The following is a 72,089-nucleotide window of genomic DNA, read 5'->3' on the forward strand; positions in this document are numbered from 1 at the left end:
TATAGCCTCAGTGCGATATCCATCTTTTCTTGGTGCATTACTTCTCAAATCCTCTCAAAGATGCAAATGTTTATAGGTAATGCTTTATTGGTCTCTTTCCATCTGCATAATTCCCATTCTCTTCTCTCTTTGGCTGTCATGCTTTTAGGAGACAGCCATGTAAATGAAGAGGCATGAGCATGGTATGATGCTTTAATCCTGGTGATTCGTTCTCATGAAGATATGTCATCCCATCGAAGTAACCTAGTTAAGAAACCTGACACCTGTATTCCCATACATGACACCTTAAACAAGACTTAAACCCTGTGAAAAGCGCAGGTGTGTGTTACTTCACAGGTGATATCAAGTCTAATTATTTGCATGTGTGAAGATGGAAAAAAAATGCATGGTACAACATTTTCTAAATATACAGCATGACAATCTGCTTAAAGATTTGCCAACAACATTTTCTCTGCCCTCAATCATGAGCAGCAAGTATGAATTGATACCATTAAATCGTTATTCCAGAGTCCCACTGAAGCACTCTTTTGAGCAATCCTAAAATGTAATTAAGATTTAGATCCAAGTATCTTATCGTATTGTTTCATATCGTGTTGTTTCCTGTCATAACCCATCAACATACTGTACTGTATTGTATCGTAATCGTATCTTGTAATTTTTATTTCATATCATATTGCAACGTACTGTTTTGTATCGTATCGTTTTGTATTGTATCCTATCACACCGTATCGTATTGTATAGTTTTCTTATATTTGTCCTTGTTGATGATGCAAATGGAGCTTCTGTGATGTAAGAAAATTGTCAGCTTTCAATTGTATCGTCTTGTAACGTACGGTTTATCATATGGTATTGTATCAAATTGCATTGTATCGTATCATATCAAATCGTATAGTATGTTACTGTATTGTTTCATATTGTATCATTTCTATCAGGAGAGATTTTTTGCTTAAAGAACATTTATTGACACATGCGCCATATGATATAAATGTTAATAGTCTTTGGTGATTAGAACCCAATCCTGATATTGTTTTTCTTAAGGGGGGGGGGGGATGCAGCCTTGATTATAATAGGAAAAACCCCCGGGGTCTAGACACTGGTGGTGATGTCTAGGATCTGGATTTGATGAGGAGATGGGGAGAAGAGGATGCTGAAGATCTGGATTGATGATGAAGTGGGATGAAGAGGAGATGTGACAAGGTTTTTGGATTAGCTCTCCTGGGCACTGGGATGGGGTGGAGGTGGGCCGCAGCATAAACACCTGAAATCACAGCTGACTGCAGGAGAGAGGAGAACAATTATAAAGTTTGACTGCAGCACGATGATTGGCTGCTGGAGATTGTGGTGACATGTGATTGGTTAAAAGAGAACACCCATGATGAGCTGGTTATATGTGTCTGTAGAGTGAATTAATGTATACCCAGTCTTCCTGCTTGAATTTGCGCTGAGCTTCATATCTTATCTTATTGCATCGTATGGTACTGTATCGTATCATTTCATATCGTATCATTTCATATCGTATCATTTCATATCGTATCATTTCATATCGTATCATTTCATAGTGTATCATTTCATAGTGTATCATTTCATATCGTATCGTATCATTTTATATTGTGTCATTTCATACCGAATCGTGTCCAGTAGTATTGTCTTTCTATTTCCATTTAAAGACTTATAGAACTCTAGAGGTTAGAATGGCAGGATTGGTACATTGCTGAACTGACTCCACAGGTAGCTTTGGGGATATGTGTGCTTTGGATGGCTACTGTTTGTTTTCTGGTGCATTAAACAGCACAGCTGTCTTTTGGGGGAGCTCCAGCCAATCTTACTGCCATGGCACAGACAGAAATAGATGAGCATCATTTTTTGCATGTCTTTTATGATGCTTCCCTATTAAATGAGAAACACTGTTGATTTCTAGCAGTGCTCATTTTGGCACTCAGCTCAAATCCCCGCAGTGTCACAACAGAGTTGAGACTTTGGCTGTTAGTTTTTTGGCTGCATTCTTCCCTCTCCAGTAAAAGACACACATAGCCACTGCTGCATATGAGTCATATGAGTCATATAATTCAACAGCGACAAGAAGACCCACCGAGCCTCCAGGAGTTATATTCATAAAGGGACAATCCTCCTGTGATGAATGTTCTACAACAATTGCCAGTACGGTATTTCCTATTTAGCTGATGAACAAAAGTTTCTCTTGGTAATTGGAACTTTATTAAACCCATGTGTAGGATTTAAATCTTTTTTTCTAATTCAGGTTCATTATTAGTGGCAGTATCAACAATACATGAATGCATGCCGAAACACCCACAATAAGCATTTAAAAAGAATGCTTTTCCGTTTATTCTCGTGTTCTCGTTAAAAGGTAAGGTAGCTTGGACGTACCCGTTTTTTCCATGGTATACAACAACATAACACAGCTGCTGTATTCAATGCTAAACTGAAAGACTTCTCTAAAACCGCATGAAATTAACATTTTTAAAAAGGAAAGGCATAGCAACATTGATAAGGTCAGCTTTAACACTGTGGAGGGCTCTACATTCAGAATATTTTTCAAAATGAAATAACTAGTGACCTTTTCTTGGTGTGAAGTTGTTTTAAATGGTGTTGGATTAAGGCATGTTTGAAGGAAGAAGAGAAAGACTCTGTGGCTTTAGAGCTATTCATAATAGCTGGACAAAGTTTGGGGAACTAGTTTATTGGTGCACGGGCATTCTGGCATGTAGTCACTTGATACAGTCATATGAAAAGCAGTCAATCAGGAAATGTTTAAAGTTTACCAGTCTTATTAGAGAGCTATTTTATTTTTGCTGCACACACTAGTGACCACTTCTTTTAACCCTCCTATTGTCTTCGTTTCCCCCCCCTTACTTTGGTGTTCGCGGTCAAATTTGACCGGTCCTGTTTTAACTGCTATTACATTAACACAAAGAGCGGGACATGTGTCAAATTGTTCTGTGAGTTTGTGAGTGCCAGGTGTGATTCACATGGGGGGATTGGGCACATAAGGGGGACACACACACTAGATGTGTGTGTGTGTGTGTGTGTGTGTGTGTGTGTGTGTGTGTGTGTGTGTGTGTGTGTGTGTGTGTGTGTGTGTGTGTGTGTGTGTGTGTGTGTGTGCGTGTGCGTGTGCGTCTGTCTGTCCGTCTTTCTGTCTGTGGAACCGGGAACACCATGGGTGTTACGAAGTTGACTAAATCATCAAAAATTCAATGAAAGTGGTGATCAGCTATTTTATATGTCTTATGTGTCTACTGTGAAGGATATCATAAAGCCTTAATGCAATCGAATGTAAAAACAAAAAGTTATGATTGATGAAAGTAGTCAATCGGTCAGATTTGACCCGAAGACAACAGGAGGGAGTAACTAGGATCCTGTTTATCCATGCTTTGGAGAAAGCTCGTAACTTAGTCTAAATCAAATTAAATATAGTTTGTTGTACATTTGTCAAACTGAGGACGGGCTGCATTAAAGTATTTATTTCTTGTTTCTGTTTAAAATCATTCTCAGCTTGCCCTCACTGTTTATTGTAGGCTCAATGTTGCTGCCCATAAAGTTACACATCTCTTATTGTGTGTCATACTGTTTCCTTCAACATATTGCTTTCATTTTCTTGATATTCTGTAATGCGTTATTTGCTCTCATGGACAGAATAGAAGGTATAGGGTTAGAGTAAGGGAAGTCCTTCAAGCCAACGTCCCAGCATGAAGGGAAGGAAAAGGGATTTGTCTGCATAACATTTCATTTGACTTTCTTCATTACACCCTGAGTAAAACAGCTTAGAGGCTAACTGTGTCATTGGGTGCTGGGCAGGTTGAGTAGAGTCAGTTCATCAGAGCTTCATTATTTAAAGCTGCTGCCTGCTGCAATCGGAAAATAAGTTGATTAGATTGATGAGGAGTCTTTGGCCAAAACAGTAAAGTTGCCAACCATAAAAAAAACGAGCTGAGAGATGCTTAAAAGCTAGAGGTGAGTAAACTGCAGAATAGCAAAGTAAGGTGTTCATTCTCAGTGGGTTTATCACTGTGAATGACTCCTTTCATGAAACACACCCGATCTATAGTTACTTAAATGTGAGAATTATCGGTGTTATATATTTTTATGGTCAACAATACTGACAGTCAGTCTAGCAGAGGTAAAATAGAGGTAAATAAAGTGGGAATGAGTTGGCACGTCTTCACCTTTTTTGCTTGTCTGGTATTCTGATGGAACAATATAAGCTCAGAAACTGACCACTTAGCATGCAGGGGGGGGTGTTCCTGCTGCACTGAGCTCAGCATAACAACCTATCAGGGATCTGACTAACAGAGACGGTGCACTGTGTGCTGTTTTACTGAATACACTGTGGATATTTGTGTTAAATAATCGGTGCATGAGTTAATTTGTGTTCATGCGTACTAATGATTATGTAATGCTCATTTGCTTTGCTAAGCTGCATTTGTCACACAAATGTACAAATGAGAAAACATTGAAATGACCTCCACTCTTCCAATCACACATCTTAGTATAACTCTTCATCAGAGTTCTCACTGAGTAAAGTTTTTCTCTGCTTTGAAATATCTCAGGTTTGTTTGCGAACCCTAGCCCTCGACTCCTGAGCCCCCTTTCTTCTTCCCCGCTGGCTGTTTTTGCTCACCTGTACTCCTGTCTCCCTCATTCTAGGAAGAGCTGAGACTGATGTAACTGCCTTCTCCACAGATTTCAGCAAAGTATGTCTGCAGGCGAGATATCACGAGCCTCCATCATCTCTTTATGCCAAAGTGTTTTTCAACACTGCAGACTTTTCAACTGTAAACTTTGCAATGCCTTCTGTGCTCCTGAGTGTTGATTTGTGTGCATATCCCTGTTTCAGATGTTTGTATTTATGATACATGATTTATTTACAAAAATATGTGTGAAATGTAAATGTGGAGCTCCACAGAATGATTAAACGTAATTCACTGTGGTTTGTAAGCTCTGACTCTGACGTGAAAATGTTGTCCAAAACATGATTTGCGTACTTCTTTCACTCAGAGTAGTTCTTGTTTTTCCAGTTATCCCACTCTCAATCTGCCACCTCTTCAAATGTCAGAGAACGCCTGCCTGCTGCATGGCTCTGCCTCTTGGGTAGCGTTTGTGTTTTTCATCTAAAACTAATAATAACGAGACAGGCCCTTGGAGGCGCTTTGTAATTTTTCTTCCCTTTTTCCCTTTTTCACAGATCACTACATTTCTTTTATACCGCTGCACATAAAAACCCTATTATAGGCCAGTCAGGGAGTGCTGCCATCTCTAATTTTCACTTGGATAGTGATTTTATTCCAGTTTTATGTCATGATATTTGCTTCAAAGATTTTTCTATTCAAGAGTCTGAGACCTGTTGCTTTACGTGACAAGTTGACATTTTCCACACTTAAATGAAAAATATTTTCCTGCAGGTTCCATGCCTTTGTTTTAAAACTCAAGACCTCTTTCATATTTCAAATAGGGTTTATTCCCAAAACAAAATCATGGGAAATAATGATATTTGTCCATGCTTCAGTAAACAGTGGTCAAATCCGTGGAGGTTTCATAAAGAATCACTGATGTGTTTGACACCGGGTCGTATGATCTGCTCTCTAAAGAGAACGCACCGGGACTGCCAATGGGGATTCTTTATTATAGACATTGATTTTCAATACCTGCGGTACCGATGAGGAGGGAGTGGCAGGAATTCTGAGGTCCACTTGATATTATTAACTGCTCCCCCTTCACACAATGGTTATTACCTGGATCACTGCAGTCAGCAAAATGTTTGGACAAGTGATGAGATGGAGTGGGTGGAACGGGCCGCTGATGGACAGACGGGAAAGGGCAGAGAGCGAAATGAAACTCTGTTGATTCATTCTGTTGCAAATTGTCCTTACCGGCAAGTTTTTCCGGATTGTTTTAAGATCTGAGTGAAAATCAATGAACTCATTGTGAATCAGTAGTCCATATATCTAAAAGAGGAAAATTGGAAAAGCAATATTCTCTCTATGTAGCAAAGTCTCTCGTGTGATGCAGTTAGCAATGACAACAAAACTAATGGTCCTATATAGTCAGTCCCAATGGGTTTGGAGTAGGCCAAACACATGAATCAAATGCTATACTTGGTACCCGGCTACTTCCTTGGAGTGTGAAGTACATCCTTACTTCATTACTCAAAGCCGATGACTTACATTCAGTCATTATGTAGCCTACATTACAGGTTGATTATCTGAGGCATTCATAATGCAGGGGGCTCAGTTAAATATGATTGATCAAGCAAGTTAACAGCAGGCTTTCCACATGGTTTCCCCTTATTAAACATGTATTCAAATCAAGTGTTCATGATTGAACTTTTTATACAGATGGTGTGAAGACCAGGCTTGCAGAGTAATAGATTACATGATCGGCTAACTTTCAGTTACGTAAAAAAAGAAAGATGTAGTCAGAGTTATGTAACATTTTTTAAATTCTTAGTAGGACTACTAGCAGGATTAAAATGATGAAATACATTTTAAAATAAAGATTGACATTTTATAGATAATCGCACTGTCTTGTAGATTTTCATTTAGGCCACTTTATTTTTTATATATATATATTTAGATGCAGTAACTGGACACAAAATATACTTAAGTACAAAAAATTCTATTTATATTTATTTTCCCTTTTTTGTATTTCATTTGATATTAAGGTAATCCAAAAGTAAAAGTAATAATGTTATATTAATTAGATATTTATTTTATATTTTGATAAACTAATTATATTTTTAACAGTAACTGTAACAGAAATTAATTTCAAAGTACCCTTCCCAACCCTGGTGAAGTTGAACATAACCTGATTATAGATTGTACAATTCTCTTGACCCTGCTGAAGGCGACATATGTCACATACCAGTGTGCAGTAAAGCACTATGTTGTACAAGAGAGCAGAGAAACTGACACATTTTCTTGAATGTATTCCATGCAGGTGTGTGACAGTAAGAGCAAACCCGTGGAGAGAGGACTCGGACACAACAGAGCACAGAGAGCACGTCTCGGAGCAGCTCGTCTGTCTTCATTGTGTCACAGGAAGGAGCCTGCCACCGGGACACAGCACAAAGACATAGCAAAGGTCATATGGACAATGGTAGGAAAAAATCACAAGAACACCATTTATACCTATAGCCTTGATTCTACCTACATCTTACTGACTTGATTTTTCCTTCTGTTATTGTGTCTGTCTCTCTCTTGCCAGGCTGCTCTGACAAATATAAGCTAACCGGTGCAATAGGAAAACCTTTTAAGAGTATTTTTTTTCCATCTCCGCCTCCCATGCAGTTACTAATGGATATTTTTTCCAGCTAAGAGCATATTTTACCTAATGTCCTTTAAAGGATTAATAAACAATTTATGACTATCAGTCTTCAAAGGGACTGATAGGCAGTTTTTTGTACAGGATGTGAGTGCTGAAATGTCGTCTTCTTTTCAAATGAAACAAAGAAATTCCATCAATGCATATTAGATTGAAGAAAAGACAGCCGATTAATATTACTTCCTTATCTAACCAGAGTGATTTGTATACACACATATCTTGTTACTAGAAGTAAATCACCAGGTGGTGCCCCATTTACAAGCATATCACCAATTAGCTTAGCAAATGCTTCCTATTAGAAGATAAACACTCAAAATTGGATGTGCAATACCTCCAGAGACTGAAGAGCTAGCTGTGTTTGCAAGTCATTAATGAAAAGTGCTAGAGTTTGAAATCCAACTGAGAACACTCCTGTACAATTGGTAGATTTGGATGATTCATATCGGTGAAATAACCACAACATTGAAACTGTTTAATACCTCTCACACCTGCAGATAACAGCGATCCAGCAGGAAACTGGTGGAAAGGGAGCAGAGATTGAATCTCCGCTGGCAATCCCTGCGCAACCTTTCACACACAATCGGCTGCCTGGCTCTTCGCCAACACTTTGCAGAGAATTGAGCAGAATTTGAGAGCGGTGAAATATTTGGTGGCAGAGAGTATTCTCTGAGTCTCTAGGTGTCTCGAGGCTATGAATGTGATCCTCTCATTCCTGCAGGATGAGTTTGTGATTGTGCCTCGCTCTTTCCCTGGCCATCTGCTGGTCTACTCCCCTCTCATCTATATGGATAACAAGACATGCATTGGAATAACTAATACAACGTGCCTCATATGGTGCATGGGAATGAACAAGGTTGTACAGATTGCGGCGAGATCTTGGAGATCAGGCTCCACTGAAAGCCATGCTGCCTGGAGACTGTGGAGCAGTTATCAGAATCAGAATTCCTTAAGTATTCCCACTGCGATGACATTTACCGTGTCACAGCAAAAGTGGTATAGTTAGTAAAAAGAAAGACAAGCAGTAATTTAAAAGAAGAAAAGCACACATATGTTATAAAATAACCATGGCAAAAAAATGTGTAGCAATTAAAAAGTGACATAAGTAACATTAAAATATTGAGACTTTATAAAAAATCGAATGTTGGGACATTTATACAAATGTATGCTTTTATATAAAAGTGACTATTTCACAGTAAAATCGCAACGTGTTTATATTGCACATTGCAGGTTTTTTACGTCACAAAATAATAGTTTATTATACATTCCTGTGGGAGGTAACACCTAACATCCGCTTCTTAACAAGTGCTTTTTTCGAGTGTAAATAGGTCACGTATGAGCCGTTTTTTTCTAAATGCTCAGCCTTTAAAACAGGTGTTCTCGGAAGGTCGCACATTTTTTCTTTCTGTCATTGTCTACCAGTGAAGACAGCAGGCTATTGGAGTGGCAGGCCAAGTCCAGCCCGTGGGAGGAGGGTTATGGTAGCGCTGGTCCGAGATGGATGGAGAAATAAAGAGATGGAGAGGGGATTTCTCAGCGGAGCCTCCAGCCTCCATAACATGAGGGGCCAGGGCTGGGCTCGGAGAATAAATCCCTCAGGATGAGTCTATGCTAAAATGGAGAGATCTGAAGTGTGCTTGTCCTGAGGGAAAGACTGTCCACATCCAGATGTTTAGTGCACAGTTGACGATTGATGCCTGGAGCGAGGGAGCGTAGTGATTGTAAATGTGAGTGCACACACACAGACACACACAAACTCTTAATATGTGTCTATGTGGTAGACAGGGATTCTCGCTAAATATTTCAAAGGGCCAAGAGAGAAAACAAAGGGAAAATGGATATCAGAATCTAGAGCAGTAGTCCCAGAAGAGACACCCAAGGAGCCCCCTTCTCCCAGTTACAACAGAAATAAAATCGTTTGATCTATGCCGCTCCTGCTTCTATTGTTATCTGCTGTAAACCTCCACCCTCCAAACTATTCTCATTGTAGCACTGCTGTGGAGGCCATCAAACGTGCAGATAAATAGGAAGTGCAAATATGTTTACTCATGCAACCTGCAAATTATTTGATACCACCAGGGAGGATCTGCTTATTTGTAGCGTTTTCATACACCTTCCCACTTTAATTAGCAATTTTAGAGAGCCTCCCCCTGCCCCCACCACACCTGACTTGTTTCTCAAAGCCTTTGTAATTACAATCAACAGCCATTTAATTCTTTTTAACAGGAAGCTTGTTTAGCCAAGCAAATCTTTTATTAGTTAAATCAATGTGATGTGATTTCATTATGTTTTAATGGCAAAGAGATGTGTGTGATGCAGTTTGAATGAGCGAGCAGCGGCTGGAGGGATATCCACATTTTGTTACACATCACAAAACATAATCAACAGTATTTGAGAAGTAGAGCAGACTGATTAAAAAAACAGTCTACTTCTCTCATTTCTCATTTCATTTCGTGCAATCAATCTTAGTGGCCTTCACCTCTCAGAGACTGAAGTGCGACTGCTGTTATGAATTCAAAAATAAGTCTGCTTTTTTTGTGAAGGCTGCATGCTTGGACTAACTTCTACATGCAGCTGTGCAGGGCATTAATCAATAAGAACTTTAATGTTTTTGTCAAAGTTTCCGTTAAAGAGGCCATATAGGGTTTTCCCTTTCATCTAGTGTCTTCTATGACATTACATTACTGTACATAACATGTTACTTGTTAGATGCTTCCACCCAATGTTACTTACATACACTCAATATTGTGCTGACTGCTGTGGGTGTCAAGGTGGGATTGAACCAGCGCTCCCCTGATCCGAACATCAGCGCACCAACTCCTCGTAACATAATAACATCACCATGTAACACTCGTGCTTTTATTGGCAAGCGCTCCAACAAATTGTACGTGATAGGCTGGGTAGGACATCTTTGACACATCACTAACGGTTGATCAATCACAACAGAGCCGGCCAGCTAACCAATCAGAGCAGACTGGGCTCTGGTTTCAGACAGAGGGTGAAAAGAAGTGCTGCAGCAGTATGAGAAAAATAAAGAGCTTTTTGATCATTGAAGCACGGAAGCACAGTAGTAGCACAAAATTCAAGGATTAACCAGAAAATTAGCATATGATGTCCTCTTTATTAAGAGACTGTCTAACATCTCATTTGTATTGGCTGCATCATCCGAAACACTGCAAACCAGTTACAGTGGCTCAGTCGATACAACACCCAAGATATTGACCAGGTCTTTAGTTTCAAACACTTCCTAATAGGTCGGTACACCTGTGTTTGTTGTGCCTTGCAGAGTGGGTTGACCATCCTTGTTACTAAACATCCTTATCAGTTTCTGGTCACACACATACACAAACACGCACATGCAGCATCCCCTTAAACTGGCAATTTCCTTATCAGCGCATTCCATGAACCAACAAATTCATTAGCATTGATTTCCCTTTGACTATAAAACAGGGTCCATCCATTCAATCTATCTCTCTTCTCGTTTCCTGCTTGTCCTTTTCCAACCTTCCCGGCTCTATCTCTCCTCTGGCTCTAAAGGCATCCCTCCTTATGGACGCTACAGTAGGTGAACTCTTGTTAATTGCTCGCAGCAGTTGGAGGTTATCAGCTGGCTGGCAGTAAAGGTCTGAATAATAAGCAGGTCTGTACAAGGCCCAGGTGGAAAACAATTAAGAAAGAAGCTGCTGCTTTCTTACCTGAGAGACTGCAGTATGAAAACTAGTTTGAACCACGTGGTAACCTCCAGGTATGAAATGTTCAGTAAACTTGCATTCTCTTGAACACTCCACTTGTGGCTGAAAGATCTGATTGTATAGAAGTCAATGAGAAAATTACCTCACACTCTCAAACATTACATACAGTGAACTCAAGACCAGTCCAATAAAGGTATAAACTATGGAGGCAAGGGTAATGATAAAAACCCACAGTATCCAATAGATGATCACCTCTCTTGATCAGGTTACCAAAAGACAGGCTGGTTGTCATAACAAGCTAAATCAAGGCAAGCTGAGTTTAGAAGCATGACAGATCTGGCAGGGAATGAACAGAAGTGGTCTAATAGTAGATATGATACGGAGCTTATTGGAGGTGGTAACAGGTGTGTAGGTGGGTGGGGAAGGTCAGGTTATTGGGTTTGGGGTTAACAGACATTATTGCAGGACAGGTAGGGGCATGATCTCACATGACAGGAGAGTTAGCATGGCAGGGGAAAAAGCCCCCGAGGAAAATGTGATACTAGGAATTGGCTGACTGTGTGACATGAAGAGGGAGGAGATGAGATTATGTAGATGAAGTGGTTGCAGGTTTAGGGGTGACTTATAAACAGGGTAAATAGGAGCGCAGGCAGTTGGTTGGCTGATTAGGTGCTGTATATAAAATCTTGCCCTGAGCATGCCTCTGGCTGCCCTTTTCATGGTGATTCCTGCATTTCCATAATGCCATTTTCCGAGTGTCTGAGGTTTACACACACACACACACACACACACACACACACACACACACACACACACACACACACACACACACACTCACACACTCACACACACAGACACTCCAACTATACACCCAGCTCAAAGTTTGATTTGCATTGGACTACACATCAATAAACGCATCTGCTTTTTTTCCAGTGCTATGTTTTTCCAAATGACCTTGCTTGTGCAGACGGAATTTCTGCAGGAGTGAACATTCAAAAAGTTTGCTTGTTTATATGTTTTTGGAATATTGTTTGTATATTTGTATGCTTTCAACGTGAGAGTGCATACTGTGTTCAGTTTGCTGTTGCTGTTTGAATCCTCACCAGAACTGTGTGCAATATGGATTCATTATTTCAAAGGAGTGTTTAATCATTGCCTCCCTGTGGAAAATGTTTTGGATAAATACTGAGATGGTGCAGTCGAGAGCAGCTTTTTTCCAGATGCAACCCCTTTTCGAACACACAAACACACACACACACACTCTTCTTCCATCAAGTCTCCACTGTTCATCCTCCACTTTATTGCCTGCAGGCACTCTAACTTGGAGTCTGAACTTATTATGCGTCTCCCTTCTCTGAATTTGGGTGCACTCAGCTTGTGAATGGAGAAGGAATGAGCTCATTCTACCTGCGTCAGCGCGAGGAATGGTTCTGCTGCAGACGGCTCGGTGAGGAAAGTGTAATGAGGAAGCACAGGGTTTTCAGCATTGGAGGTGAACACCCCCCTCCTCGCGTTCAGGCTCGGCTCTCCCTCTCAACCAATCAAGCTTGACGTGATTTAAGCCTCCCACCGCTGCATGTGAACTCCACGAGAACAGATTTATGAAAATGTTTAACTTTTTCCTGTAAGATTGCTCCAGGCTCTCTGTCCTCTCTCAGAGCCAATCAACTGAAACGCTCCATTTCTCTCTGTCTATCCTCTTCTCCCCCAGTCCACCATCCCTTACTGTGTCTCACCATTTTGCCCACTATCACACCTTTGTCTACACTTACTAGGGAAATAGGGATGACAAATCTTTCTTCTCAGAAGGGATTGCTGAAGGGATTTTTTCCATTGATGGTTGATTCTTTCATGCTGTGTCAAAGGAAGGTAATGCTCTTCTTTCTCCATGGTTACCAACGGTTTTCGATATGTGTGCTTCTGTTGCTAAACAAACATAAGTAATCTATTTTTGCAATCTCTTCTGGAGCGCACACAGGAAATAAACAACATGACAGTTCAGCTTTGATAAATAGCCTTGGGTGCTCCACTAGTTGTGACATAGAGAGCAGAAAGCAGAAGATGGCTGGACAGAATGGAGGGAGGATACAGTGTTTGTGTGATCCCTGAGAGGGGAGAAGTTTCCTTACCTGAGGGACTTGAGCAGGGGATATCTCGGCAGTAATAAATATATTTTTTTATATCTGCTGCTTGTCAGAGTTGTGGCGCTGCTACATATACTTCTGTGTTTTTAGTGCACCAACAGGAGCCAGAGCCAGGAATCAGCAGTGATGGATGGCCCTGTGCTCACAGATGGAGCGGTCACCGGAGTTCACCGTGGTGATGGAGACACTTCCCTGCTCGGCCCGTCGACTTTTTTAATTAACCTCTTTGGGAGGACCAGTCTCTTCCTTTAGAGGTAATCCCAGGCTGGAGAGTGCCTTCATTAGGACTTATCTGACCTCTGTGTGTCCAGTAGAGAGCACACTCTCTGTCTCTACACCCTCCACCACCCATCCAGTGCAGTAATGGCAGTGCCTCACAGAAAGGGCGATACAGCAGACCTTCGGAGTTTCCATTCTCTATAACCTCTCCCTGTCCGTGTTCACACACCTCACTCTATTCATCTCCCTGATAGATTTATTTTTCTTTCACAGCAAGGCAACTTCATTGATCCAACCAAGAGACAGTCACAGTTTAACAGCGAATTAGGCAAGGCCCCTCTTGCCAGATGCCTTTGTGCTTTTCCTGTTTTCGTCTCTCATTTTCTCTTTTCTGCTCTTAATGTGGACCTCGTGGCCTCATTATACACAGACAGACAAGAAGCATCGACAGAAATAAAATGTATCTTATTTTTCACATTAGACTTCTAAGGGACAAACAAGCCTCAGCGCTCCTAAGCGGAAGTGAACCCCTCTGAGTAATGCCCAAGAACAAGCAGATCAAACGCCTCTTCGCTGCCTTTCTTCCTATCCCTCTATTTTGGTTGCCTTCTTTCATGTTGGGGAACAGTGGCTTAAGTGGCTCTATTGGAGCCCTCTGATGGACTCTTAAATGAAGCCTGTGTGAGCTTGGGAAATAAATTGGTTTGTTCTGAAGCTGACTCCCTTGGCGCCCCCTGCTGTCCGCTCTGTGATCTGTGTTGTATCCGATGAGGGACAACGTCTGGCGGGGAACAGGTAAAAAAAAAAGGACTAGGATGAGTCAGGCAAGTTGCTTTGTTGAAGCTTTTTACATTTTCCTTCAGTGGATGAGAGTTTTATAGAATGAACACTCTGGATTGTATGTATTCACAATGATAGGAGGGGATAAAGAGATAAATGCATGGACCCACATCTCCCCCATGTGGACAACTGGTGTAGAAACACTTTATTTAAACATCCAAAGCTTCTGGAAACTGACTTTTTGTCAGTACACACCCCATTAAAATTCCATCTTATAACCAACACTTTTTATAGCTGCAAGACTTACGTGAAGTTCATTGATTAATTTGTCTTACTCACGTCAAGTTTCCCATCTGGTGTTTGGCAATAAAATGCCAGGCCGAATCCACTTGGTCTGTTTTCTTTTCAACAATCCACCTCTGAATTATTCATTTTTGTAAAAGATTCTAGTTCGTCTAAATCTTCCTCATTCGTATGCAGCCAAGCTGGTTGCTTGACTTTTCGGTTTAGCTCATCTGAAAGTTGTGCCAGTGTATGGCAGAGATGGTGTGTTGCTGTGTGCGTGCCTTCAACAGATGTGTGTTTGAATCTTATTGGACTTTTGCCAAGAGACTGGATCTGAGATCAGAAACTCTGGTTGTTCTCACTTTAACAAGAGGTGACAGAGGTATTTCTCTTTGACTCAGGTGTTGTTTCTGTGCTGTGTTTTGGTTTACATCTTGTTACAGAATAATCCCTGCTAATAAACACACATTTGTGTTTTCTGGGTTAATTAGTGCATGCCAATCAAGGCTAATATACATAGTCTACTCTAGCAGTTACATTAGTTTGCAACAAGTCTCCCTTACATGTGCATCATTTACATTATTACTGTCTTGGATGTCCCATAATCTATTGAGACTTTGTGAAGACAGTTGATTATGTTGTGTTGTTTTCCCACGCATAAATAATAAGGTATATGTGGACCAAACATTGTGTCGTCATATTGATTAAAACTGGTTATTACAGTTATAGCAGCAAAATAACACAGTAAAATCGTAGGAAGCAGTGGACAAGATATTGAGTCAATGATGCAACGCAGCTCAATAAATGTACTCAAGTACTGTACTTAAATAGTATTTTGACATACTTGTACTTAACTTGAGTAATTGTAACACAATAAACCACTGTAACGTTTCTTAGAGCACCTGAAAAAGCGCTTAGAAATTAAATGTATTATTATTATTATTATAGTTTTTTATGCTACCTAGTATTTTACGTAAATGGTTATAAGTAGGCTCCACATTGAAAAACGAAAGCCTTTAAACGCCCCTGCATGCACTTATTAGTAATAAAAACAAGATAACATAATATTCTAAAATAATATATTACTGTAAAAATATCTATTATGCATTTTGATAACTTTAACTTTTGCTCCTTGAAGTACATTTTATTGATAATACTTCTGTACTTCTACTTACGTTACATTTTCAATTTGGGACTTTTACTTGGAATAGAGTATTTTAAGAACAAAGTGTTTCTACTTTTACTTTCTTCTTCCACCACTGGAGATCATTTACTTTACAATCTTGTATTTTGTGGACTTTGGCTTTAAAAACATTGCTACTGATTCCTGTGTAAACATAATGTAGTCTGAATTTGAAATTCAATATGAATTGTATGTGACTGCCATTTACATTGATTAAGAAAATCGTTCAAGTTTAATATCTTTAGGTCTATAATGTATCACGACAGTTTATTTTCAATTTCCACAATTGAAGGAGATCCATGAAAGCAATGTGACTTATTTCGTGTGCTTCCAGCTTCACAATGTGCGCTGCGAGTCTATAAAAGTTGTGTTTACACGGTAAATAGACACTAAAGCCGATTATGACCCGGACCTGGAGGCAGGGCAGCGGAGGGTGAAGCGGCGATGTGATTGGTCGCCGACTTGTCAGGAAGTGTCAGGCAACCAATTACAGTGCGCGTAGATTTATCTCTGCCTTTGACCATCCGACCTCAAGTACCTGTCAACACAATGCACTTCTTGTGTAAAGGTAATGAGATTTCTGAATGTTTTTCTCTCACAAAGCATCCGTTTAACCGGGGGAGACATGCTCATAAAAATGACGGAACACTAATCATCTCCGCAGTGAGTCTCAGCAGTTTTATGAAAGAAGTTTGTCCCTCATTACATGCAGCAACCGGACTCCGGGAATGACATTTGTTGCCACTAGCAGGATGGAGTGGCTGTTCCAGCGATGCCATAAAGAAGCTGTCTTTTTCTCTGGGTTTCGCTCAGTGCTCCTCATGTCATGTTTGGTAAGAGTTACAACTTAGTTTAATCAATTCTCACTTAAAAACTTAGAAAACTTGTTTTTTTTGTTAACATCTAAAATGCAAAAAAAATATGAATTGCATTTATTCTGAAAAAATGTTGTTGACCCCACAGCTCTGGGTGTGACCAGTGCTGTGCTGTGCTGTGCTGTACAGAGAAGTAGGACAGATTATAAATTGGTCACTGCGTCCAAGCCAAGGCCTATACTCATTTATCTGCGCCAAATAATAAGAGGATAAATACTAAATCCAATCCAAACATGGCAATCCTTTCAGAGGGCAGAAGATAATTAAATTGAGTTATGACTTTGCTGAGTCCAAACATGAAATAACGTGAAACAGCAACATGTCCAAATAATTTATGTCAGATAGGCTGCACATATTACATTATGCAAGACACAAGTTATTCAAGTCTCTTGTAACTGACTTATTTAACACTTTGTTGCATTCTACCCTCTCTATACTATGCTATGACGTTTGTATTTTGTTTTTGTCAGTTGCTTTTGTTTGCTTTGTACAGCCCTGAGGCATTTTTTGTGATTTGGGGCTATAATACATTTTGATTTGATTTGATTTATACAGCTCTTGGTCCTGTCCGTGTCCATGTACTCCGGGTTGTGGTCCATTGGGGTCCAGCTTCATTCAGCCTTCACAGGGAGCTACGCACCAGGCCACCACTCCCTTCTTCTTATCAACAGCCCCAACGAACTGGCAGCTAAAGACATTGGCAGGTACAGGAGCAGGTCACTTTTTACAGTCTGCATGAATGTAGTGATTAAAGAATGTATTATTGATGTTTAAGCAAATGGAAACACATGGCTTTGATGAGTGATGTTAAATGATTTAGCTCAAAGGCACAGTGCAACATTTTGGGTCATCTTAAGGTCACTGATTTATTTATCATCTCATATCTTGTTTGTTTAAACTGTGAAGCAGAAGTGAAAATGATTCCTCAAATCTCACAGAAGTCCTTATTACATTACATTACATATTATTTAGCTGAGGCTTTTATCCAAAGCCACATACATTCAATACTATAGACATGCCTACGGGGGCAATTTGGGGTTAGGTAACTTGCCCAAGGACACTGACATGTTGTCAGGAGGTGAGATCAAACTGCCCACCCCCTGATTTGTATATCATGCTAACCCCTGAGCTATAGCCAACCTCATGCTAAGCTAAGCTAGCCGTCTGCTGCCCCAAGCTTCATATTAACTTAACAGACATGAAAGTGAATGAAGTGGTGTGTCGGAGGTGTGAACATCTAAATACATTATCGACAAAAGCATCAAAGTACTGCAAAAACTTCTGTCAGCAGAGATTTGATGTCCCCACCTTTGTCCTGAAAATGCAGGATGACAGTTGCCAAAACTGTCAAATCATCAAGTTAACTGACATGCAACAATGTAAACTTTCTTGCCCTTGGTCCGGATCAAATAAACTAAACTGGTAATACTGTCGGCTGAGCAGCAGAAAGAAAAGTTTGCAATCTTTCAGAGTTTTTGTGCATTAAGTCTTTCCTGCGGCCTGCTTAAAGAGCAACATGATGGGCTCAGTTTCATGCAGTAATTGATAAACAGCTGGTGGTCTGTAAGTGTTTAATTTTTCCGTTTTCCTTTTTCCATGTCTACCCCGCTACGTTTCCATCCATGCTCCCTACTATTCTGTCTTTTTTCCAGGGCGATTATGGAGAGGCGGCTGGCAGCCAGTATCAACATCCTCGCCAGGACCTCTACAATGTAAATCAAACTGACCTCCTACCATGACACAACTTTGAACCCAGCTGGGGCACAAACAAACAGACTATCTTAGTGCTTACATGTATAGAAATGCTTAAACACGTGTTGTTTCTCTGACCTACATGACTGGTTACCTAGGAAATCACAAGGTGAATGGGCTGCATCTCAATGCGTTTATCCGTTTTTCCACCGCTTGAGTGGCAGATAGCCTTCAAGCGGTCATTTGAATTCATGGATTAGCTTTTCTGTTAATGCATAAACCACAAAAGGAATAAGGGAGGAGAAACTGAGGAGAGTAACTCATCCGAAAAGGCCATAGAACGTGTTAAGAACAGAGGTTTAGCCTAAAAATAGAGGATGTGGTTCCAGTAGTTTAGGGGTAATGGAGGTGATAATGGATTTTAATGTGTGAGTTAAGTACTGAAGGAGTTTCAGCTATATCTAGGCTCATGTAGTTTTATTCCTATTTTATTCTGCCATTTAACATGTTTAAATATAGGTTTTCTGCTTGGTTTTAACTGTCCTTCACAATCCAAGAGAAATGGCAACATAAAAGCCTGGCATCACTGTGAATCACAGCCGCAATAATAATTATGGCTTTTCACAGTTTGATGTTGAGAGCTTTCAGAAATCATTTTACAAAACCTTTTTTACTCAATTCAAGGATCTGCCCCTTACACTGGCACTCTTGAGTCTAGAGTAATTCACAGTTACTTATGTGCAGTAAATGGTGCTTTTTTAATGTCAGTGGTTTTTCTGGTTCTTTAGGTACTACTGGAAGGGTGAAATCCAAGATGCAAGTGAAGTTCTGATGGTAAGCTTACTGACAAACAACGTCCTTTTTCTATACACAACAAGAATGCTGAAATTCCTGTTAAACTGCAGAAGTCTAAAATGAGATGTCGCTGTTGTTGCAGCTGGTGAAAACAAAGACCTCAAGGATCCAGCAGGTCATGGATTTTGTAAGGTGAGAGGTTGCTCTATGTAACAGTTATTAACTTTATTTGTATTACTATCCAAGTTTCAAACTAACTTCATGTTAAATCTGTGCGAGCTCCTGTAGACATGCTTTCAAAGGTTGTTGCGGTTATTTTCAACTTGGACCATATTATTTATGTACTTAAAATGATTCTATTGCAACAAAAGCTATGACTGTATGTTCAACAAATTACAGCATTGTAATCAACAGTGTTGTGCAAAATATATTTTTCTTGATCTGAATTTACTGTTGGTGTGCGTAAGAGTAATTTATTGAGTTGTTAATGTTAGTAAATGTACTGATTTCACTTGATTCCTCTCCAGCACCATCAAAAAGCCATAAGCAGTTAATGATCCACATTTCTGTTTGGCCATTTGTGATTGCATCATCAGACGATTATACTTGTTCATGTGCGAAGTTGTTGAAGTGGCATCTTTCTGAGTTAAAAAGTCCAGGTTGAAAATAATTGAAATCAACAGGAACTCCTAATGACTGCTGCTTCCTGCTTTGCTACAGTGCAGATGCGCTTCTCACTTCCTTTCTGCTTTGCTGATATTTGTGCGACTTCTTCATACTTTTCTTACTTTCTTACTAAAACCTTTAAGGAAGTTTCCTATGACTTGTTGTTACTACTAAAATATTTAGGGAGGATTATTATTATGCAACACTACCCACAAAATGAGCGTGCCCCAAACAGAAACTTAGTGGTCCACTGACAAAGTTTTCTTGAGGAATGCAATATACCTCTTGGCTTATCACAATCGATGAAGAGCACAGATTGTCCTAAACTGTTGCCCAAGATTGCTTGATAAAAAGTATAATCTTGCTGGAGAAGTTTTCTGAACGCCTGGCACTTTTCCAAAGTCTTCTGCCTCTTAACTCGACAAGATGGACAGCTATCTTTTAATAACACCACACCTTTCCTTAGCCTCACCGAGACAAAACCAGTGAATTCATGTGCAATGAATTTGATTGCTGCCTGCTGGAATAATCTGTGTTCAAAAGCCATAAATAAGTACAAGGTTGTACTCCTACAGATGGCACAATGTATGGATTTAGTAGAGCTAACTTGGACCCAGGACATCTGTTGGACAGCCAATGGTGGGCACGAGGAACACACTTACCCCATTAACACAAAAAATAATATAGGAAATGAAGAGAAGATGTCTCATGTAGAAAGAGGGAAATCTCTTCGAAGACTGGTTCATTCACCATTCATGGTCCCATTTCCCGAGTTAGGAAGTTGTTTTTCCGACTTTGGTGTGTTGATGAGCCTGTGATAATGTGGAAGAAGGCATGGACGCTCAAAAAGAAGATGTCTTGTATGTTATTACTCAGAGCACTTTAAAAACATGTTGAATGAGCTGTTGTGCTGACATGACGGGGCATTCATGTGAATATTTGCAGTTGAAACTAGTTTTAAACACAACATAATTTGTGCTCACCTCTTGATTTTTACTCGCTTTAAAATGTATTAGGGTTCTTCATTTGACCATGCGTCACCCTTCCACCAAGGGTCGTGAAAATAAGACCATTCTTTTATTTAGTAATCCTGCTGTCAGACAGACAGACAGACAGACAGACATACAGACAAATAAACCAAGCTAAAATCAAAACACATTGTGGCAAAGGTTAAGAAAACATAATACATTCCAGGTGCTATGGTCTGCAACACAAAAGAGAACATTTTGGGGTCCAGAGATATTTGCAGAAATAACCGTATGGACACACTGATAACCCAGTTTTATTTTGTATTACTGGACCACTGCCAACAGAGGGATCAAAAGGTTCAACAGACTTATATCAAAACCTGCGGACTGAAAAGAATCAAAGTTATTGATACCTTCAATCTGTTCTGGGGATGTAGGCCTCTTTTCAGGACAGGTGGCCTCCACTGAAGCAGATCTAAAGCCAATGGTTCTTATGGACCCTTTCTGGATTAGCGTGAAACACCCATCTATCAGGCCATGGAGGATGCGCCCAGTTGCAGCAGCTTTAGCGCCTCAATGTCAGCAGCTGATGGATCCGTCTAAGTACTGAAAGGCAGTTTCTTCTTTGACATAATTGCCAAAATGAATAATAATACATGTCATTTATTTGCTCTCAACAAACCCTCCATCAGTGTACAAGGATACATTCATTAAATGATTAAGTGGATAGAATAGTGGTATTCTATCCACTTAATAATTTAATGAATTTCTCCTTGCACACTGACATAATTCATAAAATTAGACACGCTGCTAGTTTCTCCAGGTACAGGGCCTGAGTTGTCCTTGCATGCACCAATTCAATTAGTGCACCACAATTTGAACATGACACAACCATTAACCTTGGAGGAAATCATGCAACATTTGAAGTCTTCCTCCTGCTGATTTGCTATTCTGGCTACAGGCTTTTCTCATTAATCATTTTGACTGCATGGCATCAGATCTGCAAATAGTCAACAGTTCTCTACTCCCAGGCTTTTTCTTACATGTGCTAATAACTTAGAAAAAGAACAATCTAGACAACTCTCTAATGAACTAAAGTGTTTTTTTTAACAGCGTTACACGTTCCAAGCTGGAACAACAATAAACAATTTGTACTCAGAATGTGGACCACACTTCAGCATTGAGACTACTCTTGTTAAGGTCTTGAATCATATCTGCTTAAACACAGACTTTTGAAAAGCTTCATTCTTATCAATAGATCTCAGTGCTGCATTTAACACAGTCAGCCACAACATAGTGAAAGCTCTGTGGGACTTTCTGTCACAGTGCTAAACTGGTTTGAATCCCTTTTTGAAGGAACATAAAATGGAGTCCCCCAAGGCTCCATCCTAGGGCCTCTTCTGTTCAATATTTAGATGCAAAGATTAGAAAAAACATCATATTAGTTTTGCAGACACAGAGTTTTTAACGATATCACCAAGGGACTATTGTGTGTCTTCATATTCTCTTTATACTGCTTTGTGTTTCTTTTATATATTTTCTTATGCCTAAAATTGCCTTGCCTCGTATAGATATGTGTTCTTGCTGTAGTGTTTATCTTTTATAAATAAAATGTATGTATCATTTTGTATTTGTCTGTGTCCCTTCAAGGTCTGTCCATCCCTACGCTAACCCAGAAGTCCTCAGCTTCCTGGTGGAGGACGGCAGTCTGGCTTACATGAAGTGGATGGATGAAGCCATTCCAGACGACTGATACGTTTGTGAAATCAAAGCAAACCTCTACATGGACTGCAGCTGAACATGGAAAATGAGCCATGTGTACAGGCTGATGTTTGAAGGCTTTGGATCGAAGGGTTCAGAAAGCAACACTAGTTCGATACATGACATTTATACTTTTTGTTGCTCTGACCTTTTCATAGCAAATTCCACTACTACTGTGGAGATTTGATTTCCACTTTTTAAAGTATGTTGTGCCACATTCTCAGAAGGTAACATACAAGACATACAAGACACCTCAAACAAACATATTCCAAGGTGACCAGTCAGTTTTAAGTCAGTTTGCAAAGTATATTAATCTGGTGTTAACGATAACAGTACCTCAGCTTTGAGCTAAGGGATTCTCAGTAAACTCATTGGTTAAATACACTCCAAGTTGTCTAGATTTAGAAAATAATATTGGTATCAGTACAGGAATCACCAGCCTGTATCATGCATTTTAGTCCTCACTATTCACTACATCAATGCATTTTTGCATATACATTGTGTTAAGGAATAATTCTTCTAGATATCTAACCTTTTGCTCTGTGACGTTTTATGATCTACTCTGACGTCTGTTATCTCCTTTAAGGAAAGGCCTTGGTGCCATATGTGTTGTTGTTACCAGTTTGTGACCGGTCAACTTGTCTGGCACGAAGGGTAATTGTTGTGAGAGCGCTGAGGCACTTCTTTATCGGTGTTTGTGGACTCTAAGATGTGAAATCTTTGAAGCCATGAGTGTCGGACGCAGGTGGCTCAGTGTTCCCAGCTGTTTAGTCTACTCCTTCAGAGATGTTGATTACTCTCTGTGAACCAGTTAAAAGGTCTAGCATAGAGAGAGGCTCTTCAGAATTGACGTGGCAACTCTACCGTGAAGTCAGAACCTCTGACTCTTTGATTTGTGATGTGAATCCTCCGGCCGAATACTCTGAATAAACCCATCAGTGTTTGACATTAAAGCTCCAACTCTCACCGTGTCTCCTTCCTGAGTCGGGGACTCCATGCATTGCTACACAGAAGTTTCCTCCACACATTGCTGAAGCGTTTATACAGATACTGTCTTCTAAAAGCAGTAATCTTTGAATAGTGGCATTTGATGAACCATCTCCTCCTCTATTTTAATCACGTTTACATTTATATTCTATTTTATTTGGTCTAGTTTTACTTAGGTATTCTTTTAAGATGACACATCTCTTTTCCTTTTAACAAACATTGAGGTTTGCCTTACAGGTTTAATGGTTTAAACGATTAATATAATAATAGTTTTTCCTTTACTGGAAGGCGGCACACAACTGTCTGCCTTGAGAAATAGAATTGTAGTGAAAGGTGTGTCATAAAAGAACAATACTGCTGAATTTCAGTACAACTCTACTCCAGGTTAGCCCTGTTTGTACCAATACAACATTTAATACCACCTTGTAGAACCTCAGAGAAAACTACACAGTACTACTGACGATACATTAACAAACAGATGTGACTGACAACATTTTTGCGTTATTGTACATTTTGACAATTTCTCTCCATTGTTTTTATCATGAATATATAAAACATTATATAGTTTTGTATGTATAATGAGGGACTGATGCTGATCAGAGCAGCCTGGCTAAATAACTTAAATTGAATAACAAAAACAAACAATCAACACTCTGATACACGTGTGCGTTACAGGGCTTGCCTGAAAAAGTTCTTACTGTGGAAATAATAAAGGTTTATTTTATTTTATCTTATCTTGTTAACTGGATCTTTGATACATGACCACAGAGGTTTAATAAAAAAACTAAAAAAACTAATATACATTACAATAAATCTGTTACACCAAGCCATACTGTATTTGCAGTTACAGGTCAGCCTTGCATGCTTACCTCATTATACAAAAGTAAACTTTAATCCTCAGTCTGCAGAAAAGTGTTTCCGGCATGAGGCCCTAACAAAGAAACAGCAGACCGGGTTCACTCGTGTGTTGTGTCTGTAGAGCCAGAATAATCCTCCGCATCAGCTCCTGGGATCAGGCCATTTGATGGCGTGTGTGAATGTGCGCATTTGTGTGTGTATGGGTGTACCCATTCACATCAATGTGTGTGTACAAGCCATGTCACAGGCTATACATACTTACAGGAAGTATGCCTTTGTGAGTTGTTATGGTTGACTATAACAAATTGAATTCCGATGTAATATGAATATTGCATAAAGATCAAAAGTATTCTGCAATTTGGTTAGGTGTTCACTAGATGGTGGTGTTTCAAGGACATAAAAAACACTGTTTCTAGACATTAACATGTAGATCCTGTTATATTACTGCAGTATCTTTTTTTGTCAGATACTATAACAAAAACACAATCTGCTCATTTCCCAGCCCAATATTTTCATTCAAGGTTGAGAAGTAAGCTGCAACTACTACCAAGAACTAGTTTGAAAGAGGTTTTGTAGTAATACTTAATATGAAACGACGTTCAATCTTGTAGTGAGCTTGAAGTTTAATTTGACTAAAAGTATAATGTGTCTTTCCTATATTTGTATCACTATTATTGCTATAATTAATACCACACTTAATAAGCACTGCACACACATAATTAAACCTTTGAATATAAACTCTCTCACTATTAATTATCTTTCGACTGTACTCTCTGTAATTCTGTAAAGACCTTCTACAGTTAATTCAAGCCTAATTGGTTGAGGCAACTAGAGAGAAAAAAACATATATGTGTCATTAAATTCTCTGTGGGATGCAGAGTTAGGAACAGGATAATTAATCTGAAAGAAACAGACGCTGATAACATGCTCCCACTGAGAAATCCAATAAACTGAGGATAACACACACAAACACACACACACACACACACACACACACAACTCTCTGATCGGACAAAGCAAGAATGGAAAGCTAACCATTGTGTGTTGTTTTTGCAAATGTCGGCCTGTAGTGTTGTCAAACTGTGCTTCAAAGCAGGTTATGGTCATGGGTAACACAGGCAACACTATACATATTATCCCTTACATTATTAGTATGGAAAAGGCACATCTGAAAGAAGTACTTAAATCCTTTACTTAAGTGAAATTATACATAGTTTGTCTAAAAATACTCCATTACAAGTCAAAGTTATTTAATCTTAATGTTTCTTAAGTAGAAGCACATAAGTATTCAACAAAATGTACTCAAAGTATCAAAAGTGAATGTACTCATTATGAACAATGGCTCTTTTGAATGTATTTTAATATTGTAGTATATTATATTATTGTGTTTTTATCACTTTCAAGTACATGTAACAGACTGTTTGTGCGTGTCAACAAGTTATTTTAGCAACCTATCAACATATTTTTCCAAATCAACATAAACATATACTGCTTTTAACATGTTGTGTGTTTACCAGTATATTCTTCCATCATGTCAATATGTATTTATGTTTCTGTAAGTGATCATGCTTGCTCTTTTTTTATATTTTAGATGTTGAAGTAACCCAAACCTTAATCTGTACAATTTTAGTGACAAGAAGTGCTGCTGCCATCCTTTTGCAGAGTGGCACAATCTTGAGGCTGGAGTTTGGGAGAATTCATTGTAAGTAGGAGGAATATTTTGAGCAGCTGACAGTTCAGTAATGGACTGGGAGGAGCTACTCCAAACAGAAAGATGCTCTCTCCTGTAGAGGTGACAGATGAGTGATTATTCAGCATCCAATAACTGCTTCCAATAGCACATGATCTACTTTTTTCTTTTAACTTAATGCATAATTTTGAATAAAATTATATATTTTCTGCATTTTCAGAGTCACTGTGTATTTTATCATATATATATATATTTATCACACAGTAGAGCAAGATGGGTTTATTTTAAATAGGTTGAAAATGAGTTTTTATATTTACCATATTGTTGCATGGATCCACTTGTCCGGATGTGGCCATGTTCACTGCCATCGTTAGACTTACCTGCTACAGTGGAAGAGAAGCTTTGAGCTCTAAATCTCCTGCTGTGCCTTCTGTACAATACAAAGTAGAAAGAAAACAAAACATAGCCTAAATGGAAGATGAATGCTGTGCATAATAAGCAGAGAAACAAGGGGAAGCAATGACGTGAATACAATTTGAGAGCAGTGAAAGTACGTATGTATGCAGCAGAGAACAAGGATTAACACTGTGACCCTATTAAGATGGACACACTTCTGAAAACGGATATTGAAGTGATGCCAAGAGGGATATGAAATTGACCAAATAAATCAGCATTAATTGAATAATTGAGTCCAAGAAGTGACGCTCTGTGAAATCCATGGAAAACATTACTGCTCCTTTAAAAAAAAGAAGAAAAAAAAGGTATACAACCAGGCATGCAGAATGGCTTGTGTGTGGGTATGCATAATTACACTGTTTTGGAAAAAGTGTAAATTAAAACAGTTCAATTAAGTTAAGCTAGAAAGTATTAGCATAAGAAATACATAAAGTACAAAACGTGTCCTCTAATAGATACAGGGTTTTAATCAAGTGGAAAAGACGCCTTTAATTCATTGTACATGCAGTCAAGGACAATATTATTAAGAATTTTGGACTAATAACAAGTAGACTCTGCTCTGAAGTAGGTCTTTGTAATGTGTGGATTAATCTTATGCAAACATAGTGGCATTTACTGGCTACAAATTCAGATAAGATAGATCTCTGACACACAGCCAAACTGATGTTGTGGTACATGTAAGGTCTGAATTGGTTTAGCGCTCTGCGTGGCAGGCTAACGTTGAAGGGAGGGACAAGTAATGGCTCAGTGCCTCAGAGAGTAAGCTTACACTACAAGGTGATTGCTTCCTTCCTCTCTTCAGCACCTCCTCTTCTCCCTCCTCATGCTCCTCCCATCTCCCTGCCTCTGTGTACCTCATAAATCACCATCTGCAGTCCATGTGTTTTGCGCAAGACTTACACACTCCCAGATAATGAGAATGAGAAAGAGAGAAATTGAGAATGAGATTGGTGACACTTGGCGAGGTGCAGAAGAATCCAATTCCTTCTCCCTCTGTACCTTCCTCCTGGCTCTGATGCTCCCTCGCTCACTCCCTCAGCTGCTACGCGGACTCCGTCATCAAAACACACAGTGAGGCGTGCTGGCTTGCTCACACTCTGTGGCTTGTGGACACACACACACTCACACACAGTCTCACACTGGAGCCAACATTCAAGATGCAGCAGCAAGAGAGCATGTCTTCTGATTCCCTGTCAGGTAAACGCAAAATAAGATGTGTATCTCTGTCATGCATCCCCTTTTTCTGCATCATTATCCATCTTGGCTCCCCTCCTCTCACTGTTAAATTACTCTTTTTTTTCTGTCCTATTCTGTATCCATCTGCTCGTGTTCCTTATGTGTGTTTTTCTTCCTCTTATACTGTAAGTACATGTGTTGTGGGATAAGAGGCGATAAACATAATGACTGTTATTGTTGAAAACAGGAGGAGAACCTATTTCCATATGGCAGTGCTGTAAGGAGTACATTAAGGTGGAACAGCTCCTGCTACTACTGCTGCCTCACATCCAAAGCACAGCTGTGAAACTGCATATGGACTAGAGAATATTGCACTCTTCTGACCTAGATACAATAACAACGCTTGTGCTACTTTAGCCGGGATCCTTGTTTTCCTTTTACTTACAACGAGTGGAGTATTTAAGAGGACTGTTGTTTTGAGTGTCCTCCTATGGAGATACAGCAGCATTTGCATGCCGAGTGCTATGGAAACTCAGTTCTTATTTGAACAAGTGTGAGATCAAAGCAAGTGGCTGTTTTTTTTTAACAGTGGAAGAGTCTGTTGGTGTGTGCTGTCGTTGGCCTTTAGAGGTTTTAATTTGTCCTTGGTGATGAGGACAATCCTGCTGGGTATTGAGCTGGGAACCAGACTGTGCACACATCTTTCATTAGTTATGTAATTTATTTGAAAGGAGCAAGTGAAATGTAAACCTAGAGGTAAAATCCTTATTGGTCATGATTTGCGCTGCCTAAATGCTGAGGTGTAGGCTACCATACTGGTGAGAATAATAACATTTCAACGATTATGAAATGTGAAATTCAAGATATTACTAACACCTTGTTTTTTCCCCCTCACTGCACAGCATCGAAACTCATTAAAGGCTACTCAAAGTGAGCCTGAGAACTAACAAAACTGAAAATAATAATAAATAGGTTTCCTATTACCACACCTTTTATGTCCCCATTATTCAACAAGTTAAAAAAACATGTGTGACCATGCATTTATTCATAATCTGTCAAAAATAAGTAGACGTATCCACTGTGAGGTCACACATTAGTTTGTGAGCTAAGAGTTTAAAGTTTGGCAATTTGGGTTTTTTCATCTTGTTTTTTTGGAGACTGACCATATTTGGACCTGTCAATCACAATGTAGCTTTATGCACTGAAGCATACACTGCTTTATTGTGTACTTTTACCCTTAATAAGACACCATATACAAAATAAACATTATGCTGTATTGAAGATGACTTCAAACTAGCAATGTGAACAAAAATCTATTAGCAAATGATAACTGAGATAATATACTCATGTCAGAAGTTGGGTCATTTTCTCATAGACTTCTATACAACCAGATCGCTCAGTCGCCCCCCTATGGCCATTAGAAATAATTCATATTTGAGGCACATTAGCTTCATATTTCAGAACCAGAGGCTATACATCCACACCAAAATGTGTTTCAATGTATCCAAAGTGACAGGTGACACAGTACTAGAGCAAAATGCATCTTTTATTGCCCTGAATCAAATAATGATGATGGAAAAACAAACCAAAAAACACATCTCACATCACATGTTTGCTTCAGGTACAGCAGGTAAGATTAAAAAACAGAAGGTGATTATTTTTTTCTACAAATGGGAACATTGTGCCTGAATTCCACAGGGGATTGTTTATATGACTCCAAAAAATACTGAGTATTAAATTGTGACTCCGAGTTGCACGGTGATACTTGGAGAAAGACAAAACCTCATGTTGTTAAGGCTGTCACGGTGCTGCTCATGATTTACCGGCACTTCAAACATCTGACGCCTCGCCTGTCACCCATCTCCAGTTTCATGCGTGTTCCTCTGTGAAATCATTATCAGTATATCCCCCAGTTCGGGTTGCTTCACGACACTTCTGCTGCGCTTAATGTGTGTTCACAAACCAACAGCAGAACAAGCCAGCAGCACGGCTCTGAGGTGCTGGTACAGATGCACTAACTTATTCATGGTCTTCATGACAGATGGGCGTTATTAGTATAGTGCAAACTCGGAGTGAACAAGAAAGGCATACGTTTACCCTTAAGTATATTGTAATGGCCTGCAGCAGTGACAATAGCAGGTGGCAAGCATGATCATATCATTTTGTGAGTGCGAGTTGAAGAAATGTGAAGGTTCACAGGGAGTTAAAGCGGGGAAACGTTGAAACCACCATGACAGGTGAACCACATGCCCTCTCAGACTCTTTCAGTTATGAAGTTCTGCTGCATGCCACTCTGGTTTCCTTTCTAATGTATACAATACATTTTTCCTGATTGCCTTGGCACAGTTTCGACAACAGTTTGAATGTGCAAATTCTTAATCAAAGAGCCAGACTGCACTAAAAGAACTGGCAAACAATTATTTCCGGAAATGTTCTGTAATTTCCTGAGAGTATGAGCAGCATACAAAATACACACACACACACACACACACACACACACACACACACACACACACACACACACACACACACACACACACCACACACACACACACACACACACACACACACACACACACACACACACACACACACACACACACAGCCCTGGCAAAACCTTGTATGTTAGAAATGTCAAACAGTCAGTCATTTAACACCACACATTTAAATACTGTAGTTTCAGTCCTCTGCATTTTCCAGAATCTAGAGACATTTAAATAACAAGACCAATATTTGGTTTGAAATATTTATCCCCCCGTCCGTGTCTGTAAAACATCATGGTTAATAGTCTGGAATAGTACAGAAAAAGAACCCTTTCTTTCTCAGATTGCTGGCGCCACACAATGGTGAGCCATGCATGAGCCACCATGGAATAAGAGGGCAATATAAATAAATGTTGCTTCGTTGAAACATTGAATATGGGGATAGTCACACAAAATTAAGTCCAGTTGCATGGTCATCCCAGAGTTTAATCACATGTGCTTCTGGTAGTCTACATTCAAATGTTTAGGATTCAAGGCATTGGGTGCTTTACATTTCCATATCATATTCAAATATGACAATGTTTTAGTAACTGAAATATAAAGGAAAAGTAGAAACTCTGGTTTGCCTTATAGGGTGCAACATTGTCCTTTAAAAACAATTGAGCTTGCAGAGAGAAGCATGAAGGACCTAAGTGAATCACAATGGGCTAAATAAAAACAAAAAGATGGTGGAGGGCAAAACCGCAGCAGGCATCTTGGGATTACAGAATATAAATTCTCAGCAAACATCAGGACCCTTGAACACACCGTGTATTTTTTGTTACACCTATCAATCCGACAGCACTGAAACCTAGCTCAATATTGCCTGCATTGAAATTATATAAGAGATCTCAGGTACCCACACAGCACCCGAGAGAGAATTTCAAAAAGGGAGGAATTGGATTTTAGGTATAAATATATTGCACTAGTTTTGGAGAACACGTTACCCATTTAAAAAAACTCAACTTTTGCACTTTTTGTATGACGTGCAAATCCATCAATTGTAACAGCCACCGTTTTGTTGATTGTCTTGTATCTTGAATTTAGATTTCTCTGCTTGGTTTGCCCATTCCCTTTCATGACTCATATGATCTACCGAGCAATTGTTCTGTAACAACTCAAAGGAAATCAAAGCTGGATTGTTTTTTAGGCACTCCAAGTTTCTTTAATTTGTGATGTCACTGCGCCTCCTTCATCTGTATCATGTAACAACAACAAGAAGGGTCTGACAAAGAACATCTTTGCTCCGCAGAGTTAAGATGTACGTTATCTTATTAGGGTTTCCTTTTAAATCTAATGCATTGTTTTTTTCAGTGAAGGCTTCCAGAGTCATTTATTTTCATTATGTAACATTGCTGCACAAGAAAAACATGACAAAAAACAGAACAGTTGTTCATTCCTGTATCGATTCCTTAGTCCCTATTACACGTCACTGTAGCAAAATGAATATGAAGTTCTTACTTTAAGGTAACAATGTGGCATAATGTTGCTTAAAGGTCCCATGTAATGGCCATTTCTACTGATCATAATTCCATTGTTGAGGTCTACAATAGATTTATATTGTGCAATTTTCCAAACTCTCATTGGTTTCTCATACAGCATCTCTGTATAGTATGTGTATTCACTCTCTGTCCTAAACGGCTTGTTGGAGCTCAAGCCAATTTGTAGGCTTTTGTCTCCTCTTTCGACACAGCTAGGTCACCCTCATTTAAACCCTTTTGTTATAAGGACTTTTTCACATTCTTTTTAGATACAATTTAAGAGCTTATTCAGTATGTTCAGTGCTACACCGGAATAATAGGGAAATTAATGAATATAATGAATGTCAATAAACAGATTTAGTTGTTTTTGACCCAGCAGCACTAACACAGAGGAAACAAGAGAGTTCTCCTTAAAGTCCAGTTGCCAGCTCATAGAATCCTGTTGTGAACCCGGAAATGTTGAGTACCCAGAAGTTTTATGTTATAAATGTATAGTACGGGTCCCCAGCACATAGAAACTGCCAGATGCTAACTTGCTTATGTTGGGTGATTTGCACAATGCAGGTGTGGATCTTGGGCTAATTGAGGATGCTGAGTCCATTTCTGATGTTTTCAGTATAAATGTAAATAGTTTTAACCGGAAGATGTCCATGTTTGTACTCCGGGTGGACTGATTTTTATAAATGTTGGTTTGATTTAGAAGATTTAGGGGACTCATTTGGATCATTTTGGATTTCTATGTGCTGGGGACCCGTACTTTACATTTCTAACATTAAACTTATGTGTACTTAACAGTTCCGTGATCACTAAGCTGGCAACTAGAGTATTACTGAGAGCAGCTACTGAGGATGACAAAGTGTGTGTCAGTGTGTGTGTAACCAAAGCTTCATCCATTGCAGAAAAATGTAGCACTGCCTACGCAACTCCCACTCACCAGCTAAGAGATATGACACCAAATCTACTGTAACCGGAGGTCAAGGCTTAAAAGTAAAGGTGATTGGAGTTCAAAGAAACAAAATGGAAGTAAAACGTTCTCTTATTGACCTCTGAATCCATTGTTATATTAGTATTCAGGTACTGTCCTTCTATTTCGCTCTCGGCTTATAGTTGTTGTTTTTTTTCTCATAGTTTGTCAACTTTAAGCAGGCTTTGTTATCACAGAAACACAGGAACACAATGGTCATTTCCGACAGTTCCTTTTTCACAATTATGGTTCACAGTCCAGTTTTTATTCTGAGAATTTAACAAATCAGTTGTTTGTGAGTGTGTGTGACTGACAGGAAAAGGTGTGCCAGTTAACACATTAGCAGTGAACCCACTCAGCCCTGCAAACAAAATCACCCATGTCATATTATAGTTGAACAGCAAATGCATTTAGTTTAATTATTTTTATCTTAATTATTTTGCTCCTCCGTGCAATTCCATCAGATATTTGTTTTTATCTCAGGCAAGACATTTTGTCTAATTGTAGATTTATTTTGTTTTTTACAACCTTCTTGCAGAGTCTATTTCTTGCTCAAACTTCAAATTTTAAACAAAAGTGTGATCCAATCCGTCTCTCACAGTTTATGAGGTTTATATTTATGGTCTTTTCAAGCAAGATGCGACAGTTGCCTGAAATCAAAGTTAGACGGCAGTTAAAAATGTTACAATAACAGGTTTTACCACAACCATTTGCCTATATCCTCTGCTCTATTCCATGTATTTTGATATTCAGAGTTGTATTGTTAATCTTTTCAACAAAGGGAAATTAAATAACAAGTTTGGCAGATTGTTTTTGGAAGACTGTCTACCCTGCTTTACTGTCCAAGTGGTGTTCTGCCATGTTGATTACTGTGTATGAGACCTTATACTGTATTGTATCTTTACAAAAAATCTTTAGTATACCGGATAGTTTATTCCCCTGCAACATTATTGAATGCAATGCTGTTCAGATGAATGTTGGGTGAAGGTTGTATCTCAATATCTTGTGTGGTTGGAGAGAAACTCCCTCTCGAGGGAACTTTTTGCCTTTGCAGACCATTTACATGTGCAAAAACCTATATAACACAATCAAATATGAAGAATGAGATTGGTTTCAACAAGGGTAGGAGTTGCATGGTTAGTGGTCATTCTGCATAATTTGCTTCTGTTTTTTTGTAGTAATTGGCCTTCAGAGGGATGCACTTTTGTTTTTCGTGAAACAGACTGTCAGACAAGTGCTTTCAGTCCATTTGGATTTTTTTCTGATTCTTTGTGATATGGAATAATGGCCTGATGACCAGCAGCTTCTCAAGGTTTCTATGAATGATGTGAGTGTTCAAAGCAGCAAGAATTAATAGACAGTTTCTTCTTTTCCCAGCTTGCATCATTTTGCCATGGACTTTGACACCTCTGGCGTCTTGCCTGTAGTATCTTCATAATACTCACATTGAATACTGCCGCCTCTTTCAGACTTCACAGATATGGTTCAGTGAGTCTACTTTCCTTTCAATGAGAGGCAGTGTGACATCTTAGCTATAAATACAGCTTGTAGAATCTAAAATAAAAAAATAAGCTTATACCTTACTCTTTTGCATTTGCATCCTCTCTGTCTCTGTGTTACCTGCACTTGTGATGGGTGGCAGGCAAGCTCGTGGCATTTATTTGACTGCACGGCATTTCCGGAAAAGCTCTAAGAGGAAGTTCAATAGCTGTCTCTGCATGTGGGTTTACCTTGTGGCCTTTTCCTGTGTAGCGTTGTGAGAGCAGAAAACAAGATGAAGCTTTCCATCAGCAGTGCAGCGAATCCAGCCTCTCTAAATCTCTCAAAGCTGCTTGAGAGCATGCTGGTGTAGCCTGCGGCATGTAGACAGGCGGGATTTATAACTTACTTTTTAAAATGGATGTATCTCTTCCTGAGTGCTCCCTAAGTGGGTTATGATGGGTGCATATAATCTCTGATCATTGATTTTATTCCAATTTGACAGTTTTTGACAGTTGTACACTGTATCCAAAGTCAATTGCATACCATTTGTAAGGAACGATGCTTTAAGATGTTTACTTCAGGGGAAAAGGGACAATGTATATCTTTATGTATTCGAGCTGCCATTTATTGTTTATTTTACTCTGTGGTGTAAGAATGTCCAAGGATATTTTTCTATTTCGTGTCATACAATGCATCGTTTTTATTTATTTATCTGATCTCAATACAGCAGCAAGTAACATGTAGAAGATCTAGCCAGGTTGTGGTCTATATTCTCCAAATGATAAAAATGTCAATTTCATAAGATATTTTGTTGAGAAAGTATAGCTAATTTTAACCAGAACATACCTCCTTGAAAAAGTCTGATTTAGGTGAGCTGGCAGGCAAGAATCCATATTATGTGGGAGACTGTTATATGAAGGCAAGTCTTTATTTTTTTTAGCAGTTGTGTGATGCCCATGAAGAAACCTTAAAATATTGTGGGGAAAAGAAATGTAGTTTATTGAATTTTTTAGCCTTCAGTTTTATTCTCCACGGCTCCAGTCGTCTTGGTGGATGAACAAGGCAGCCCACATACTCTTACATCTTCTGTGTTTGTGCTTCACTCTGTGTTGGATTACATCCTCTCTCCCACTTTTTTCACTCTATACATCGTCTTTGATCGCTGGAACAGGAAAGCAGGATTTTCAAACAAATGTTTGCGAGGCTTCTCCTCCAAACTTAAAACATTGATCTAAAACCATTAGGGGCCTTTGTATTTGCTCTATCAATACCTGATAGAAAGACTCTGTGGCAACTGGTGAAAGGTTAGGTTTGTTGTCATATTGTAGAGCCCAGTTATTGATTCAGGGGAATAAAATGCTAATATTGTGCAGCTATTGATCTCCCCTGGCCTCTCATGTAAAACACAGACGGGTGCAGCACAGCATGGTTATAATGATATGCAAATACAATGTGGCCATGCTTGTCATCCGGGTTAGATAAGAGTATCTGATTGGAACACTGCTTATCTTATACACACAGTGAGAAAACGCACTTATCCATGACACTATGCTTTCACGGACACAGTCAGTGCACGCCTAGGCGAGTCCAAAGAATACATGATCTATTGTCCCTTTCCTCTGCAATTCATTTGAGCCTCATTAAAATGAGCTTGATTACATAACTGCCCTTCATTTAAAGGTAACAATGCCAAGAGAGCAGGCTAATGTGAAACTTAATCAAGCCCTCTTGTTTAATTTAAAAAGGACCTTGTTGCTTCAGGATAGAAACATTCATCAAATCCATACACTTCTTACGTCATTTTTTAGTTTAGTTTAAAAGTGAGATGCAAAGTGAGTCATTAATGGATTTTTCACCCCATAAGGAATATTGACAAAGTAAATGAACCAGTCTAAACTTCTACAGTGGCAGTTTTTGGTTGTTTTTTTGACAAATTATCATGTCAGATAGAGACCATGCAAATCATCCCAGAAAGTTCAAGTATTTTGATAAAGTCTCTGCTCAGGTTGAACATAATTGGACTTGGAGCCACCAGTGTAAATGAGGGCTTGGCTCATTTTGGTGAGCCAGTTCCAGTCCATTTTGCTCGTAGGCTCATTGAGACACTTGGAAAAAAAAACTCCTTTAAACGACATTAAGTAAGGCACTCCCATAGTGTGAACAAAGGTCTAGACACAAACAAGGGGCTTTAATTAAATAAAATATATTTGGCTTTTTTACTCTAGATGTGTGTAGGCTATTATTATTGTCAAAAATGTCACTCATAAATGTACACATAGCCAGGCCTATCATACAGTCTATGGTCCATATTTATAGCAGGAAATTCGGAAAACAAGGTAGCCTAGAATTAGCTAAATTAAGTATCTTGTTCTTTGATGGGGTTACAGCTGCCAACAAGCCCGGCTAATTGCAGCAGCAATACATTCATGTAATATAATAAGGATTTATATTATGGGTAAGCTTGTGCCATTGGAATAGGTACAAATGGGGTGCACCACCCGGGGGGCTCATACCAGGTGACACAAATCAAACACACCCACTTTCCCGTCACCAAAACAGGTGGCTAGCTAGCATGCTAACTGCTATGTTCTGTGGATTATCCCGCGGGCTGCGGTGAGTTAGTGAGGTGTTTGAGGCCTTGCTGCTGTTTGGGACTGGTTGTCATTGTTGTGAGTATGACTGCATTGAGCTCAATGTTTGACAACTTTTAGCAGAAAAGTGGGGCAGCGATATTATAGTTTGAGCAAAGAAGTACCAAGATTCACAGATAAGTCAAGTGAGTACAGAACTTTCACAAGTAAACATTTGCAAAGTAGCTTTGTGTGCGCTAGTGCAGTGCGAAATGTCAAATTGTTCCTGTAGGCCTACAGTTTTTATTGGCATAAGGTTGTCATGTTGTCCTTTTTGGTGATGTTTTTTCAACTGTTACTATAAGGAGTGGGAGGTTGTTTTATATGTGTATCCTTTGATAGAGTCCATGCTGTCTATGCTAAAGCTATGTACAGGCTTCTAGAAAATGAATTTATTTTAGGTTTGCAATATTCAGTTTTTTCTTACTCCACATATTTTATTGTATTCTGTTTTATTTTTACTGGTGTATCTTAATTTCATCTATATTTTATGTAAATATTGCTATATTTTAAGGTTATTATAGTTTTCTTAAAGTTTTCTTAGTTTTTTTGGTCCTTTTTACAATTGATCTTCGTTGACTGTCTTCTGTAGCCTATGTGTTGACCTACTTGGCAATGCACCTGACTTTTTCTGATTCTGCTTATTATTTATGATGGAATAAGCTTTGATCATAGAGTTAGTTGTCTTGCCTGATAGAGCCTAAGCCAGTAAAATGTCTGCAGAATGTTTCTATGGTGGAAATACAGTTTGTGTGTATAGTACGTATACAGTATATTCACCTTGCCCACTACCTCAGAAAGCAGTGCCTGCAAAATATTGATAGACTGCAGAATACCTGTCATAAACCTTATCGATAAATCACCAAGGACATGAAGAAAAATCCATACAACTTATATCACATCAGCGAGTTGTCCTTGGCTCTGTCTATCAAGCAGAGGCAATGGGTTCTGTCAGAGAAATGGAGTACACTGCTACTTGTTTTCTTTATGGCCTTGGTCTTGCCAGTTTTTATTGTTGCCTTTTTTTTAATTATATTTGTCCTTTCTTCCTTTTGTTGTTGATGCTGAACAGCTTTGTTGGTTAAGAGATTTACATTATGAGAGTACAAGACTCAGGGCTCATCTGTGAAGCCGATTCATCTCACCCCCTGCTTTATTTAAAGAAATGAAGTTACAGATTGAGAAAGAAGCTGTCAAAACATTCCTTCATTTCCATATTTCTTGCTTTCCCACCTCTTATCTGTCCCACTCATAACTATTAATCTTGTAGAACGGATTCTGGAATGCATAATTTAATTAACACCAGGATGAAAAACCTGTCTCTCAAGAAGCTCTGCTAAATGGAAAACTGTGTGTGTTTGACCTGCTCCTGTCCACAGCGTGACTGTAAACTGATCAGAGGGATGCAGTATGTAATAGCTTTATCTGTGTGTGTGCTTGTGCATTAATGTGTTTGTGACACAGTCTAATGACTCCGCAATGAGGCTACCTGGGATAAGTCTCCAAGGAAAAATTATCAAAAAGACACTAGTGACAGGGTTGTGAAACCTACCGTGCATTACGTGCATCTCTAATTCCACAAGAAGAAACTGCACAAATGAAGAGTCTCTAAAAAACATTGTTTACAGATTTGACATGTCCAGGAACATAAATGAAATCTCCAGTTTTAAAGTTTGCTCCAAGAAGCACCGAAACTTTGGAGTATGAATTAGACAGGAGTATGCCTCTGTGAATTATCTCAAGTACACCCACACTTTCAGTGATTTCTCCGTTGCTTTCCATCAAGTATGGCCCCATATATATTGCATGTTTTGTGCATCATATGATGAAACACATCGAGGCATCATGCAGGGTAGCTGCTCTGCATGGACTTCCCCTCTTAGCAGCACGAGCATCAATGTACAGCTCCCTCTGAGGCACATTCACCACTAATTAGTCTCCAGCTGAACTGCATACCAACCGACAGCTGATAGACCTTGAAATGGTAAAGTGGATGTAAGGAGCGGTTAGAAAATACAAGTGCATTTCCACATTAAAAGTAAGACTGCACAATCAATTGAAATTTGATCAGAAATCCTAATCATAGTTAATGCAATATTTTGTAAAGGCCAAATATGTGAAAATATATGAGGTATTGTGGAGCTGCAGAGAAGTCACAATCTACTATTGGTATTCATTTTTATATACGGTCATTTTAATACATTTTTCAATTATATTGTAAATAATGTTTCCAAAGTGATAATTCCCTATTATTGTGAAATCATATCTCAATTGCAATATCAGTCAAAATAATCCAAATAGTCGTCCGTTATTTAAAGGAAGCTATTAAATATATTAAATAAAAACTTAAACAATATTTTTGTATAATGCAGTTGAAACTTAAAAAACACTTATTCACCTGTCCCAAATTAAAGGGCAAAACCCCACCTACTGTACAGGATAGTATTATTATCAGGAATCCCAATGAAATATAATAATTGAAACATAAACCTCAACACGGGGTATTCCATAACATGCTTATTAGCATATTATAATGACACAAAAAATGGCATTATGTCCCTGACGATTTTAAATAACATACATTTGCATAATAGCTTCAGCAGTGGATGTTACATGTGTTTGAGTTTATCCATCAGGAAATAGTTTTTTTACCCTATGCACTGCAGTGTGAGGAGAGAACACTAGATATGCTAATAAGGATTGTATTTCCTCCTCAAAGCAGATCTGTGATGAAACTCTTGGATTATGCTCTGTGCTGATTGATGTAGCTCAGTGTCTCTGGAACAGTAACCCATGTGTAAGAATTGATGGATCGTGTTTCCTGTGTGAAAAAGCATACGATTGCTTTTCTGAGATTTATATCACTTCATCACTGGAGATGCAGGAGGATCCAATTTATGCCTGTCTCTCTTCCTTTATATGTATACTTCCTTCACCTGACATCCACAGAATGGTTGAAATGAAAGAAGTGCAGCAGTCATTATTTCAGTGGCGTTTCTCAACAAGAACATGATTATTGTGTTCTCTGAGAAAAACTGTTATTTACACATTTACATAAGTTGAAAAGCAGTTCTCAGGGGCACAAAAACTCTGTATTATTATTCACCCCTTTTTCGCTACTTCATCCATATATTGTTTTTTAGGATATTACTATAAAACCTGATAGAATGTATTACAAATTGGACAAACATGTAAGCTATTCCTTTATTTCTATCTCTACCTTCACACCTGATGTATTCCTTTTGTGTGATTCTCTTTTCTAGACGTGCAGTGTCCATCGAGGTATTGGATGTCGCGAGGCCACTCCTATGAAGAGCAGAGTGTGTGGAACCCGAAGTACTGCGTGGTTGGTGACGGTCAGATGCTGCTACTGAACGAGGAGGAGGTGGTGAGAGCAGACAGTGCTATCTGTTGTCTGTCATGTCCCGCTGTGTCACCATTGTTATCCTCGTCTGTTCCTCTTCATCCTTTCTGTCCTTGTCAATGTAATCACATTTGCTTCTGCTTTTTACTGATAATAATATCAAGCTTTATTTGTATAGCACTTTTCATGCATAGGATGCAGCTCAAAGTGCTTGAACAATGTGGCACTTAACAGAACAAGAAATACAATTTAGATAAACATGCAGGTTATGATGCATATAATATCATTAGTACAAGGAGGTAAGATGGGCAAAAGAATAAATACAATTCAAAAATGTAAAAGTTCCAACAGATAACTCACTCACCCACAAAGTAAAAGCACTTCCCCCCCCCCCCCCCCCCCAGCCATATTTCCTTACTCTTTCAAATTCATAAAAATATTATTGTATATGTTACATTTTATTTTGAAAGTCCGTTTTTAATTACTGCAACGCATTAGTGAATGAAGGAACTTTTAAGCAAAACTTAATTAAACTACTTCGACTTATGCTACAAGGACTTTTAGTATATAAAGTTATAAAATTACATTATATATCCAATTTTTTTAATTGTAATTCTAATGTGTTGCAACTGTCATGAAACCTAATTTCCCCCTGGAATTAATAAAGTATTTTCGTTGATTGATTGATTTATTTTCCTAATACAGAAATTATATTGTCCGTTTAAATTTGTCAGAATATAAAGGCCAATCTAGGTTTGAAGCTAAAAAAGGCGTCACCTTTTAGATAGTTTGCCCGTTATTGAGTACTGACAGTTTATGTTTTACATAAAAAAATGTCCTGCTCAGTATGCATCTTGTTGTAGATCTTTGCAACAAAAACAAACCTATTTCTTTACGTTTTAAAGATTACTATCAGCTGGCATCAGGTATTTTGTTGGCCTTTGAAATAATATATGTCCGGCTTATATGTCGTAATGTATCTACTTATGGAGAAACACGAGCTCCTGGCTGAACCCTCTGTTGTGTGAGAGTGTACATTTAAATTCATCCCCCAGCAGAGACTACCTGTAGGCAGCTTAATGCAGAGTGTGGCTCTCTGACTGCCAACAAATCAGGAGTCAGCAGTTCTCCAAATTATTCAGGCTGCAATATCATGTCCTATTTTAATAACTTTCTGTGAACTCATCTTCAAGGCTCCCTCATACCCTATATACATTTCTTTACTTATGTTGGCGTGTTAGGTGGATATTTATAAGCAGTGATACAGACTAACCTAAAACCTATAGTACATACAAACATGTCTGCTGGAACTGAAAAGACCCATTTGGCTTCATTTTGTCTGTGTTTTTACTGATGTATGCCAAGCTGAAAGGGAGCAATAATTGCAGGGAGAAATAATTTGAATCGACCGGCTGACAGCCTTCCTGCTCTAGTGCTTTTTGTTTCACAGCAGCAAACAATAACAGCTTTTAAATGCATCCATCAAGAGACCCTGGCTCTGAAAGGTCATCTCTCACTCGGCTGGATTTCTGTGATGTCTGCAAACTGCAGGTCAAGATCATGAAATACAGTTTTATAATGGCTGGCTAAAGATCAAGGTGGGATGATATAAACAATTTCGAGCAGAAGAGGTCGGAGCAACAACTTCTATATTGTATAACGTTTATGTCCACCTCTGAGGGAACTGTGTTGTCTTGAGTATCAGGTTTTCAGATATTTCAGAAACTCTTCACAAAGTATTGATGCAGTCTCAGAAGTTCTTTGGTGTTCCTTTTTGATGATGCCACAAGAAATTAGTCAGAAGCGTTAAACACTCAAACAAAACCTTTTAGTTTTTGTTGTGGATGTGATGCAATGTTCCCGATGTAACATACATACAAAAAACATACAACAAATACAGTAGAGTTGTTGTGTGTCTTGTTGACATATTTATTCCTTTATGCGCTGAGCTTAATGGTGATTTAGTTAAAAAAAAAAAATGCATTAAAAGGATTTAAGTAAATGCTTCATTTAAAACTCCATGGATTAATTATTTAAAAAACATTTAAAAAGCATAATGTTTTTGATAGAATTTCTGTGTAGAAGTTTTCATGGTGTTTAAAGTGCACAACCTTTATTTTCTTTATTCCTCTGATCCGTCATAGTTTGCAGACTTTTTTGTTGATTCTTTTTTATTCTCTTTTTCAGTACATTTCTTTGTAATGTCATTTTTGGATGACCTTGTAAATCAGGCGACTCGGCTCTTAGCATCCGACATTGTTATCGTAAGACAAAAGATGCTCCTCAAACACAAAGAGAGACAAAAATAAGGAATTACGAGAGAATGCAAAACGTGCATGAGAACAGAGAACTCAGATCTCAACATTCAGCCAAGTGTGGCATTTCTTCAGCGCTCCAATAAGAAGGTAATGAAACTGAGGGAATTCCAGAGGGGTTGGGACTTTTCTCATTTTGAAGCCTTCAGTTGTTTCTCACATGTTTAAAAAGAGTGAAGATGTTCAGCTCATTAGTCTCATCTACATTCCTAAAGATGCACATGACTGCCAATAGAGGGGGCTCATGATTAAAGACAAAAACAGTTTAGCTTGTGTCCAGAATTCCTGCTGGATTGAGCGTTCTTCCAAAGGCCTACAAGTGGACTTAGCCATTTGCTTTACTGTTTAAATATGTCCTGATGTCCATGGCAGAAGCAGATGTCTTCATCCAATGAGCCGAGAGTGAAAAGATACAACACTGTTTCTATTTACAATATTTTTCTTTAGTACATTTAGAAAATTATTTCTTATCTCATAATTGTAATTTATTTAAAATGTGTATAACTTTTAGTTATTTTTAGGTGCCTTTACTCCTGTAAATTATTATTTTAAATCGTTTAAAAAAAAGAAGTAATACAGGCTCAAAGGTATGACTCAAATGACAGCTCTCATTGCTTAGTCATCATGCCTCAGACCTCCAGACGTTGTCTTTACGTCAGAGGAGGTTTCAGTAAGAGCTGTACTTAAAGCCAAAGTCCCATGAGGTGAAGGTGAAGTGAAGAGACGTAGAGAGATAAACAGACGGACATGGAGAGCCAGACAGATGGTTGAGAGGTGTGAGGATGTTCGATAAACCATTATCACTCCTTCTGGAGGGCTTCAGGCCCTTTCCCTTTCTCTTCCAGGCGCCACTCTCTCAACACGGCCATCCCTTTGCTTTTGTCTGTTTAATCTTCTGAAACCAAACATTTGGTATGCCAGCTATAGGCAGATATGGCCTGACACGGACTGATGTGCTGCTAATGCCTGCTTTGTTTTATCCAATGACTCCTCATTAATCAGGAGCTCTTCAGCTATTGTGTGCTTTTGGCCTAACACAGCTTTCAACATGGTGACCAGAATAACCACAAGAACGTAGATAAGGAGCCTCAGCAGCTATTGTCTGTGCATATCTTACATTTCTAGCAGGCGCCATTTTTCATTTGGTTAGCCTTCATTCTTCTGTATCTTCTGTGTGTGTGCTCACTTTGTATCTTTGCTTTGTTGAATTTCCTCCAGTCTTTTATCTGTCTTGAATTCTTTGTTCTATGTCTCTGTCTCCTTCTCCCTCCCTCTCTCTGTCTCAGCAGATCCGTTCCTTGTTTTCGCAGGAGAGGCGCCCCGCGTCATGTAAGGTCCATCTCCTGCGCCGCACCATCAGCGTTCCTGTGGAAACTCACTTTCCAGAATACCACAGCCAGCTGTCCACGGAGAGCGGTGAGTCGCCTGCAGGCATACCTCTGCAGTGATTAGGATGCACACACTCACACTCACACTCACACTCACACACACACACACATCCAGACATCCAGACTCTGGAAACACTTTTATTACGTTCTTTGAAACCATATCATTAAATACGAATGAAGAAATAATATATTTGGTGATGGACATTATTATTATTATTGTTATTGTTTATATTATTATGTCTTTATTATACAAGGATCATGCATACAAATATTATAATCTCAAAATTAGATACTGTTTTTTTTTGTTGACAGATTCAACTATTAGTGTATTATACCTGCAGTCCCTGGACAGGTACACACACAACAATCAACAAACTCTTAAAACATTACATAGTCTCTTTTATGCTAACAATTATTAAACAAATCACAGCCAAAAAAAAAAGTATAAATACCTATATTAATATAACAATATAACAATTTATGAACATTCCTAAATGCAACATTTATTATAATCGTAACCTTGGTGAATGAGTGGTGTTTTTCCTAGTTTTTTGCTTCTAAAATATCTCCTTAAAGTCAAACTGAAGCAGTCATATGCAGATGCTTATGTGTTATGTGCAAAGGTCAAATGAAACCGAAGAGAAGCACTTCTTTCTCCTTCACAGTGACATAACCAGTTAAACACTCGCACATGGAAGTGAGCCGTGCATTGCTCACATGCCTGGGGAAATAGTTGATACCCTTTCATTCTCCCTCATATCCACTAGATGGAGAGCTTGCTGCTTGAAATCCCTTCACTGCACATGTAATGCTTCTTCTTCCTAACCACTCACACAGAAACTGAAAAAGGTTTTGGTCTTCTTTAAAAAGCAGATGGCTTTGGCACCTTCCTTGTTGCTTTTTGTGACAGTATAGTATGTGTAATATCATTACTTTCTGGATGGGCCAGTTCATGCACTTATGTCTACGGACAAGATGGAGCAGCTCAGTTTAAAACGGTGAAGTCTGTGGATGTGTCTGTAAAGAGAATCAGTCAAAATGAAACAGTAGGTGGCACTGAGGTTTGACATTCAAGTGTTTGTATCCCACGGTTACTGTTGCTGGGTTGTTGGCTGGCATGCAACCTAATATAGTCCACCTTAAAATCAGTGTGCTGAATGGTTGTTTAGTTTAAGTGCTTGGACATGATGTCATTACACGTTTACAGTACAATACAGAACATTAAGTTTAGGCTTAATTAAGTTTAGTCATTTCCTGACTGAGGTGTTGTTGCCCTCTATCCCTGAGACATTGTCAATGGAACAGAAAGGTTTTTAGTGAGGCTTGTTCTGGGATCAGAATCATGCTTTCTGTAGAACCTCCAGGCCTAGGAGTTTTTACAAAGATGTGATTCGTCAGTGTTTACTTTACCAACCTTTGACCATGAGAGGGAGCCATTTAGTTCAGTGTTAACCATATAAATAGAATTTCAAAGCATTTACAAAGTTATTTTTCATCCTTTAATTCACCTTATTCCCAACCAAGTTGTCCAAACCACCCGAGATAAAGGGTTTATTTATTAATTTATATATACAGTTGGCCTACATCTTAGTGTTTCACAACCACTAAAATTACAAAATGTATTTACAAGAATATGGCTGCGTTTCACTTCGGTTAAATGGATTCCTTGCGTCCCTCACTTTTTGCCACACGAGGCCGTAACTAAACGATAGAAACGGACCCCGCAAATGACAACGGGTCCAAAGGTGGATAGATCTGGGAACGGAGCGCTCTGGGGGGTCCAACGGCTCCGTGTGATCGCCTCTATACGATCATTTTCTGATAATGATGACGCAATAGCCCTGCCTCCCCCACCTCTGCTGCTCACCCCCGCAAAAGTACACTGCACACTGAATTCAGATTATTTATCTTTATCTCGATATGGACATAAACGCGAGTGGAGTCTAATCTGACAGGACGGAGACACGCAGCTCCTCCCGCTGTGATGCAGCGAGAGCAAAACACACACTTCAAGTCAGATCATCACCCTTAGCTATTTTAATTACCTCTCAAACTACCTAAACTAGTTAGAAATATGTTTATTTTTACTGTCGAGTCATCATTACTGGATCAGCTGCTGCATGAGACAGACACTGACGCTGTCAGAAGAGAGGAAAAAGAGACAGCCTCCGTGTATTTTATTATTATATAGAGTCGTTATTCATTTGTTTTAAAGCTCAATAAATAACAAAGAAGACCTTTGACCGGCACTTTTATAATTTTGTCCGGAAGATTGAAACTTTTACACACGTTGACCGGCGAAAAACTCTGCCCGGTTCCCTCGGCCCCCACCGCGGAGAATAAACAGAAGGGCAACCATGACAACCATGCTTCAAAAGCCATGCAACCATGCTTCTTCGCCGCTTTTTCTGGAGGAAGTTACAGCGCCACGTACAGGCTCGGCATATGTACTGCAGCTTTTTCCAGTGGTTGGAGCTAAACGGAGCTGTCTCGTGGGAACAGACACTATCCGGTGTATATTGCGTGTGGACGGAAGCTTTTTTGCGATTGCGTTAATCCTATGCGTTTTGCCGTATGCGTTCCCGTGGGGCACCAGCCTTAGTTTGTTTGTGTGGATATGTAGCAAATTAACATTTTAAATAGCACTTAAAGGTGGGGTAGGTAAGTTTGAGAAACCGGCTCAAGATACACTTTTTGTTATATTCCATGGAATGCTCTTAACATCCCGATAGCAATGAATATCTTAAGTGCTTTGACAAAAAATCCATAAAAAAATGTCATCTGTGGAAGCAGTAATACTGTAAAAAGTACGACCAATCATTTTAGCCGGCCCGGCTAAAATAACTGGATGGCCTACCTGCCTGTCAGCCTTCCATCTGTGCACAAACTTATCTCGTGCCCTCATTGGTCATGTGCGCGTTCGTGTGTGTTGGAGGAGGGGCTCTATAAGGAAGTGGCAGATTTTCTCCGGTTGTGTATTTTCAAATTCTAGCGATCTCGAGCCGGTTTCTCAAACTTACCTACCCTACCTTTAAGGACTGACTGAATGGAAGTGACAATAAATGAAAATGTAAAACGAAAAAAGCGATCATGAAAATGTTTCCAATAAATGAATAAAATGATTTTTGACCACTTTGTTGTTCAGATATATCACATATTTGTAACTGAATGATGCATTAATTGAAACAAAACACGGTATAAACTGAGGAGTGACTCTCTTGAGGTTCATGTGTTTTCTTCACTCCGCTGGGAAACTGCTCTCATGTCAAGAAGCATCAGATCATTGCATGCGCTGCATCGTCCAATCAGTGAGCGATACACAGTAAGGGGGCGGGGCGAGTGTCTGAGGATTTCATCGAAGGATGGTCTGGTGGTTCCTCGATTATAGCTCCTCCATTATCGCTCCTCGCTCCTCGGTCCTCCGGCAAAAATAAGGCCATTGGGACGCTACTCAAGATGGCGCAGACAAATCAACTTCCAGTGCGACCGAGCCCGAGGAGCGAGGAAATAAAAAATAAGATAAGTGAAACGCAGCCTATGTGTTCCTCATGTGAGGTTCTTTAAGGTTAAATGGGCCTCTTGAAAGCATCAAGGCAACTTGTGTTATGTGTCATACATTTTTTCCATTGCATTTTTGTTGATGGCCCAAAAGCTTTTTATTGCAATTGGTTTTGTACATCTTTCTCTATCTATCATACTCTTTATCTCTCAAATGAAAGATGACGATGACAAGCAGACGTGTTCTTCCATCTTCTCAAAGTCATGGCTCTAACCCAGCATTATCCGCATAGCACATATTTGACTTTTAACAAGGACAGGGACAATCGTGCTGAAATAGTTCAGTGCCAAATCACACAAACACAAAAGTAAGAGCAAAGGGACGTTTTATAATGTGTGTCTTTTTTGTAGTCTACCGATCCAGGTGATGACATGATGATGAAAAACAGGGCACATAGATGCCTCATTTCACATGATCTGTGATTAGAATGATTTTGTTTATCTGAGAAGAGACGGAGGCTTAAAGAATAAACACAGTCTGCCAGCTCGTTCCATAATCACAGGGTACATTTGTAACTCTGCCAATGATACTCTGAAACTTTTCCATGATGATGAGGTAGCATTATTTCTGAATTGCTGATTCATGTTTCCATATTCAAGCCACATATTTCTGCATGTTAGCTATAATACATTAATAAAATGCTGTAGTGGATATATCAGGCATGATTTTGTACTATTCTGCCACCTTTTAAGCTACTGAGCATAGCAATACATTACAAATTCATATTCACATGTTACAAATATACATTTACAAGGCATGAAACCCCCTTTAATTAGACTGTATAATGTGCTTTTCTGTTAGCATTGGTGGGGTGGCTCATATAATGCTGGAGCTTCATTAAAACACTCTTTGCTAAATATGTTTTCACAGGGACACCATGGAGTGCCTCTTTGAATATCACATTGACAGTTGTTGAATCTATCCCTGAAAACCAAACAGTACTACATGTTGGAGTCCTCTCTTCACTGACTGATTTTTACAGTTTCATTTGTGCCTGTGCATATGCATGGTTTTTTAAATCTCATTCAACACTCCTCGAGCCAATCTTTTTATAAATTATTCATTTGCGTAGGCCCCTCCTACTCTTGTCCTTGTGTGACTCAGGCTTTGAATATGCAAAATGATGAATAAAAACTCTGATCAATAGGAATGCACAGCAAATCAGAGAGCAGAGGGCTCTCATCCTCTGTGTGAATAGTGAGCGCCGGCCGCCTCTGTTCTTTCCAAATCGTCGCGGTTTGGCACAAACATGCTAAAGACGGAGCGTTTTGCTCCCACCTGAACAGCTTAGCTTAATTTCTCTGAAGTCAAAGTTTCTTTTTGATGCTGCTTTGGAAAAGTTCTCGCCTAACTTCTTTAAAGATGCTAGGGCATAGGCTGCCCTATTTTCTCCCTAGTTTTTCACTTTCTCCTGTAAATCTTTACACTGAAGCTGCAACACTTAGGATAGGATGAGCTAACTGGATACCTGACCAAAGGCTGGAGAGTGATTTGAACATGCCTTGTAGCCAAAATACCATTTGTTGCTTATATTTTTTTGAAGCACCTCAACATTTCCTGTGATGTATATTTTAACAAGGTCTTGCTTACCTGTGTCTTCCCTGGATTTAGAATATACTATTACAATTATTTATACATTTTGAGAATTAGTAATAGTTGGCTGTATTTTGTCACTGAAGACAGCATTAGCAGAGTATAATCAAACAGTCAATGTAGATGCTGCAATGACATATTTCTGAGGATAAGTTGCAGTATTCATTGTTCAGTCTCTTTGTTTTTTTCATGTTACCTTAAAGGGGATCTTTCAGGTTCATATCAGTATGTAGTGTCTCTCCTGTGACATGTCTCCATGCTTTAATGTTCAAAAAGCTCTTTATCTTTCTCATACTGCCTGTGCTGCAGCACCTCTTTTCACCCTTTGTGTTGGAGCGCTAGCCAATAGAAGTGCAAGTGTTACATAGTGATGTCATTATGATACAGAAGTACACAAAGGAGTTCAATGGAGGCGTTACAGGCAGGAGGGGGAGTGTGTGGGAGAGAGACTCCCTCTGGAGGAAACACAGGGATTTTCTCCTTTGCAGACCATTTACATGCACTTAACCTATATAACACACTACAGGACAGGTAAACTCCCAAAAAGCAGAATAGGGCCTCTTTAACTAGAGCTGGACAATTAGTCCATTATACAAATAGTCAATCAGTAGAAAGTGAAATAGGGAAACTACTTTCGTAATCAATTATTCCTCCAAAACAAAATGCTAATCAGTGCATACATTTGGGTCATTGTCTGAACTATTGGATTTTAAATGAAAATTATTGATAGTTTCAGCCCCAATCTGACATTTCCGCTCAAGCTGTAAATTCAGGTCAGCAGAGGAAGCTTGTGCCAAATTGAAATGTGAGTAAAAAGCATGCCAGGATGCACAGTCAGGGTCCACATATTGTTAAAGTCCAGGCTGCAGTACTCAAATAAAGTTCCTAAATTCTGCTGCCATGTTAATGTTTTCCAAACTGATGTTAGCCACTTTTTATGACGAGAAAAAAAATATGCTGAGTATCTAAAATGTATCAAAGTGGAAACATTTTGCCACTCTACCCATATATTTCTCTCTCTCTCTCCACCGCCACAATGTGGAAACCTCTCTCTCCTCCCTCTTCTCCGTGCTCTGTCATACTCTCTCTCTCTCTCTCCGCTCTCCAGAGAGGGGCTCAGTCAGACAGATGTAACGCAGCGCTACAAGCTGAGCTGGCAGGGCCACACTCTGTCCGGAGAGAACAGCTGGGGAGAGAGGCGCAGTGGCGGCGGCAGCAGACACTAAGACAGTAGTTGTAGTTCAGTTACGTTGCCTCAGGATATGGGAGCGTTGATCTGATCATCACACTGAGAAGTTAACATGGAGCCTGACACCAGCACCCATCCCGAGACGCAGCAGGGTGAGTGAGATTGGAAGCGCCCGGCTGGGATGGAAAGATTTAGATCTGATTCTGTGGAAAAAGTTAAAGAGCGAGTTGGAGAACAAGGCGGTCTGGTCACATGGTTTTTCCTGTTTGCTTGCTACTATGAGTAGGCTCTCCATTTGGCTCTTAAGCTGTTGACTAGGTCCTCTGTGGTCAGATGAATGGGACTTCAGTCTGTTCTGCTGGGAAGGGGGTCGAGGGGTGGGGGGTGTTACATGGCAATGTGATGAATTGAACAGCCTTTTGCTCTAGTGACCTTTTAACCATTACTTTAACAGCATTAGAAACTTGTAAAAAGTTCCAAATTGCAATTGTTTCTCTGGAATTTGCATCGTCCTCTGTTTGGTTTTCCGTCCGGCTGATTTGATGCGAGCGCCGTGGCGCAGGAAGCTCTCCTCTCACTCTTTGAATGGAATAATTAACTGTGGCATCTGTAAGAGCCGTGGGTGTAGCGTTTCTGTTTAAAAGGCAGCACGATAATTTGATGGTTATGTGAATCTGTATATTTGCATGCTGGGTAGTGGTAGCACCATGTGGGTGTTTGTGTTATAGACACAGAGCGGCACAAAAGAATGAAAGTGGGAGAGTGAAAGAGAAGGGGAGAGACAGAAAGAAAGAGTTATGTACACAAATAAATCCAGGGGGATCCAGCCTGCACTGTAGGCCGGTGAGTGATCACTCTTTCTCTTCCCCCTCATTTTCCACTGCCTCTTTTTTCCTCCTCTGCTCCAAACAAGATAGTTAAAAGGCAGAAAGTGGTGTGTTATTAACTAGGCCAGAAAAGACTGTATTTTGTCTTCCTGGCCGATGGGAAGGACTTTGCTGTGCTGCTGATGAAGAATGTGAATAACCAACAGTGAACATATTTCCAGGAGAAAGATGTTTCTCTTAGCCAGCATCTAAGCCACACGGCTTTATGCACTGGGCTCTCTGCCACGATGGAGAAGGGGATGCGAAGAAAGAAAAAGAGAACTGCTAAAGACTACATTTCACCGTTTTAATCCATCTCCCGAGGCTCGGAGCTTCTGGTTATGATCTTACTCGAATAAGTGAGAACATTGAGAATGTTCTCACCTCCACAGTAAGGTTTCCCAACTTAAACTTAAACTTCCAACTGTCATTGATGACTTTCTCCTCTCAACCAGTCCGGCAGGCCTCTCTCAAGCTCACCGCCACAGAAGTTCACTGCTAACGGTTCAATAGAAATGGAAAAGTGAAAGTAGGAAGAGCAATAATCTGATATCATCCGACTATAAGCTCACATCAGGCAAGCCTAAGGAACAGTTCACACTTCCTCATGCATCAATTTTGACTCTCACACACGCATGCATGCATACAGATATTGCTTTCATATATTTCAAATGTTATAATTTCTACTCCACTACAGTAATTTCACACCTAAATAAATAACATCATATAATGCAGCATGACCTCTTTTATGCAATCAAATGCAAAGAATAGTCTCGGTGTTGACAAACTACATTAAAATGTTTTTTTATGAATATGATTTAATATTCTACAATATAGAAGCCAATCCAGATTAAGGAAGTTTACCTTTTATACTTCAAGTACATTTTGATGCCAACACTCTTCATATTCTGCTCATTTTCAGGTCCATTTTTGTATGTAGTGCCCAGTGGCGTAGCCAGGAATTATTGTGTGGGTGGGTTTGGAGAAATGTAGGTGGGCCAGGGGGAGACTTATTAAGCGTGGGGTATGAGCTGAAACTTCAATTAATGCACTAATTAAACATAAGCATAAGCCTAAACTAGCAGTGAAAACAAAAACATAGGCACGGCGGCCTCAGAATGTGTGTAAAACTGACATCCACATGACTGGCTCGGCGGCCACAGGTTGTTTATCCTTGACAGTCGCACAGTGGGCACACACTGAGAGTCTTTTCATATTCAGCAAATGTGTACACGCTTCACTGCAGACCTTAAGAAGAAATAAGACTTTCATTCACTCACGGCAAAACGTACTTTACTTACTAATTTACTCACGGTAAAAAAATGCACTCCCTAGTCCATTGTCATGAAGGTGGAATTTAACTATATCCAGAATAAGTTTGATTGGATCCAGGCTAGAAACATGTTTATTTCTGCTGTAAAGTTTGGCATTTTAACATGGGGGTCTATGGGAATGGATCCTTTCTGCAGCCAGCCCCTGTCGGCCACTAGATGAACTGCAGTTTGTGGCACTTCCTTCTGGGCTTGTCAGGAACGTCAAAATCGCTATGACGCGCTGATTGGCTGTGGGTGGGCCAGACGTGCATGTGGGTGGGCCCACCCACAGCTACGCCACTGGTAGTGCCTCTACTGTGACATGTCTTCATGCTTTAATGTTCAAAAAGCTCTTTATTTTTCTCATACTGCCTGTGCTGCAGCACCTCTTTTCACCCTCTGTCTGAAACCAGAGCCCAGTCTGCTCTGATTGGTTAGCTGGCCGGCTCTGTTGTGATTTGTCAACCTCTTGGAGATGTGTTGGAGCGCTTGCCAATAGAAGGACGAGTGTTGCATTGTGATGTCATTTTACATTTTATTACGGAGGTCAACAAAAGGGTCCAATGGAGTCTGTTTCATGAAGGGGGGGGGGGGGGCTTTCACCACTATTTATGGCGCACTGGCGCAGACACTTTAGCAACTTTTTTCCTGTTTCCCTCTTCAGACAGCTAATGGTTGCTAATGCTGGACACTTGCTCTTACTGTACAGTACAGTACTTTAGAATCAAATCCTGAGTGACATTTCTACCAGAAGAGCTAATATTCAAGTGGTCACTAGATTACCAAATCAATAGTCAGATATATGACCTCAATTTACATTTTTAGCTTTATTATGCACATCTAGAGTTGTTGATACATCTGTGCTCAGAACAGTTCTCTCATGAACAGAGAACATATCTCTTTAAATGCAGCCATCTCTTTTATCCGGCCTAAAAATGAGCACATAGTTTAGAGCAACGCAGAGATGAGAGGGAGGAAAGTAAAAAGGGCAAAGCAGAGAGAGGTCCTTTTCCATGGGCTTCATTCACATGTAAATAGGTCTGCACGTTGTGTCCCAGTTGTGAAAGGTTGCCTGCCTCCTCATGTCCTGTAGTAGAAAACTCAGGGATATTTATTTTGTTCACGGGTGTGTGTGTTTTTGTTTGAGTATGTGTTGGATGTATTTGACCTGGGGATTAAACCAGTTGAAATCTCTTCTCTTTCGCTATAAAGCATTTTTATGAAAAACAAGAGGCTCTTCTCTTATTTTCCATTTTGAGGGGAATTAGGTTTCTAACTACTCTTCTAAGATTTCCCAGATTTTATCCAGATGAATCTGCGGTCTTGTGGGTGAGAGTGCCGCAGGGTTTTGTCTTCAAGAATGTTCAGCTTTAAATAAAAGATTTATTCTCGCTTGTGTTGTCATGTGCTAAAATCTAGCCGGAGCTGGGTGGGACAGGGTGTTCATTTTAGGAACTGGGCTGTCTGCTTATAAATGTTAATCTACTTTTAATACAGGAAACACTATCTTGCACCAGGCCTTATGGTCATGTTCATGCTGTGTACAGGAGGCTTTCCTCACTCTGAGAAGCCTTGGCAGAAGAGAGGTTTTGTCTAAAGGCTTTAGAGCAAGGGTGTCAAACTCAAGGCCCGGGGGCCAAATCCGGCCTGCGACTTCATTTTATGTGGCCCACAAGAGAATATAATGTTTATTATACGGTTACATGCCAATTTACAGAGGCACGTTGCCCATACATGGAGCACAATGCTTCTCAAATTTGACTTTTTTTCTCAGAATTAGATTTTTTTTCTTCAAAATATGCCTTTTTCTCAGAATTTAACTTTCTTTTTTTAAATGTTACTTTTTTTTCAAAATGTCACTTATTTTTTTTGATTGTGACTTTTTTTCCAGAATTTGGCTTTTCTTTTAAAATCATTTTGTGACATTCTCACTGAAGAGACTTGCAATTATTTGCCCTAGACTTCTGCTTTCAGTCGTAGATAATCATGAAGTTATTATTACCTTATCCGATAATAATCCAATGCAGAGGCAATAATGTAATGTTATATATAATATATTTTTATATGTATTTTTATATAGTCTTAAAGTTACAACCGGCCCTTCGAGTGCAACCATAATGCTGATGTGGCCCGCGATGAAATTTAGTTTGACACCCCTGCTTTAGAGACTGATAAAAACATGGTGTTAAGTCTGTAAATTGTTTTGTGTAGTCCTGTGTCATTGTTTGTTTCTGTACTGAGCAAATCTAGATCATACAACTATGTTGGAAAGACATTTTGGCAAAGTTTGTAGTTCTGTCTTTGTCCTTATCCTTTAAAGGGGGTATGCAATGGTTGCAGGGTGTTTACAACACTTGGGAGCAGCAGCTATAAGTTGTGAATACAACACTGACAGCTCTTTGAGTTTGAGAGTTGTGTTCCAGCCAACTGATGCGTATTAGTACTTTTTCACTCTTGTAGCTCTGTTTCGGTCCCTACAAATTCACGAGGTAAATACCTGTCACTCTAGCTGCTAAGTGCTCCACAACTGTATGTTTAGCAGCTAGTCACTAACTTAAATAACTCAAACAACTGCCTGCTGCAGCTGAAAGCAATTCTATGAGATAGGCGAGAATGAAGGAGTACAGTAAAATGTGGGTAATTCTCTTCTCTAGGATAATCACAAGAGTTTTAAATAAGTATAAATCATTTATGGCATGCTGTTGGTCATGCTCCTCCAGAGGTCACCCAAGTGGCACTCGATTAGTTGTGCTGGAAAAGAATGTCTGTGGCAGGCTGTATATGTGGCACAGGCTTTTCTTATTTAACTAGCTCTTCAATTGTGCGTTAGATGATCCTGACCTTAAAACTGAACACAACCTTAACATAGACATCTTTTAGTAAAACAAACTGTTTTTCCACCTCCTAAGTACTGAACGTTAAGCGCATCTTGTGTTGAAAGGTGCTATATCAATAAACTTGCCTTGCCTTGCATCGTCACTGCTTGTTATCTTCCATGAATGCATTCAGATTGTGTCTACATCCTGATGCATTTCACACTTGGCTCTAGAATTATTTTCATAAGGATCTTGAGTGGCTGCTTGTGATGGGTTTTTGCCTCCATGCCTATATTTGACTTTATCTGTGAAGAAAATTGTGGGTTTTCTGAAGACGGAGAAGAAAAAAAACCACTCATCACATGCATTTGGGCTTAACCATGCAGCCTCACAAGAGGATTGCTATGGCAGTGCGGCTATTTGCATAATGGATAGAACGACAGTGAAATGAGAAAGAAACAGCTGGATGAGAAGAGCCATGAAAACGCAGAATACCCGAGAGAAAGAATCCCTCAGGGGTCTATGTTTGGAAGCTTTGTCGAGCTAAGGCCCCGGCTCCACGAGGACGAAAACGGGTTGAATCCGCATATTTCTCATGCGTATAGCCCTCTAAGCTCGACGACGCCGTAAGGGAAACGTAGAAACAGACCCCGCAAATGACAACGGGTCCAAAGGTGGATAGATCTGGGAACGGAGTGCTCTGGGGGGTCCAACGGGGCCGTGGAGTCGCCTATACGGTCATTCGTTTTCATAGCCCCGCCTCTCCCCCGCAGGGTTGCTATCGTGCTCCAGTCGCTACTGACCATGCTACAGTTCTTTGTGCAACATCTACAGGAGCTCCTCCTTGAATTCAGATTATTTATCTTTATCTCGATATGGACATAAACGCGAGTGAAGTCTAATCTGACAGGACGGAGACACGCAGCTCCTGCCGCTGTGATGCAGCGGGAGCAAAACACACACTTCAAGTCAGATCATCACCCTTAGCTATTTTAATTACCTCTCAAACTACCTAAACTAGTTATAAATATGTTCATTTTTACTGTCGGGTCACTCATTACAGGATCAGCTGCTGCATGAGACAGACACTGACGCTGTCAGAAGAGAGGAAAAAGAGACAGGCTCAGTGTATTTGATGATTATATATCATTATATCGTCGTTATTCATTTGTTTTAAAGCTCAATAAATAACAATGAAGACCTTTGACCGGCACTTTTATAATTTTGTCCGGAAGATTTAAACTTTAACACACGCTGACTGGCGAAAAACTCTGCCCGGTTCTGTCGGCCCCCACCAAGGAGAATAAACAGAAGTGCAGCCATGACAACCATTCTTCTTCGCTGCTTTTGTGGAGGAAGTTGCTGCTTTTGTGGAGGAAGTTACAGCGCCACGTACAGGTTCGGCATATGTACTGCAGCTTTTCCAGCGTTTGGATGTAAACGGAGCCGTCTCGTGGAGCTTGACACAATCCGGTGTATATTGCGTGGGGACGGAAGGTTTTTTGCGGTTGCATTTGCGTTACTCCGATGCGTTTTGCCGTATTTGTCCTCGTGGAGCCGGGGCCTAAATGTATTTACTACAAACCTGTGTAGGTGGTCCTTGTAACAGGTCAAGGACGTGTTGACATTACACTCCATAATTAGATAAATGTATCCCTGACCTGTCCATGTCCTGAAGCAACTGACACATTCAGGACCTGATCAGTGCATTTTTTATATCTTTCGCTTATGTAATGCCTTGTTAAAAGCCTGCTCCTTTATTTGCCTCAGATCTAGAACATGCAGGATATGGGCAGGATTTTCTTTCTTTATTCTTTATATTGATTGATCTAGATTATAAGTATATAAGATACAAATCATGCTCAATTTACAGTTTTGTGAATGCTCTCATTTGGACAAAACCTTTTACAAACCACAAGGGTAATTATGGTTAATAATATTCAATATTTACGATTAGTTATTTTGGAAGACTTTATTGTGAAAAACAGGCCATTACTGACTAAGTTAGTCGCACACATTGCTCCTTACCAAATCTTATTTGATTTTCAGTAATAAAAAAAGGTTCTGATAGGAAATAAAAACTATTCCAATTTTCTTTAATTAAATGAAATAAAATAAAATGTAGAAAATCAAGTCATGTCATACAGAATTCAGATATAAAAAGGATTCCGCATTTTCCAACTGTATTGTTATAATACTAAAATAGAAAATGACATTTCCCACAAATACGCAGTACAGTAGTTTACAGTAAGAAAACACAGTACATTGCTAACCAGCAGCTGTGAGGTCCACACAGGAGACGACATATGAAAAGTGAATCAAACACTTACAACTAGTCTGGAGATGTGGGATATAAATATCAGTGAGAGCAGAGCTCAGCAATAACCTCAGAGAGCGGACTGCCTCCCAGCAGCAACAGTGGCACCACTCCATTTGGCCCCATTTGTCAGAAAGCCTCCCTGATGGGAGACTGTCATTCAACAACACTCCTGTGGAGGGGGAGGGGGAGGAGGAGGAGGGGGAGGAAGGGAGGAAGGGATGGACAGGAAATGGAGAAATGCAGCGCAAGACAAAAGAAAGTCAAGGACACTGTACACATCCATACTGTGCCTTTTCTGTTTGTAAAGTAAATGTTCAGCATGTTAGTGTGATCAGAGTCAGAATTGCTTTTTTCGTCCCACAGAGGGGGACATTTACATGTTACAGCAGTATAGATAGAGAAGAAAAATATACTATTAGATTAAAAAAGGCATGCACATAGTATAAATAAAAATAAAATAAAAATGTACAGAACTACAAACAGAAGGAAAATAAGTAGTAAGCAGTATTTATAAAATAAGTGTAACATTGTAGAATACTCTGTGTTGCAGTGGTAAATAAAAATACAATTATATATTTACATAACATACAGATTCTTGTTGGAATGGACAACCTAAGTAGTAGCAGCCAGGAGTGATAATAATATGAGCAGAACAGCATGTTGTTGTTAGTGTTATTATTTGTGTGTCAGGGTATGTTTTGCTGCCCAAGTGTGTGATGTGTGTACAAGTTGAAGTGAATGCAGTGGGCTTAAAGTGACCCAAACACAGCCATGAGGTTGTTACGTGCTCACAACAACACCCTTATGTTGGGGAATGTGCTTTAAAAGTCTCTGTAAATCTTATGGTAATGTGCCGGCCCCACACTGAGCATTGAGAGCTAGAGAGGGTGAGAGCGAGAGGGAATGAGCTGAGGAAAGACTTTGTGAAAAGAAACTGGTAAAGCCAGAAAGAGCTGAACTTCAGCAGACTCAAGCTTTCCCTTGGAGATTCTTATCAGATGAGAAAACTAGAATCCCGAGACAAACAGATCTAAATCAGTGTTTTGTTTATCCGGCCTCATTGTTTATGCAGTTTAACTAGTAACAGATATGTGATGATCCACACAAGTTTTTATTTTGGTGCCAACACTGATGGGAGAGTGCAGTCATTTTAGTCTAACATTTATAGAAACAACTTCACTTTACTTTTAGAAGTTTGAGATTTGATTCTGTTTTAGGGTTAGGGTTAGGATTGAATTCTGTGTATATGGCCAACTCAGGGAAATCTTTTTTTTTCAGATATGTAGTGTAATGTCAACTTGTTCTTGACCTTTTAGAAGGACCACCTTGTAGTAAACATATTTAGCTCAAAAACGCTGATCGCTAATTGCTTTACGTATCCATGTTCTTCATTTGCATCATTGAATAGTCGATCATTGAGTCAATGTCTCAATCTAAATCAATGGATCATAACACCGCTACATTTTTAAACAAGGTTATGTTGTTATTTTGTCAGAAAATGCTCTGCTCTTTGAGTTAGCAGACTCTTGAGTCAATCTAAAGGCCCAGACACTCCAAGCCGATTTTGGCCGTCGATGGGCGTCAGGCCGTCGATGAGCGTCGACACGCCCTACTCAGATTGGTGTGTCCCGCACCATCGTGTCTTTTCAGCCGTGCCGACGCCTTTTCGGCCGAAAACCCACCGATTCAACATGTCGAATCGGTGGGCAGTCGGCCAAAGGCTGTCGGCAAAAGAAATCGCTCTGATTGGCTGTTCAGCTAGCGAATCAGTGCATGAGAAGCGAAACGGAAGTGAGGGACCCAAACAAACTATTAAGAAGGCAAATCTGAGATTTCATTTAACTCCAGCTCTCGACACAGGTTCGGGAAAGCCCCATGAGCTTCTTGCTGTAGAGTGAAAATGGGACGCACACGCTATTTGTTGTTTGTTTATATCACGCAGTCTGTTCTTTTTCTCTCGGTTATCACGCAGTCTGTCTTCCGGTTGTTGCCTCTTTTGAATGACGAATACACACTACCGCCGCCTGCTGGTAAGGAGAGTTATTGCCACTCACGCATGCGCAGTGCGTACGTGCTTCTTGGCCGTCGGCTGAAGTCTTTGCGGTGTGTTCCAGTGCGACTGTTTGGCCAAGACGCAGGAGACGTGAGGCGACACAACAGTCGGGTCCGTCGGGGCGTGTTCTTTGGTGTCAGTTTGGTGTGTAGCGGCCTTTAACGGCCACTGGGCTGTCAGACTTTGGAAAGTTAGTCTGAAAAATACGATTTCTGGATTTTGCTATTATTGGATGGTTTGGAGTAAAGAGGGACATAAATCATGGAGAAAGAGGTGTGATTTATTTGTGATGAAGGTCTTAATGAAATTGCGACCATGGCAGTTGGATGGTATGCGTGTTAAGCTGGCTATACACCAACCCGATTTTGGGAGTCAGAAGCCGTCAGAGGCAGTCGGGCATTCGCGGCGCCCTACTCGGGTTGGTGTGTCCCGCACCGTCGTCTCTTTACGGCACCTTTTCACACCATTCAACATGTTGAATCGGCCGCGGGAGGTCAGAGAAAGTCGGCCCAAGCAATCACTCTGATTGGCTGTTCACACTACCGCTGCCTGCTGGTAAGGACAGTTATTGCCACTCGTCGACTGAAGTATTTGCGGTGTGTTCGTAGGCGGGCGGCGTAGCAGGCGGCGTAGCGGGCGGCGTAGCCGACGCAGGCGACGTAGCTGACGTAAAAGTCGGGACGCCTTCGGTACGCGTTCTTTGGTCTCAGGTGGGTGTGTAGCGGCCTTAATGGCGCATTTCCACCACACGGTCGGCCTCGGCCACGCTCGGTACTGCTTGGCCGCGTTGGGCCTTAACAGGGCCGGCTCACTTCATGCTGCGCTTCCATTACAGTTTAGGAACTGGGGTAGTTACTATAGTAACGCAGTGTAGGCGGAGCCGTGACGTCATCTTCAATGAGAACCCCAGAAAAACAACACAGCCGTTAGCTGTTAGCACTCAGAGCTCACAGCTCCTTATATCTGTTCAGAAACTCGACAAAAGTTAAACAAGTACAAACCACAGACTGTCTGTGTCATGGCGAATACAGTCGCTGGTTTATCTATGTCTGTATAGGCCGTTGTTGTGAGTGTGGATGGTCGGAGCATATATTGAGTTAGCTTAGCCGATCTCCATCTAGAAAACACGCATTTTAAAAGGTTTTTCGCCTGCCGTCTGTCTGCAAACTTGTCAAAGCATTAATTCATGGTTTTTACTAACCGGTATCAGTATGTTGTTACTTCGGCATCATTTTGAAACGTGTATTACAATTAAATCACGGTCAAATATGTTCATCTTGTTGTAGTTGTAGCCTCCTTGCCAGCGATTCTCTCTCTAGTTTAGCATACTCAGCCCGACTCAGCCCTGTTTGTTGGCCCCGATAGAACCACAATTTTGTCGGGCCAGAAAAGAGGTGAAAAAGTGGCCCCGGGCCGGGCCGGGCCGTGACTAGGCCTAGTGGAAGTGCAACCAAAAACGGGCACGGCACGACACGGCACGACACGGCACGCTTAAACCGCGCTCCGCGCCATGGTGGAAATGCGCCATTAGAGTGCTGGGTTCGCCCAGTTCTAGCCTTTGCCTTGGATTCCTTCCACAAAAAGCACTTGCTGGCATGGTAGCGGCCTGACCCCGCGTGTCACACACACAAGTGCCTTTGTCTCCAAAATGATGGCATTCCTTACTGTCCCAACGCTTCCTACTACTGAATTACCCACTCCTGTGTTTCTCTGGTTTTATTGGCGAGATAGAATCAGAGACTGATCATCCACCACACTCTGATTTGAATTGATGTCGTTTTATGTGTTAATTGTCTCTGACTCAGCTCTCTGAGGACTGCAGTGTCATTTTGTTTATGCTTTAGGTTTAGACCTCAAGCACTCAACAGAGGATATAATTACCTCAGGAGGCAGGTCATTAGGACACTGTAGCTACACATTAGACAGACTGTTTGTTTCCTGTGTTTGTCAGCACTATGGTCACATAGCACTTTCCATTTTTTTCTTCTGCTTGTCACGGTCCATCTTGTCTTCTTCTCACCTTTATATCCTGTTTATTTCCTTATTTTCCCCTGTCATACTCTTAACCTGACTTTTTATATGTTAATACACAAAAAGATTTGCTAACAATAATGGTTAAACATAGTTTTCCCTACCCATTTTGTTAACATTTCACACGTTCTCGGACATAAACACACAAATCAACTCGGGACTATAAAAAGGGGTGAGGGATTAAGGAGACGGCAAGGGAGACAAATGAAGAGGAAGATAAAAGGAGAGGCGTGTCCCAATTTCTATAGAAGTGGACACACTGCTTTACTTTTTGTCCCTGTGTAACTCTATAGCCCACATACCAAATTATTAGTTTATTATGTCACTTTAGCCTTTGGGTTCCTTTTTTTCCCATGTTTTACTTTCATTCTCTGATTTTCAAAATGTTTTCCTGGTAATGTTAGTAGAAGGTGGAATTAGCCTTTAGCCACACATCGGCCTAAACAAGCATTAGTAGCATTAGCAGTTCTTACTGGTTTAACCTCAATCTGCTCTAAAACCACTACGCAATCACATGTAAGAAGTATGTATTACTACTAAGTACAGTGTGAGTAATGAGTAAGACAACTTTAAGGCTATTCTAGAATCATAAGACTTTAGGGTGGGCAGGAGCCAAGACCTAATTAACCATAATGAAATATAAGCACATGACACTGCTGTACGGTTTATATAAAAAATTAAGCCGGGGTCCAGAAAGCTCCAGCTTCAATTAAAATAAATAATTTAAAAGAAATATCTGTAGTTACAGAAAACAAGTTAGAACTGGGTATATACAGTATAACTATAAGTCCCTTTAACACATGCACTGCAGCCCTAAAGTTACCCAGACATTACCCGAGGAAATGTATGTGAGAACAAACTTTGTCTGAAATGTCTTTTATCTTATTTTGTAAAGCACTTTGGGTTGCCCCAAATAAATAAACAGAAGGGCAACCATGGCAACCATGCTCGGGTCTTCTTCACAGCTTTTGGTGTATTTTGTGGCGGAAGTTACTACGCCACTTACAGGCCCGGCATATGTACTACAGCGTCTCCAGCGCTTTCGAGCGGTCTCGTGCAGAAGTACAGCGCCACTTACAGGCCCGGCATATGTACTACAGCGTTTCCAGTGGTCTCGTGTGAACGGACACGTTAAATGAGCCGAATGCGTGTGAACGGAAGACTTTTTTGAAAACGAATTCGGTGCGTAAACGCAAACGTTCCCGTGTAAATGGGGTATCAATAAATGTAAATACACCCACAGCCCTTACATTTGAATACTTTCAGAAATATTAGAATCATACACATAATTTGAAAACGGGTCTCTTTTCCAAATGTTTTATTTCTGCCTTGTGCATTCTGTTCTGCTAAATGTTGCCTTTAGAGTGCATGTTCATGCCACACTTATTTCTGTGAACATTTTTAACATTTAACACAAGAAGCAGCATTACTAGGGGATTGCAATGATCTGTTGTTCACCTATTTGTATGATGTCCTTTTGTTGCTCTGTTTATGTTTTTAATGTTTCATGTGGAACCTACTTGAGCAGGTCTCCCTTGAAAAAGAGATCAATTATCTCAATGGGATACAACCTGGATAAATACAGGTTTGAAATTAAATGAAATTTGATCCAGGCTTGAATATCTCAACTGTTAGATGGATTGTCTTGAAATTTGTAACAATTTTCAAAAATGTATAATCCTAGTAATTCTTTGACTTTCATTCTTGCACAAAAATGTGGTCAACATTTGTGTCTTAGGGAAATATTTATTAAACAATGCATGGATTTCCATGACAATTTGTACACGTCATTCAATATCCGTTCTCATAATTAATTATAATAACTTCACCAAATCCAGCACCAACAGGTCAACATTTAAATGTGTTGGGTTCATTTTCTGCAATACTTTGATTAATGACCAAACCCCTGCAAAACTGACAGATAACAACCCCATCAGCCACAGCTGTATTTTCTGTGAAGTGCTAATTAGCATGCTTGCATGCTTATACAAGACATTATGGCAGGTTAACCTCAGCATGTTAGCGTTGTCACTGTCAGCATGTAGTACATATGCTAGCGAGGCTAACATGTGTTTCTTTTCAATTTCACATCCTATCAATACTAAATAATGGTGGTGATGAAGACCAGCAGGCGAGATCATCACATGACATATTTCTTATAACACAGCCCTAAGGCTTTAGTGTGTTGAAAAGTTGAAGTAGCCAACAGTAACCCGGTGTGAATATCAGGAGGGGGAATGGGTGTGTGTGTGTGGGGTGGGTGGGGGTTCTGCTGTCACTTTTGTGGACAAATGCCTTGCTTGACAAATGTCTAGCCAAGGCCGGCAGCAGAAACATGAGAGTACTGTTCTTTGGCAGGAAGGAGGGAGGGACGTGGGAAAAGACAAGGAGACATCTCTACACCGCTTCGTCCTACTGTAACATACCTTTACCTTTGTAGTTTTGGCATGTTTTCATGCTACTTAAACACATGGAACTTAAACACATAGAAACTTGCTGGAAGTACACTAGTTACTGATAATATGTATGTGTTAAATGTGCCTTTATGCCCTTAATATGCTACATACATTTATTTTTATGCTGGACATTAGAATAAACAGAGAGTGTTTTTGCTGGATCAATATTGAAATACAGTAGGCTAGCAAAATGCACATTTCCTGACATAAAACAGTAATGGTCATCCACTGCACTGCTGCAGAATGAAGCCTAAGTGCCCAGCAAACTGCAGCTAATGCTTTAAAGCTGGAGTGTGGTAGTGGGGCCCGGCTCGGCCCCGCGGTTTTTGGTCAACCGCAACACGGCTTCTGATTGGCTGGATGTGAGGCAGGAATTCAGGCTCTCTGAGGTCTAAGCCCCACCTCCTTCTCCTCCTCCCGGCCCCGAGCGCTGGAGCACGATGGCATTCCCTCTACACACACACACACACACACACACACACACACACACACACACACACACACACACACACACACACAGTCTCTCTCTCCCATTCTCCTATGAAAGGGGGCTGTAGAGTAGGGAGTTCCAGACATTTGAAGACACATATCAAGGAAGTGAGAGAATAGCCACAAAAGACAAAGAGAGTACTCTCCTGCCCTCTGTTTGTGTGTGTGGGTGAGATTTATTTTTTTCTCTCGCACTGTGATCCTAAGAAGGGGGAGGACCTGAACCCTGCTAAGAGTCAATACCCCTGCAGGAGTCCACAGGACCATACACACTTACTCTCACACACACACACACACACACACACACACTCACACACACATACACACACACACACACACACACACACACACACACAAAACACACGCATACTTGCTACTGCAGCCTGAATGAGCTCAAAGCAGAAGGAGAAGCAGAGCGAGGAAGCAGGAGTGTGAGAGAGGGGAGGAGGAATCTCTGGAGTTACTACTTGTTGCTTTTTTGGTTTTTCTGTGTGGATTGAGGATGGTATTTCTTCTGCTTTCCCTGCGGCAGTGGGACCTTGTCTGAGGTGAGCGCTTGCATTTCACTTTCTCCCCCCCCCCTCATTTCTCTGGTTGATAACTCTGTGAGAAAAAAAGGAGTCTGAGTTGAAGTTTTGTGAGCTTCATCTGTGGGATTGCTCTCTTGGTGGAATGGCGGAGGGGGGTTGGAAGAGAGGAGGAGGTGTGGAGGAAGGCTTTTCACGTGCCGCGGAGCAACATTATCACACTCATCTGTCAGAGAAAGAAGCACATTAGGGAAAGAAAGAATCTTATATGAAGGGTACTAACGTGGGGGAAAGAGAGGAAACAAAGAGTTGTAACGTGTGATTCACAGCTCTGTTACATGTGGGACAGCAGAGGAGGAGAAAATAAAACTCTTTAGACTTCTGTATATTTATTTGGTCTTTGTTGACAGGACCATGCAACTTAAACATGTATTCATCTTGTATTCCTTTCATACATGTTTGTGTCTGTGTGTGTGCTGGAGGAGTTTTCCAATTCCAACATACAAAGCTAGAAGGTAGTGTTTAACCACTTTAGCAGAGTGTAGCCCTCATTTATCAGCTCTTGCTTGATTACAGTGTTTTCTCTGACTCTACCACAGATAGTAGCTCACTTGAGTGTCCAGCCTCATCATCATTCCTCCACCAACATGTGTTTACATGCCGCCCTCTATAACCCACACAAAGAAGCACTAAGTGTCAACAAGTTTGTGTCATGTTGCTCTTTTTGACAGGGACATCAACATGTGTAGTGAGTTAAACATGTGTGTTAATTATCTGACCTTTCTGGATAAAGTATCAGTTAAAGTAAATGTTTGTGGTAAACTTTTACATATCCCAGATTCAAGTAGAGTTTGGAGACGCTTAAGTTTTTTTTTGTCAGTAGTAGTGCAGTGTGTCCGGGCGTGGGGCGGGCATTGTTGTCCTATTATTAGAGCAAGCGGGCCGTCCAGCAGCTGTGAGGAAGGAAGTAGACTCGGAGCAGCCGGAGAAGAGGGATTACTGGGAACACTGAGCGGGAATTATGGGCAGACTGGAATGGCATTCCTATGGTGGCAGAGGCAGTGAGGGAAGATGAGTGAGCCGACGCAGCAGACAGGGATCACTGTGGATCATAAGAAAAGACGTAGAGGTCAACAGTGATCTGCACTGAACACGCTGCTGTGATTACAGATGACATGTGTCCAACAGATGGATGGCTCGGCTGCTGATTTATGGACAATGATTTGTTAAAGGATGCAAGAAATATATGCATTTTTTAAATGTATTTCATCTTTCTTCTTCATTATTACTAGATAACACTGAAACAAATCCAGGCAGAATTTCAAATATGATTTGAGTTTACAATGACGTAAAACGGATAAAAGCAGCAAATCTAAGTAAAGCTGAAACCAGTGCATGATTCATGAGCGATTCATCATTTAAAAAATATTTGATTAATTTTCAGGCACCCAACTAATACTCTCATTGTTTTTTCTTAATCTTTAACTGCTATACACTTCTTAAATAATAATAATAATAATAATAATAATAATAATAATAATTGACACATCTACTGAAACCACTGAATCTTAAATAATGACTGATTTTGTGTCTTTTTTCCTGCTTTTGTTAACTTTTAAAATGGCTGAATTATTTTCATGCAACCAACTTATCGCCTCATTGTTAGTACTTTAGAATTAGTCTGTAACCTGTACCACCTCTCTAGAATGACTATATTTCATTACAGACTCCAGTGACACTGCAATGGCTGGCAATTTAAGTGTGAATAAAGGGTTATAAATAAAATACGACCCATCTGTCATTGACTGTGCTTACTCACTCTTTGTAGCATCTTTATCTGCGGCAGCGCAGAGCGGAAGCTGACAGGGTATTCTCAGCAGTGAAAGTGGAAGTAGATAGTGATTACTCTGTGATTGACTGCTGAGATAAACTGCTGCCACACGAGATAATGGCATCCCAGAATTACTCGCATATCTCTGCTATCTCTGCCTTTCTCCACTCGTAAATCTCAGGTGTGTATTCCAGGGAAATACACTTTCTCACTGCTTTTAGATAAGTACGACAACAAGGGCTTTGTCATCCGGAAATCTTTGGACTTTTTTGTATTTCTTTTTCATGTTGGATCTTTAAAGTTATTTATCACGTCCCCATTACCTGGACTGTTGATACAGGCTGAGATGTGTTGAATGAGAAATTACCTATACGTCTAAACTTCCAGAGGAATTTCGTAGCTGTCTCAAACTGTACTGCATGTGCAATGACAATGAAGTTAAATCAAATCTAATCTAATCAATGCAAAAATAACAACTGAGAAAAGATTTGAGATAACATCTCTTTTCTTGAAAGAACTCGTTTAGATACTTTTATATTTATTGTGAAATCAAAGATTACCATCAGGCTGCATTTCTTTCTGATGGGGTAACTTCTATTTTAATTAGAGGTGTATCTGTTACTAATATATCTGTTAAATGATCAAGAAAACATGGAACTTTTAAGAGTTTAAAACGTGTTGAAATGCTAGAGATTTTATTCTGTAACATACTTTTTTGTGTGAGTTTGACATCGTTTTCTGCCTTTTTTAATATCAAAGTCTTCGTTTCCTCCTCACAAACACCTTACTGTGGCTTCCAGGCGTTTAGTGCCACAGGACCTGCCCTCATTTCCACCACTCTCTTTCCAGCTTTCCTCCTCCCTCCAGCTCTCTGAAGATCAGCTTTGTAATTAGTTAGCGCCATAAATCACCGACAACAGAGGGGATTCTGATGCTTGTTTGACACCAATAAACTGGGTGGTTTCACTTTGTATGTGGATTTTGGGGAGAAGAAGGGGGTAGGCTGGTGATTTGTTGGCATAACGTACAATTATCCATGTGCCTCGCAGGTTACCTGATGCACTCTGTGTGATCATGTTTGAGAGAAATGATCTGTTTCTTTTAGATTGCATGTTTGGGCATGTGTCTGCAGCTAGATTGTGTGTACACAGGCACTCATTGCTTTTTAATATGTAAGTTAATCATTTCATTGTTCTCTGGCCTGCAGAGCACTAATGAGGACTGTGGAAATGTATTTACTGTGTGTTTGTTATGGCAATTAGGTGCTTAACATCTGAATTTAGGGCTGAAAAACCAGGGCTATTGTGGATCTAAATTGTTTGTTTTGCTTTCCCTAAACACTCCTTAAAGACAATAATTAACCTCAGTGCTCACTTCTGAGGGAACGAACACATACACACACACACACACACACACACACACACACACACACACACACACACACACACACACACATGCTCGGTAACATACTTTGTGGAAAGATTACTAAATTACATTCTTCATTGCATTTAATAAGTAGCTCTGCAAAGTTGAGGTAGTTTGAGGCTCCTTCATGAACTTTCCCTTTAGTTGGCTTGTCAATAGCACAGTTTTGAAATAAGATATTGCAACAGCCCTCCTTCTGCGTGGGTGTGCATTTATATGTACTGCAGGTGTGTACAAGTATGAACAACACTACTCTTCATGCAATATTAATATGTTCATATATTGACTCTCACTATTATTATCCAGCTGGAGTCCATATGTTAATAACTAGTCTGTGGCCCCTCTCAGCAGATGTGGCCCTCAGCAACAGGCCTAACCCTGACTGAGCTCTTTCACCCTCACACCCTCCACTCAGCTGCCGGTTTAACGGATGTTCGGCTCACTGTGTGTCTGCTTGTATTCATGTAGGCTTACAGTTTGAATAGGCACAATGCAGTGTCAGCGTGCTGTCTGCCACCAGGCTGCATGCAGATGTAGTTACAGTCAATGCTTCAATGCAGTATTGATGACTTGATAGAAAAATCTGTAAAATCAGTATATGCTAGCAGGGTAAACTGTTGACAACTGACTCTTTTAGGAGTTTCTTTTTTAGATGTATTATTTAGGTTGTGGAACTCCATCCAAATTGTAATTATTTGAATGTAATTTAAGGCTTTGAATCAGCAATTGCGTTTATAACCCGGTACAAATACTACAGTATAGTACAATACAGTTTTCATTAATGTCGCAGTAGTTGTTTCATTAGCCGCTTTCACACCAAGTACTTTGCCGTACTTAGTTCCCAGCACTTAGTTCCCAGCACTTAGTGCCCCCATGGAACTAAGAGCAGATCGCGTTCACACCGGAATAAGTTCCCTGAGGGAGGATTAGGCAAATGAAGCCGCTGACGTCACTTCTTCTTCTTCTGCTTTGGGTTTACTGGCAGGCCGCAAACAACTTCACGGAGTATACTGCCACCCGAAGTCCCCGGCCGGAAGTCCCCGGAGTTGGGTACTGGCTTCCGAGTAAATCGCCAGAACGCCGACACCTCCTCATCACTCCACCGCTCCCATGTTTTTTTTTGTGTTGGCATAAGTTATTCTCTCTCCGTTGGTGCGCGGGGCTAATGCTAATGCCAATAATGCTAATGCCAGCAAATACAATGGCGGCTTCAAAACACTTTTCAGAGTTTTACGGGGCGTGGTTTGCAATTCGCCCAGCCAATAGAAATTGGTACTTTTTTGGTACCAGGATAGTACCACCTCTCTAGCAGGCACTACAAATGGGGGTAAAAGTTCCCGGCACTAAGTACTCTTTCTGGTGTGAACGCGACATAAGGGGTACTAACGGAACTAAAGGGAAAAGTACGGGGAAAAGTACTCCGGTGTGAACACGCCTATTAGTTTTTTTTCTTGAAGCTTAAATAGTCTTATTTAATGAAACCTGAGGTGTACAACACCAAAGAAAGGATGCAGAGAGTTGCATTTAAAATATTAAATGTCACAGAAATAATTATGGTATATCAGTTAAGGATGGTCATTTTAAGTCATTTTCATGTATTACTTTGTATGTTGAACAAATGTTCACATCCAATTTAAATAAAGCAGTGTGTACATTATATATGAAGGCCATGAGTCATATCTCATTTTATAATTATTGCGGCTTTTACAGTACTGTTGCTATGCCATTATTGGAAAGACACTTCTGGGATGTAAATCTCCCACGCAGAGATGATGTTCTGTGAGTCTGCATTTATGTAAAGGTGTGACATTTGTGTGTGTGCTGCTGTCTTGTTTGCCAAAGCACTGTGGTGTTGAGTCACAGGAGCGCGACCACCCACTGAGCCTTCAATGAGCCAGGAGAAAACACAGCAAATATCTCAGCTCCCAGCCTGTGCTTCCAGCAGCGCTACATCACTAGTTTAACAGTCTAGTAGTGTGCACTCTGCATAAGCAACCTTTGATGAGTAGACAGGAGATCTCTCTTTCCTGATTTTAAAGTTGTTCTAAGGGTAATATGTATTACAGATGTATATATGTGTGTTTTTGTGTGTATGGATGTTCGCTGTCAAACTTCCTCTTGTTTGTTTTGTTTCAAAATAATTGTTGCTAAGGATTCGCGAACCGGTTTGCGCAGTTTATTTAAGTTTATACATTTGAGGAGGCAAAATTAAGCCTTTTTAAAAGTGTTTGAATATAGAGATAATTAGACTTTGTGCAAGAATCGAGATTGAAGTGTTTTTTACTTTGCTCTTTAACTTGTCTCTCTCTATCGCTCAATCGTTGTGCTGCGTTAGAGAAAACAACAGACCATATAACCATCAACCTAGCACAGCAAATTGAGACATCTCTTTTTAATTGCTGTCTGTGAGCTTCAGTACAGTCTGCTAAATCTCATCATAAAAATGTTCAGTTTTGTGACTGTAATTTACCTTTTATATGTGTCTCAATGTCTTTCATTTAAGAGAAATAGGCCTGGAAAGCTCTTGAGAAGCCCTTCAATTCACCAACGTGTGGGAACCCAATTCTGTGTTTATGTGACCTGTATGACGGCTCACAGCAGGGTGTAGTAGAACAACACTGTTGTGTTTACTAGACAAACACGAAAGCAACACAAAGACATGAAGCACATCATTTCTGTCACTTTGGATTACTTTTACACCAAGTTGTTAGTGAAAATCTGGGAATATATCTACTTTCCTACAAAGTCTGACAGGCAGAAAAAAAAAGGACCTGACAGTTTCAAACCTTTCAGCCATATACCATAAACCACTTTATTTGGAGGTAAAACAGAGAGTGAATAATACTCTCCTATTTCGTGCACTCACATGTTGTTGAAGGTAAACTTAAAATCTAAAACTTATTTAGCATTCTAAATAAGTTTGACTGCCCTGGGTGTAAACCTGCCTCATGGTGTGACTGAAGGTGTTGTTTTGCCTTGTCCGACTTCTTTTAAGAGATACAATCAGGTCCCAAAAACACCAAAATAAGACTCAATGTGCCCACTCTTTTGTATTCCTCTTCTCTTCCTTCTTTTCAATCTGCCTTGACATTGATGTGCATTGAAACAGTCTTTCATCACAGTCCCAGACAGACTGGTAACCAATCAAATGTGTGCAGATATAAAAAAGCCCATCACTGCTCCTTGCCCCTGGCTGTCAGAACAAAATGAAACTTGTCTTGCAGAGCACATTCTGTTTGCATGCAGCACTCGTCTGCACGCTCTGAGAACACGCAAGCAACTCGAGGTGTTGACCCCTGGAAAAGCCAGCGTGGACATTAATTTTACATGGCTGTACAGCGATGAAGTTTTACAATGCTGTAGTTCTCCTGCTGTCTGAGCTCACCTTTGACTGTTTGTCTAATTCATGAGGCAGCACAGTGAGAAGCTCCCTGATTTGAGATGAACTTGTCTCATGTCACTCAGCTTACAGAGACATCACGAAACAAGACATTTACAAAACATATGCAATGTATTACAAGGATTTCATGGTTGCTATGGCAAGGGTATTCAGAATACATTGTCATTTATAGTCATTGCTCAAAATCAACCAAAAGACACATGCTGATCCAAAGAGAGACTCACTAATATGATAACTGAACACATAATAATAATAACAATTTAAATGTCATGGACATAGTCATCTTTTTTTTCTCCACATATAGTTCATGAGAACATTAATGATTTATTATTATATTATTTTTCTAACACGTGAGAGAGGATGTCTTGATAGCAAAAGCATTGTTTAAAGAGATAATTTGGGTCTTTTGCAGTGGGGTCAAATGAGGTACTCAAACACTGACTTAAGGTACCTAATAGTACTATCCCTTTAAGATACATTCACAATGTTGTTTTAACACACCTTTCATGATGG

At 39.9% G+C, this 72,089-nt stretch overlaps 1 protein-coding gene across 2 annotated transcripts; it reads left to right on the plus strand.

Annotated features, from left to right (window-relative positions):
• Window positions 1-16,130: 16,130 nt before the first annotated feature.
• Window positions 16,131-23,082, plus strand: zgc:63972 (protein CutA homolog). Of its 2 annotated transcripts, XM_034122809.1 has the most exons (7): window positions 16,131-16,206; window positions 16,351-16,471; window positions 17,069-17,217; window positions 18,166-18,225; window positions 18,994-19,039; window positions 19,143-19,192; window positions 22,285-23,082. In XM_034122809.1, exons 2-7 carry the CDS (start codon window positions 16,367-16,369, stop codon window positions 22,385-22,387), a joined length of 513 nt encoding a protein of 170 aa, XP_033978700.1. In that variant the 5' UTR covers window positions 16,131-16,206; window positions 16,351-16,366; the 3' UTR covers window positions 22,388-23,082. The 2 variants fall into 2 exon arrangements, with proteins under 2 accessions (XP_033978700.1, XP_033978699.1); XM_034122808.1 differs by having other exon boundaries at window positions 16,187-16,471.
• The last annotated feature ends 49,007 nt before the right edge of the window (window positions 23,083-72,089 follow it).

Source organism: Trematomus bernacchii, unplaced genomic scaffold (genome assembly GCF_902827165.1).
Source record: "Trematomus bernacchii unplaced genomic scaffold, fTreBer1.1, whole genome shotgun sequence".
In the NCBI taxonomy this organism is placed as follows: Eukaryota; Metazoa; Chordata; class Actinopteri; order Perciformes; family Nototheniidae; genus Trematomus; species Trematomus bernacchii.

Bases quoted from the DNA above. Each gene is read 5' to 3' on its own strand.
- zgc:63972 (XM_034122809.1), top strand. From the start codon at position 16,367: ATGACATTTGTTGCCACTAGCAGGATGGAGTGGCTGTTCCAGCGATGC. The intron at 16,472-17,068 runs GTAAGAGTTACA...TGATTTATACAG, and splicing joins TGCTCCTCATGTCATGTTTG to CTCTTGGTCCTGTCCGTGTC. The intron at 17,218-18,165 runs GTACAGGAGCAG...TCTTTTTTCCAG, and splicing joins GCAGCTAAAGACATTGGCAG to GGCGATTATGGAGAGGCGGC.